At 36.4% G+C, this 55,000-nt stretch overlaps 1 protein-coding gene across 1 annotated transcript; it reads left to right on the top strand.

The window, feature by feature from the left end:
- The first annotated feature begins 39,624 nt into the window (after positions 1-39,624).
- On the top strand, positions 39,625-52,464 carry LOC144979139 (uncharacterized). Its single transcript, XM_078925741.1, has 2 exons — positions 39,625-40,054; positions 52,114-52,464. Exons 1-2 carry the CDS (start codon positions 40,049-40,051, stop codon positions 52,462-52,464), a joined length of 357 nt encoding a protein of 118 aa, XP_078781867.1. The 5' UTR covers positions 39,625-40,048.
- The last annotated feature ends 2,536 nt before the right edge of the window (positions 52,465-55,000 follow it).

The following is a 55,000-nucleotide window of genomic DNA, read 5'->3' on the forward strand; positions in this document are numbered from 1 at the left end:
TGGGTTATTTGTTGTTGTTGTTGTTTTTTTTTGTTTTTTTTTTTAATCCAGTGGTAGGTCAGGTTTCAAACTTGGGGATCCTGAATTAGCATGTAAGCAGGTCGATGCGTTACCGAATACACGACAGATATTATTGTTTGTTGGAAACGTTTCAAATCGACTGGACTGATCAAAGACATGCACTGAAGTCTGGCGTCTTAGAGTAAGATACGTAATAGATATGTATACATATATATATATATATATAATATATATATTATATATATATATATATATATGAGGAACAAAAACCAAAAGGTAGGTGAAATCGCGAGGGCAATGAAGTGCATGTTTGAGTGTTCTCTTTTTATCATTACGCTGCTCGTGATTTAAATTGTGTTACACGTTTAGAGTTTGTACACTACGTACTATAATACACTAGTATGTTTTCAACTTTCGAACGCGATTTAACGTCATGCTTACGAAGACGAATAATCTTGGCGAATCATTTTGGCACCGCATGAACTTCGAATGATTTCAAGTCAGTTAAAAGATATAACGGATTTGAATGATGCACGAGCTTGAAAGAAAAAGGCACAATAGAATTTTAAAATATTATTTCATATATTCTATCACCTCCCTCGGGTACGAAGCAAAGCCTGTACCGTGAGCTAGCCACGCTGTCCGCTAAAAGTCGAAAATACTTGTCTTGTTGGCCTCCTAGAACAATATGTACCCTGGGTGTTTTGAAACTTCAAATTGTCTCTGTTGACTTTTAGGTGTCCAATGGATTGCCTGAGAATGGTAACGCTTCAAACGGCATTTATAAACAAATCTTTTTCATTCTGCTCCTCGTGATTCTATGTGAACTTCGAACAAGATGTGTGTGTGTGTGTGTGTGTGTGTGTGTGTGTGTGACTGTTGTGGTGATTTCGTAGTCGAATGAATGAACTTGTGTGACACCAAAAAAACTATTGTAAAGCACCTCTGACCTCTGAGCACTATTTGTGGATACTGGCTCTATATCAAATAATAGTAATAATAGTAATAATAATAATAATAATAATAATAATAATAATAATAATAATAATAATAATAATAATAATAATAATAATAATAATAATAATGATGATGATGATGATGATGATGATGATGATGATGATGATGATGATGATGATGATGATGATGATAATAATAATAATAATAATAATAATAATAATAATAATAATAATAATAATATTCACTGCAAAATCACTAGTACTTGAAGACTTCACCGCTCGATCATTCGTCTAGGCTCGCAAACGCATAGATGCAAACACAAACTAATGAATGATATTATTCGTATGCCTTTAGAGAGCGTCCGTTCCAAGTCGGGGTAGAGTATCGTATTTCGAAAAACGAAAAACAAACACGACTTATTCCATTTATTATTTTAACATGTAAAGCAGAAGAGATAAGCGTGAGTGTGTGTGTGTGTGTGTGTGAGTGTTTATGTGTGTTTGTATTTGCTCTTTTGTGGGTTTACTGCATAGAGAATACCTAGTCTGTGGTTTACTGTGCGTGTTTGTAGCATGAAATGTTAATTATCTGCTCATTTGATGGAACATAATTAAGGTATCTTTAGATAGTATGAAGTTGACGTCACTCAGGTCTTTGTTATTGCATTTTGCCATCCGCGTTTATGAGTAATTCTCACTAAACTGTATTAACCAGACTATAGATAGTATGCACTTGGCTAAGAAGTTCACAACATTGTCATCCGGAAGTGTAACTGACCAACACACAAAACTGTGTGTAACCATGATCGTTTATAGTCCAGTTAATACAGTTTAGTGAGAATTACTCAAAAACGCGGATGGCAAAAAACAATAACAAAGGCCAGAGTGACGTTATCTTCGAACTATCTATAAGCGTTCAAGGCTACACATAGTTTAGTGTGTTTTGTTCCGTTATTGTTCCGGATGTCAATGTTATGAGATTCTTAGACAAGCGCAGTCTATCTAGACGTCTATATTGTGACTAAAAATACGAACTATAATACTCTTCAACAGTCGTAACGTCACTTCCTTCCTTATGATGCATGGTAACTTAGTAACACTGGCTCTAAACTATCGGAACAATGGCGGGCGCCCGTATGAAATATTTCTCCGGCGAGCATAAAAGCGTTTCCAGAGGGAAAAAAAACACATAAATTTGATCATGTTTTGAATTTTACACATTCTGATCACAAGGCATATGAAAAGGGAATGAAAAGTTCTAGCCAGCATGAAGAATAAAAAGTAATGATTTTCTTTGTTTAGAACCAGATGGCCGCCATTGCCGGGCGGCGTGACCTCAGACTACTGAATCCTATTCTTTCAACCGGGATGACATCCATTTTAAAACAATCCCTTTGAATAATTTTCCCGAGATTCTTGCTGTTTTCCGAGTTATATTGAGACATTTGAGGATGCATTAGAGAAGAATAGGAATATGAAGAAGAATAAGAATAGGAAGACGAAGAAGAAGAAGAAGAAGAAGATGAAGAAGAAGAAGAAGAAGAAGAAGAAGAAGAAGAAGAAGAAGAAGAAGAAGAAGAAGAAGAAGAAGAAGAAGAAGAAGAAGAAGAAGAAGAAGAAGAAGAAGAGAGAAGAAGAAGAAGAAAAAGAAGAAGAAGAAGAAGAAGAAGAAGAAGAAGAAGAAGAAGAAGAAGAAGAAGAAGAAGGAGGAGGAGGAGGAGGAGGAGGAGGAGAATAATAATATTAATAATAATAATAATAATAATAATAATAATAATAATAATAATAATAATAATAATAATGATGATGATGATGATGATGATGATGATGATAATAATAATAATAATAATAATATATAATAATAATAATAATAATAATAACAATAATAATAACAACAATACAAAATAATAATAATAATAATAATAAATAATAATAATAATAATAATAATAATAATAATAATAATAATAATAGTAAGAGCACTGTATAGAACACATCCCTTCAATTGAATTCTATAAAGAGTGTTGCCCCGAACTTAATTTGGTTTAATAAAACGATTGGTCAAAAATGCTCATACTTTAACGGACTCATTACTCATTGTGGCCAATGCTATTTTCAATGCGATATTATTAATTCCTACGAGAAGCCGTATGGGCACCTCTCATATATATATATATATATATATATATATATATATATATATATATATATATATATATATATATATATATTATGCCCTTCCGCCAAGACATCATAAGATATCGTCGCCTAGGCATTCCATTAAGGAATATAGATAATTCATCATACAAGTTGTCTGATGTCAACAGGAATCACCCATGTTGTTCAAAGTGAGTAGGGGGTTAATAATCTCTCCCAAGGAAAACAACGAAAGTGCCAGAAGCGGGGCTCGAACCCGGGACCTTCCGGGTCAAAGTGTAATGCCTAAACCACTCGGTTACTTCGCCCCTCCCATATATATATATATATATTATATATATATATATATATATATATATATATATATATTTATATATAATATATATATATATATATATATATATATATATATATATGTGTGTCTGTGTGTGTGTGTGTGTGTGTGTGTGTGTGTGTTTTGTTGTTGCATTTTCTTCTTAACAGATTCGAAACCTCTGTGAAGTTATTATGTTCGATTTCTCAATTGTATTAAAAGTTTGGTGCCAGATTCCCACATGTGGCCACAGTATTACCCCTTTTAAGAGACGCAGCGTGACGTATTTAGTGAGTTTTGACAGGTTCCCGCAAAATAATAAGCTTTTTTGTCACCGAGATTCTAGGGTTAAGTAGGTCACCAGTTTTAGATAGGTGAAGAATGATGGGAAGCAGGGCAAAGAAACAGTGAAGCCGCATTACAGAAAATCACATAATATATAAATATGAACATTAATAAAGGGTCATTTCCACAAATTAACCCTGCTCATTTCTATTCACAATGTTTTATTTATTCCCCAAGTCGCCCACATGGAACCATATTATTATTTCCATTTCATACAGTATTGCCAGCCCAATCGCCTGTTAGACTCGCTTTAACTACAAAACACAATAAAAACTAAAGCTCTTGAAATATCTTCAGTACCATCAATATCAATTACTTCAAGGCAAGCTGATTTGTTTTGGCTGGGGGGGGGGGGTGATTTTTAGGAGGACTGATGTTCGAATCCCAGTCTCGGCAAGTCGGTTTATTTGGGATGGCATTTTTCTTCAAAATGTCTGAGGTGTTCGATCACTAGTCAAGGAGGTCTTTTGGTTTTGTTATTCTTTTTAGGTATATGTTTTTTTAAAATGTCTTCAAGGAGTCTGAAGTTCGATCCCCAGTGGATGTAGGCTGAAATATTTTTTTTTGGGTATAACATTTCATTTGTTTCGGAAGTCTGAGGTTCGATTCCCATTCGAGTCAAACTGATATTGTTGGGTGTTGATTTTATTTTGAATGCACATCTTTTTAGAACAAGACATTAGCTCTCTCCTTACTGACTAATTCCAGGATTAACCCAGAAATATTATACTTATTCAACACAAAACTTTAGTTTTTAAAACTCAATTTGAAAGCAGTAGACACATTCTATTTATAATTTCTTCAGTAAGACGAGCTTTACAAATCAGCATTTCAAATGTACAAAACAAATCTGAATAAGAGTAACGTTCCTTGTATCGTAACAAATGTGACGATTTTCCTGTAGTGGGTAAGGAAAGGGTTAGAGAGTGTTTTGTTGTTACAGTTGCAAAGAGTTAAATAAGAAAATCAGGATTGTTTGGAAAAGTGAAGATCTATACCAGACCACCCCAGAATTTCTATGTCTAAACTGAAAAGATGTTTGTTTTTCCACTGGAAAACTTCAAACACTTTTTGCATCAAGGCTTAATGGATAAGATAAATAGTTTTGTCTTTGTTCCAATATCGAATTTAGTGAGGCTTTTTATTTTTGGGTGAAGCCGAAGTATAATTATTTAAAGGTCTGATATAATCCATATTGTTAAGGGAATATTGTTGTAATGGAAATACCAGATACAAAACTAAAACTGCATTATTAACATTGTAAACTTATTAAAATTTGATAGAAGCCTGCTTAAGATGAAGATGATGATGATGATGATAATGATGATGATGATGATGATGATGATGATGATGATGATGATGATGATAATAATAATAATAATAATAACAATGCTAATAATAGAATAATAATAATAATAATAATAAAAATAATAATAATAATAATAATAATAATAATAATAATAATAATAATAATAATAATAATGATAATAAAGAGGAAGAAGAAGTAGTGGAATTATTAATAAAGTAAATGAATAATAAGTAAATAAATAAACCAAAAAAATGGATAAATACTATATCTGCTTTGTTAGTAACAAAAATGAATAAATAGATAAATAAATTGATAAATAAATAAATATATAAATAATAACAATTCAACTATGGATTTACAATAAAGATTCTATCATTATAGTTCAATATTTTGAAAGATAGAATTACATAAAATATAATAGTGAAAAAAACACCAAAAAAACAAAACAAAACAAAACAAAACAAAGAAAGAAAGAAAAACAAAACCCATAACGTATTCAAGAACCAAATCAAACCAAAACAAAGAAAGTTTAAATTAACGACGCTGTCATTGTGCACTGGATCAAGAAACAGCCGAAGACACCGTTAAATAAAACAATGCACTGCGATGACCCAACGAGTTTTTTCAACCAGAATTTCATTAGCAGGAAAGCTTCAATCTGGCACACTGGTTGGCCCCATTGATTTTTATTATCTGAATGAGATTTCATGTCTTTGAATTCCACAGATTTATGCCGGGGATAATTTAAATAAATCGATTCTTTTTTATATCATTAGAAAATGAACTCACATCCTACTTATTCGTTCTTTTGTTGTTTTCTTTTCTTTTATTTCTTAAAGTACTTGGCATGATGGAAGGGGGGGGGGGGGGACGGGGGGGGGGGGGGGGGGGGGGGGGGGGGGGGGAGACCAGAAGGGTAGGTGAATGAGAAAAGATGGAAATTAATAATAAAGACGGGGAAGAAAATGATGATAAAGAAAAGGAAGAAGAAGAAGAAGAAGAAGAAGAAGAAGAAGAAGAAGAAGAAGAAGAAGAAGAAGAAGAAGAAGAAGAAGAAGAAGAAGAAGAAGAAGAAGAAGAAAGAAGAAGAAGAAGAAGAAGAAGAAGAGAAGAAGAAGAAGAAGAAGAAGAAGAAGAAGAAGAAGAAGAAGAAGAAGAAAGAAGAAGAAGAAGAAGAAGAAGAAGAAGAAGAAGAGAAGAAGAAGAAGAAGAAGAAGAAGAAGAAGAAGAAGAAGAAGAAGAAGAAGAAGAAGAAGAAGAAGAAGAAGAAGAAGAAGAAGAAGAAGAAGAAGAAGAAGAAGAAGAAGAAGAAGAAGAAGAAGAAGAAGAAGGAAGAAGAAGAAGAAGAAGAAGAAGAAGAAGAAGAAGAAGAAGAAGAAGAAAGAAGAAGAAGAAGAGAAGAAGAAGAAGAAGAAGAAGAAGAAGAAGAAGAAGAAGAAGAAGAAGAAGAAGAAGAAGAAGAAGAAGAAGAAGAAGAAGAAGAAGAAGAGAAGAAGAAGAAGAAGAAGAAGAAGAAGAAGAAGAAGAAGAAGAAGAAGAAGAAGAAGAAGAAGAAGAAGAGAAGAAGAAGAAGAAGAAGAAGAAGAAGAAGAAGAAGAAGAAGAAGAAGAAGAAGAAGAAGAAGAAGAGAGAAGAAGAAGAAGAAGAAGAAGAAGAAGAAGAGAGAAGAAGAAGAAGAAGAAGAAGAAGAAGAAGAAGAAGAAGAAGAAGGAAGAAGAAGAAGAGAAAAGAACAAGAACAAGAAGAAGAAGAAGAAGAAGATATTTGAAGGAAGAGTTTTCTGGGCAAAATTCAAAATACCAGGGTTTTTTTTTTTCAGAGTGCGGTAGAGCACTTAAAACATCACAGCTTTCATGTGATATTACATTTTTCCCCAACAAAGACAACAATGTGACAAATGACGCAATCTCATTTTACACCGGAATGTTGAACTTGAAGCACCTTTCTTTCCACCCAAGATACTGCTAATTTTTGTTCCTACAATGGGTCCAAAAAAGAAAATAACTAAAATAAAAAGAGCAATGTTTCATCAATTTTAACAAGTTTTCTAAAAATGCAAACGAAATAAAAAAAAGAATGGAAGGCACGAAGGACATCGCCATGAGAAGAAAGTGAGGATGAATATAGGGCATGTTATGATAAAGGAGGAGGGAAACATTATCAAATCTGCCCTACATTGGATCCCAAAGAAGAGGAAGGACAACGTGGAAGAGAACAGTGGAGGGAGAGATGAGAGAGTGAAAAAATTGAGCTTTTATACAGCGCAGTATCCACTAAATGTGCTCAAAGCGCTTTACAAGGGGTCCCTGATCAACAGCAACACGTAACATGTAGAAGGAAACATGACGTCTGGTAGGCGATATTACAATTATTTTCTGACAGAGACCACGCTGTCAACGACCTGAGTACGGTGAGAGAATGTGAGTAAAGAGCCTTCTGCAAGGACTCAACTATGCGCCGAGCGAGGCTCGAAACCAGGATTGGGGTGGGGGAGACATGGAGCTCTCTAAAGAAGATGGCCATGGACAGAAGGAAGATGGAGGTCCTTCAGTTCTGCCCTACACGTCAACAGACATAATGGGCAAAGAGCCGCATGGAAACAAAACGATACATTTAGATTTTGGGAAGGCTGGCTGCTCATGAATCGGTAAGCTGCCTTGTCGTAAAAAAAAACAAACAAAAACAACTTGAGCTTGTATATAGTCCAATATCCACTAAACGTGCTCAAAGCACTTTTATTGTTTACTGTCTGTGGGTGTCTGTTACATTTAACTAACGTTTATCTGGGTTTTTAAGTAATGTATTTATGTGTTTTGTTGTTGTTGTTGTTGTTGTTGTTGGCTGAAGAAGGGTTTTGAGCCCGAACCGTTCCGTGTTTGGTATTTTGGCCTTTTTTGAAGCTCTAATATTCATTTTTGTTTATTACTTTTCACAGTCCACAGCTTCCAGCAGCTTACAATCAACATGATATACATAATTTTGTTGAGCAAATCAAGCTTTACAAATCAGCATTATGTTCTCGTCAATATAACAATGATTTTCTTTCAAATTTGTGATTTATAAAACAAATCTGAACAATAAAAATGTTGCTTGCATCGTAAAGAACGTGCCAATTTTCCTACATGTATACGGAGAGGGTTAACACTCTCCTTAATAACTATAGGAAAATCGTCACATTCGTTACGATACAACCAACCTTTTTATTATTCAATTTACTTTTGTACATTAAAAAATTTAAAGAACATGAACAGTGTATTGTAGAGCATGTTGTGCTTAAGGAAATATGTATTGCAGGAATTTTACTGCTATTGTGTCTGAGTGATAAAAAATATATTTTTTGTGTTAGTTGGGTTTGAAGTTTTCGGGAAAATCCTGAAAATGGCTGGTAAGGAGAGAGTTAAAACAAAACTGGTGGAGGAAACTTCAAGAACGGGGCCGAGCCTTCCAACTTCCAACAGTCTACAAAGAAATTAAATCGGCCGTCGTATCATTTGGAGGCCCATACGAAGCCTTCGTTAACTCAAAGCCTGATACCAACCCGAAAAAAAAATCTCCATAAAAGAAGACGAAGATCGCGGAAACAGTTAGTTGTAAGTTGTAATCAATACTTCAGCCAATGGAATCATTTGTTTCCTTGAGCACTTCTAACAACAACTCACTTTTACTTTCCTTTGGTGATCATCGTCTTCTTTAGTGACGTAAGATTTGGTTAGTATCAGCGTGGCCTTCGTAAAGTCATGGCCTGCTACTGACCAAAAAATGACGTCAAAATGTCAGTCTTTTGCCACAAAAGAAAACAAATGGTGAGTTGTATTCTATAGATCAACCAATGAAATAACTTGTTTCCATGAGCTCTACTAACGACAACTCACTAGTCGGTGCAAAAAACAAATAATGACGTCAAACTGCCAGTCCTTTTGGGTTTCAGTGTCAGGCTATAACATAACGATGGCTACGGTATCAGGCCTTTAGTTTACGAAGACCACCAGCAGCCATCGTTAACGTATTGCCTGACACAAGGAACTACAAGGACTTATATTTTGACGTCATTTTTTAGGTTTGTGCAGCGCCAAGTAAGTTGTCATAAGTGGTGCTGAAGGAAACAAGTGATCCCATTGGTTGAACTCTTAAATACAACTCACAGCTTGTTTTCTTTTGTGACCAAAGACTTGAATTTTGGCGTCATTTTTTGGTCAGTGTCAGGCTATAAGTTAACCATGGCTTCGGTCCACCTGCACTAGAATTCCCAAGGACTTATAGTTTGACGACATTTTAAGGTTTGTGCAGCGTCAAGTGAGTTATTGTTAGTAGTGCTCAAGGAAACAAATGATCCCATTGGTTGAACTATTGAATACAACTCACCATTTGTTTATTTTGTGGTCAAAGACTTGTCTTTTGACGTCATTTTTTGTTCAGTCAGGCTATAAGTTTACGATGGCTACAGTCCACCTCCTAATGCGGTACTATCCGAGGTAGCTTAGATACTAAAAGTTGAGTTTAAAATATCAGAATTTGGCCAGTGTTTATGCCTTATTGAAAAGACTTATATAGTTTCATAATACACAAAACGCATAAATGCGGTCAAGCAGTCTAGTGGTGTGACATTTACCTTCTGATCGGAAGGTTCTGGGTTTGAGTCCCTCTCTGAGCGGCGCATAGTTGAGTTCTTTAGTTACATTCTCTCACTGTACTCCTGTGTAAAATGAGTACCAGGCCATTAACACTTAACGACACACAAAACTATTTGAAAACTGTAACATTATAGTCTGTTTGGTATATTTTAGAGAGAACAAATCACCCAAAAGGCGGTCTTCGAACAATGCCAAAGAGGGGAGTGACATCAACGTCATTCATTTTATAGATAGTATGCCCTTGGCTAAGAAGCTCACAACATTGCCATCCGGAAGTATAACGGACCAACACACAAACCCATGTGTAACCGTGAACTTTAATTGTCTGCATAATACAGTTTAGTGAGAATTACTCATAATCGTGGATGGAAAAAATCAATAACAAAGACCCGAGTGACGTCAACGTCATTCATTCTATATATTTATTGTCCTCAAAGAGACGTATATCTAAATTTAATCCAAATTTCAAATGTTGTACAAATATTCAAATTTCAGTCTCACACCCGCCTGGACATAATACCGCTATGACGCCGTTGTTCACAAATTGGTGAGAAATTTGATGCTCGGATTACTGGGACACGACTGTACTCTATCATTATTACTAATCACTGCTCTGCCATACTCTGAAAAAAAAAAATACAAAAAACAAAAACAAACAAAGAAACAAAGAAACTAAAAAAATACAAACAAACAAACAACAAACAAACAAACAAAAAAACAAACAAAACAAAACAAGCTTTTTGAATTTTGGCCAAAAAACTTATCCTTCAACTGTCGATCGAGTAAAATGACCCTCACCTTGACAAAAATTCTCAAAGTTGAGACTTCCCGAGGTCCCGGGTTTGAGAATTTTTTTTAACCAAGATGAGGGTTATTTTAATCGATGGATATTTGAAGGATGATTTTTCTGGCCAAATTTTAAAAAAAAACGTGTTTTTTTTTTCTTTCCAGAGTACGACAGTATTAACCCAGCATGGCGCAGTGACCATAGCAGCAAACATTCCTATAGTAATTGGCATGTACTCACAACCCTCTAGCATCATCTCATGCTTGTAACCCAATCTATCCACACTGTAATGCAGAACTCTGGAAAAACCGATATTTTAAAATTTGGCCAGAAAACTCGTCCTTCAAATATCGATCGATTTAAATGACCCTCATCTTGGTAAAAACTATCAAACCTGGGACTTCGTGAAGTCCCAGGTTTGATAGTTTTTTGCCATGATGAGAGTCATTTAAATCGGTCGATATTTGAAGGACGAGTTTTCTGGCCAAATTCTAAAATATCGGGTTTTTTCAGAGTACGGCGGTATAGGAATTGCTGGTATCTCAATGATAATAATACAAATAACATCGTTATTATTACGATTAATAACACATTCACAAATGTACGCTTGGGTCTGCGGCATAGCCATCTTTAAATAATGCCAGCACCCGAATCAACCAGCCCTAAGCGTGGTTTATGAGAATTTATCACAATACCCGAGTCTGAAATTCAGAGGCAAAGACACTTCAAGAGCTGCAAAAGGATTTTGATAGCAGATGTTGCTTATCTCTAGATCAGGCCATGTCAAGTAGGTAAACATCATCTCTCAGATTTTCGCAGCTTAAAACTTTAGTTGGGTGATTACGTCTCATTAAATTCTCTAAGACTGAAAGTTACGCATACTGTGGCTCAGCTATACGGTCTTTGCTTCGTATCCGAAAGGTACCGAGTTCGAATACCCGCTGCGCTGTGTGGCCTTGAACAAGTCACCTAGCACTAGCTCAATATTCGGCGCTGCACTACGGCTGACGCCTGGGTTATCCCAGTCTTTCCCTTGAATTGACCTCAGAGACTAATTTCCCAGACGGGATGAACAAAGGGAATTGTATTTATTTATTTTATAATATTTGATACTCAAATGCTGTATTTACCGACCTGACATTGCATACGGATGGGGCTCCTAAGTTTCTATGTCACGATATTTTTATTTTAGTCTCGGTCATAAACTTTGATGGTTAAGCAGATCACCAATACTCAAATGTTATGTATACCGACCTAACATTGCATACGTATGGAACTCCTAAGTTTCTTTGTCTCGATATTATCATTTAATTTTAGTCTCGGCTAAGACTTTGAAGGTTGAGCATATCATCAATACTTCGGCGAAGTCCCGGGTTTTAGAGTTTTTGCCAAGATGAGAGTCATTTAAATCGATCGATATTTGAAGGACGAGTTTTCTGGACAAATTGTTAAATATGTGTTTTTCCAGAGTACGGCAGAATAATCAAATGCTGTATTTACCGACTTGACATTGCATAGTATGGAGCTTCTGAGTTTCTTGTCTCGATATTATTGTTTTAGTCTCAGATAAAACTTTGACACAGCAATAGAAAAAAATGAATTTGATGTCATTCACCTCGTTGTTATTGTTTATAGACCGCAGGAGATATGATTTGCCGTGACTATATTGGCAAAACATATTGGTTCTTATCTCTTTGAAGTGTGAAACCAGGCCACACGAGGACTGGGTTGTACATTGTTCATCTGATCTTCGTATTTCAGAGTGATGGTATCTTTGATTTTTAGCCTAAACAAATGTTGGTGGTCAATAAAGATCATCCATCCTCGGTCTTACGTCCCGAAATCATAAGAATCTGTAAATACATCCTGCTGCTAAAATAGTTATTCTACCTTATGATTCAATATATAACCTATTCATTGTATATTCATTGTCCGGAGGGGTGGCTAAACACTTCCAAGACTTGTTGACCTGGAAGAGAGGAAGTGTGACGTCACGACGTCTGCCGACCTACCGTTCTTCTATCAGACTAGAAACATTTAAGGTGATACATTGTTTTGTTTGCTGGCACGATTGATCTGACGGGCAGATGTGAGCGTTTTACTTTAACCTATAGCATCAATAAGAGATATTGCATTGCCAAGCTTGACGACACCATGTTTTCCGTAACCTCCTTTGTTAAAATTGTGGGTAATGCTCGGGATCTGTGGGCCTCATTGTTTCGGGTAACAGGCATGAGCTGATATCGGCTATGGCCTTGTGGCATTGCTATCTATAAACTCTTTGGCTTGCTCATCCTTCTCTTTCTCCGCCAACGTCTCCTCCCCCCCACCCTCCCCTTCTTCCTTCACCTCTTTAAGTTTCACTTTCTTCATACTTCTCTTTGTCTTGCACATTTTCCTCTCTTTCTCAACAGAACCTCTTCTTTCTCCTTCTCTCCCCTCTCCTCCTTTACCTCCTCCTCCTCCTCCACTCACCCTAAGTGCAAACCTAAAGCACCCAACACACCAACCAGCATCTATAATGACCTGCACCCACATGCCCTCATAATCATCTCACTGCAATCTCTCCATGAAACAGCACGGACATCTATTACCATTAAACCCAGCAAGCCATTAACTAAATCATTACCCCTAACTAATACTCTAATATCTTTTATTATCATCAGCGGCGGTCCTTGCAATGGAGACACGGATCTGTTGCCTCACCGACCCAACTCCCATCCCCACTCTTTAATAATATGATATTTATATTAGATTTGAAACTCCCTTAACTGATTGAATTACATAGAATATGCCCGTGAGTCGTGATTTAAGCACTTTCGTTAGAAAGATCTAATGGTTTAAACGACATTCACTTGACAACTGCGCATACGAACGGTTCATAATAAAGGGGTTGAATCAAACCCGGAAGAAATAATATATTAATGGATTAAAACATAAAATACAACCCCCCCCCCAAAAAAAAAAAAAATCTACAAAAAACAAACAAACCAACCGAATTTGTAACTGTTGACAGAACAAAACAGAACTTACATAGAAAGTTTTTTTTTCATTCTCTATGCGATATATTTTAGAAAATAGTAATTTACTGTTGGACGCCATGCAATATAGTCTAGCGTACATTTCAATTTGTGGACAGTTCACTATAGTTTTTTTTAGTTCTTGTTTTTATTAAACACTTGATTGAATGACAGGGCCCTAACACCGGATGCTTTAACGAGCCGCCGCCACTGACGATTATGAGAGTAAAAGCCTAACCAGTCTATTAACCAGCGTTCTCTGTAAAAACTCGAATTTAAGAATTTAGCAGAAAATTCGTCCTTCAAATATCGATCGATTTAAATTACGCTTATCTTGGCAAAAACCTCTCAAACCTGGGAACAGTTTGAAGACTTTGCGACGTTCTCGGTTTGAGCGTTTTTGCCAAGATGAGAGTTATTTAAATCGATCGATTTTTGAAGGACGAGTTTTCTGGCCATAATTTTCAATACTTGTTTTTTCCAGAGTATGGCAGTTAACTGATTAACAGGTCAAGTAATTCCCGTGGCTTTTACAAATTGGTTTTATGATAATATTTCTCCATTTCTAAACCATCTACTTCCACCAGCTTCCCTATGAGAATAAAAATGAACCCTTGTGCACTTACTCACACAGCAGGTAGTATAAATCTTTAAAGATTTTTAATACACTTGATAACTTGGTTCAGATTATTGTAAATTATTTTATCGACTTTTCTCGACCTTTTAACCTGGCCTGGAAAAGCATCAGGTTAAGTCATTGAACAGGGCATTGATCCAAGGTGAAATTGAGGAGCGTGCTCCAAAACTGTGAATTATCCTATAGATAGTATGCAGATGACATCACTGAGGCCTTTGTTATTGTTTTTGCCATCCGCGTTTGTGAGTTGTTCTCACCAAACTGTATTAACCAGACTATAAAAGTTCATGGTTACACAGAGTTTGTGTGTTGGTCCGTTATACTTCCGGATGGCAATGTTGTGAACTCCTTGGCCAAGCGCATTCTATCTATTGGCAGCTTGACACAGTGGACTGATCTTTGCTTCATACCTGAAAGGTTCAGTTCGATTACAAGCCGTACTGTGTGGCCTTGACCTCGCCCTCGCTCACTTTGCGGCTCTACACTGCGGCTGATGCCTGGGTTATTCCTTTCTTCCCTTGGAAAATACCCTAAAGACAAATTTCCCCTTGGGGATAAATAAAGGGAACTTTTAAATTATAAATATTAATAGTATTACCTTCAAATTCACACCAGAACCGTAACGCCCTTTGAATTTTACGGAAGTTAATTCCTGACTCTGCTGTTTTCAATAGACATTAGCAATTAGATAAGACATTTGTCAATCGCGAAGTACTTTCCGCCAGATCTAACAAATTCAGCTACCCAATCAATGCTGGATAGGAGGAGGAAATGGGGGAGGGGGGGGGGGGTTCCGAAAGAGTCTCAACGACACATGGGATCAATGCCAGGCCCTTTGCATGGGAGGTCACTTTCTACTACAGAGTTGTCAAGTCCTTCTTTTCTTCGCTGGATTTTGTTTTTTTTTTTGTATGCATGCTTATTATGTATCTTGTAGTGTCGTCATTTTTAATTTTGGTGTTTTTAAACATTTTTATTTTTATTATGTAAAGCGCCGCAGAGCACGATTAACGTGGATGTTTAGGCGCTATATAAATTCATTATTTACTATTTACTATTCGTATGCTGTGTTTGTGTGTGTATGTATGTATGTGTGTGTGTATGTGTGTGTGTATATGTGTGTGTGTGTGTGTTTGCGTGCACGTGTGTTTGTTCTTAGCATAGGTGAGTGGTATTTTTGAATAAATTTGGTGTTTGGTGTTGCAAATCGTTGCGCTCTGAGTACTAGATAATGTGGAAACTGTGCGCAAAATTAACTAGCAAAACAAATGTGATTATTATTATTATTATCATTATTATTATTGTTGTTGTTATCATTATCAAGATTATTATCAGTATTATTATGATGGAAAGGGGGGGGGGGTCGAAGTGGTCGGTTAAGGCATTGCATTGTGATCCGGAAGGTCCCGAGTTCGAGCCTCGCTTCAGGCACTTTCGTTTGTTTTTTTTTTACTTGGGCAAGATTATTGACTCCCAATTTTCTCTCTTGGACAACATGGGTGATTGAAAGAATGCCTAGGCCACGGGATTAAATAAATTATACCGTAGCGGAAGGGCGTGGTTTAAAAAAAATATTATCATTCTTCTTCTTCTTCTTCTTCTTCTTCTTCTTCTTCTTCTTCTTCTTCTTCTTCTTCTTCTTCTTCTTCTTCTTCTTCTTCTTCTTCTTCTTCTTCTTCTTCTCTCTCTTCTTCTTCTTTCTTCTTCTCTTCTTCTTTCTTCTTCTTCTTTTTTCTCTTCTTCTTCTTCTTCCTTCTTCTTCTCTCTTCTTCTTCTTCTTCTTCTTCTTCTTCTTCTTCTTCTTCTTCTTCTTCTCTTCTTCTTCTTCTTCTTCTTCTTCTTCTTCTTCTTCTCTCTTTCTTCTTCTTCTTCTTCTTTCTTCTTCTTCTTCTTCTTCTTCTTCTTCTTCTCTTCTTCTTCTTCTTCTTTCTTCTCTTCTCTTCTTCTTCTTTCTTCTTCTTCTTCTCTTCTTCTCTCTTCTTCTTCTTCTCTCTTCTTCTTCTTCTTCTCTTCTTCTTCTTCTTCTTCTTCTTCTTCTTTCTTCTCTTCTTTCTTTTCTTCTTCTTCTTCTTCTTCTCTTCTTTTCCTTCTTCTTCTTCTTCTTCTTCTTCTTCTTCTTCTTCTTCTTCTTCTTCTTTCTTCTTCTTTCTTCTTCTTCTTCTTCTTCTTCTTCTTCTTCTCTCTTCTTCTTCTTCTTCTTCTTCTTCTTTCTTCTCTTCTTCTTCTTCTTCTCTTCTTCTTCTTCTTCTCTCTTCTTCTTCTTCTTCTTCTTCTTCTTCTTCTTCTCTTCTTCTTCTTCTTCTTCTTCTTCTTCTTCTTCTCTCTTCTTCTTTCTTCTCTTCTTCTTCTTCTTCTTCTTCTTTCTTCTTCTTCTTCTTCTTCTTCTTCTTCTTCTTCTCTTCTTCTTCTTCTTCTTCTTCTTCTTCTTTCTTCTTCTTCTTCTTCTTCTTCTTCTTCTTCTCTTCTTCTTCTTCTTCTTCTTCTTCTTCTTCTTCTTCTTCTTCTTCTTCTTCTTCTTCTTCTTCTTCTTCTTCTTCTTCTTCTCTTCTTCTTCTTCTTCTTCCTTTCTTTCTTCTTCTTCTTCTTCTTCTTCTTCTTCTTCTTCTTCTTCTTCTTCTTCTTCTCTTCTCTTCTTTCTTCTTCTTCTTCTTCTTCTTCTTCTTCTTTCTTCTTCTTCTTTCTTCTTCTTCTTCTTCTTCTTCTTCTTTTCTTCTTCTTCTTCTTCTTCTCTTCCTTCTTCTTTCTCTCTTCCTTCTTCTTCTTCTTTCTCTTCTCTCTTCTTTTCTTCTCTCTTCTTCTTCTTTCTTCTTCTTCTCTTTCTTCTTTCTTCTTCTTCTTCTTCTTTCTTCTTCTTTCTTCTTCTTCTTCTTCTTCTTCTTCTTCTTTCTTCTTTCTTCTTCTTCTTCTTCTTCTTCTTCTTCTTCTTCTTCTTCCTTCTTTCTTCTTCTTCTTCTTCTTCTTCTTCTTCTTTCTTCTCTTCTTCTTCTTCTTCTTCTTTCTTCTTCTTCTTCTTCTTCCTTCTTCTTCTTCTTCTTCTTCTTCTTCTTCTTCTTCTTCTTCTTCTTCTTCTTCTTCTTCTTCTTCTTCTTCTTCTTCTTCTTCTTCTTCTTCTTCTTCTTCTTCTTCTTCTTCTTCTTCTTCTTCTTCTTCTTCTTCTTCTTCTTCTTCTTCTTCTTTTCTTCTCTTCTTCTTCTTCTTCTTCTTTCTTCTTCTTCTTCTTCTTCTTCTTCTTTTCTTCTTCTTCTTCTTCTTCTTCTTCTTCTTCTTCTTCTTCTTCTTCTTCTTCTTCTTCTTTCTTCTTCTTCTTCTTCTTCTTCTTCTTTCTTCTTCTCTTCTTCTTCTTCTTCTTCTTCTTTCTTCTTCTTCTTCTTCTTTTCTTCTTCTTCTTCTTCTTCTTCTTCTTCTTTTTTTCTTCTTTTCTTCTTCTTCTTCTTCTTCTTCTTCTTCTTCTTCTTCTTCTTCTTCTTCTTTTCTTCTTTTCTTCTTCTTCTCTTCTTTCTTCTTCTTCTTCTTCTTCTTCTTCTTCTTCTTCTTTCTTCTTCTTCTTCTTCTTCTTCTTCTCTTCTTCTTCTTCTTCTTCTTCTTCTTCTTCTTCTTCTTCTTCTTCTTCCTTCTTCTTCTTCTTCTTCTTCTTCTTCTTCTTCTTCTTCTTCTTCTTCTTCTTCTTCTTCTTCTTTTTTCTCTTCTTCTTCTTCTTCTTCTTCTTCTTCTTCTTCTTCTTCTTCTTCTTCTTCTTCTTCTTCTTCTTCTTCTTCTTCTTCTTCTCCTTCTTCCTCCAATTCCTCTTTTCCTCCTCTTCCTCTTTTCCTCTTTTGGAGACGTTTATAGATATCACGAAATTGACGTCACTCTGATATTTTGTTGTTGTTGTTGTTGTTATTGTTTTTTTTTTTTTTTTTTTTTTTTTTTTGTTTTTTTTGACAGCCATTTTAATGATTAGTTTCAAAAAAATTCTATCAACCAGATTATAGATAGTATGCAGATGACGTCACTCAGGCCTTTGTTATTGTTTTTGCCATCCGCGTTTGTGAGTTGTTCTCACTAAACTGTATTAACCAGACTATAAAAGTTCATGGTTACACATGGTTTGTGTGTTGGTCCGTTATACTTCCGGATGGCAATGTTGTGAACTCCTTGGCCAAGCGCATACTATCTATAAGCATTCAACGTTACACATAGTTTTGTGTATTTCCACGTCACATCCTGCTGGTGGGTGTTGTGAGTATTTTCCCTAAATTCATTGTACGATATGTTTAATTAATTACATTAATGCGGTTTCTATAGGTGACAAAAGCTAACATTTTATATGTCTGATCATGTCTATATAATTAATAAAACAAAACCCCGCAGCATTTGGATTCTGGCATTTAAAACGCCAAATTGGCAACCCTGAAAGCACCCGATAAATAAATTAATGTGTCTTCCTCCCATTCTTTATCTTAACCCTCTTCCGCACTAGGACAGGACTGTCCTGGGACAGTCCTGTCCCAAATCTGTAACATATAGAATTTAGAGGAATCTTCCGCACCTATTGGGACGGGACAAAACAGTCCCGTTGTGTCCCAAGCCGTTGTGAAATGCTACAAAATCAACGGGACAGGACTGTCCCAGTCCCGTGATCATATCGTTTGTGATAGTAGAAAAATATAGCAGACTTCCGCACTAGGACAAAAAAGTCCCAGACTTGGCGGCGCCGTGTCAAAATTGAAATGCCTGTCTTTATTTTCTGCATCCCTACTACTACTGCTACTACTACTACTACTACTACTACTACTACTACTACTACTACTACTACTACTACTACTACTACTACTACTACTACTACTACTACTACTACTGTTGATTCTGCTGCTGCTAATGCCACTAATATATTGATACCTACATCCCTTACAATTTGTATTTATTTCCAATTCCATTGTATTTATTTTCCAACAATAGTCCACACTTTATTTTAGTTCACTTTCTATACTGTATTACACAGTTCCTACCCGCCTCCCCTCTTTTAACATAATTAAGTACGCACCTTTTATAAATTTATATTGCTCTGTTTTAATTCGCGCTTCCTCACAAAGTAGCGTACAATTTCCTGCCCATCAATGTTTTTGTTTATGCATCTTAACAACGCCACTACCACATTATCTCATTCGCCTGTAGTTTTTAATTCATCATGTGTTGTTGATGAAGGGGAAACCCGAAACGTCCATTTTATCTGTTTTCGTATAGTAAACTGAAGCTTACATTCAATTTCACAGTTATGATTTATTTATTTATTTCAATTCTGAATGTAAAAAAGCAAGAACAATTCAAAAAATAATTCTATGTGATGAAACCACGTAAAGAAGGCATAGCAACATAAACATTTTCGGCAATTTAAAAACGTATGTTTATAAATATAATTTAAGAAGTGTCACACTTTGTGACACAGCAGTAACGTGTCTAAAACCGGTCGCACATCTATTCGGTACCTTGTGGGATCAATTATCTTTATCGTTATTTATTTCGGGAATTTTCAATGAAAATATTTTTAAGTAAGTCCTTCTGAGCCACTTGGACTCATTGTAAGACAAATTAACTCCTTTAGAGCCTTGTAGCCAATGGTACAGGAGTTATCCCGGTTTCAATAGCGTGAAGCGGACAATTAACGTATTTGTTTGAAAACCTTTGAACAGGACGCTAGTCTATCGCAGATTACTATCCCAGCTTGACAGGTACCCTTTTACACCTGAATGGAGTGAGTGATTGGAGTAATTTTTCTTGCTCTAGAAAGTACAAATTGGCTTTGGTCGGAATCGAACACAGAACCTCTGAGTGCAGAGTACAACGCGCTAACCATGGGCCATCTTGCCTCCTAAGCTTATAAATCCGGAACTTATCCATGTTGTTGTAGCGTTAAGCAGACAGATAACAGTTTAAAATTTTAAAAAATAAGATTCCCTTTTTCATCCCATAGGGGAAATTTTTCTCGAGGGTCTATTCCAAGGAAGACTGGAATAACCCAGGCGTCAGCCGCAATGCAGCGCCGCAAATTGAGCTAGGCGAGGTATAACCCAGGCGTTAGTCGCAGTGCAGCGCCGCAAATTGAGCTAGGCGAGGTGACTTACTCAAGGCAACACAGCGCATCAGCGGGTGATCGAACTGATGCCTTTCGGGAACGAAGCAAAGACCGTAACACCGAGCTATGCTGACTTTCTATTATCCTCTTGAATGATACTAGTCCGTCAAAGATTACTTTCATCAGCGAACCGGTACTCATTTGCACCTGGGTAAAATGAGGTGATTCCAAGAAAGTCATTTTAAGATAAGATCGGAGATCACCATAGAGTCTACGGAATTGACCCTTGAGCAATCTTTGGGTCATTAAAGGATGCACCCAATATTGTTTTCTCTTTCAATTTGTCTTTTTTTTCCACGTAGTAAAGCACAGAAATATGCAACCCTATTTCATCCATTACTAGTAGTAGTAGTAGTAGTAGTAGTAAGTAGTAGTATAGTAGTAGTAGTGTAGTAGTAGTAGTAGTAGTAGTAGTAGTAGTAGAAGTAGTAGTAGTAGTTAGTAGTAGTAGTAGTAGTAGTAGTAGTAGTAGTAGTAGAAGTAGTGGTAGAAGAGGTGGTAGTTGTAGTGGTGGTAGTAGTAGTAGTAGTAGGAGTAGTAGTAGTAGTAGTAGTAGTAGTAGTAGTAGTAGTAGTAGTAGTAGTAGTAGTAGTAGTAGTAGTAATATTACTCTTGCTATAAGAATATTTCATGATTATATAAATCTTATGTAAACAAATCCCATTGTACAGGGTAAAAAATCATTATCGTCATGTCGTATCTTATGTTGATTCATAAAATGTGAATTATTAGAGTTGTACCAAGGACTTATTTTTTAACTTATTAATTTATAATTCAAACTATTAAATAACTAATCTATTAATTAGAAGATTTTACATTATTATTATCACCATTATAATTATTATTATTATTATTATTATATTATTATTATTATTATTATTATTATTATTATTATTATTATTATTATTATTATTATTATTATTATTATTATTATTATTATTATTATATTATTATTATTATTATTATTATTATTATTATTATTATTATTATTATTATTATTATTATTACTATCATTATTTGCCTTGCTTTATTATTGATTTTATTTACTTGATTTGTTGATGAAAATATTATATTCTTGTATGAGTTATATTGACAATTGCCTACAAATAAACTTTTGAATCTTGTAAAAAAAAAAAAAATAATGCTTTCGCGCAGGTGTGTCCCGGGACAGTCCTGTCCTAGTGCGGAACCCCTTTTGAATAGAAGTTTTCTCCAGCGGGACAGGACAAATTTGTCCTGGGACAGTTTTGTCCTAGTGCGGAAGGAGTCTTAGGATTTAAAAATAACATTGCGCACACATCTAAGCACCCAGATGTACGGAATGACCCCCGTGACCTACTTATAATCTCCCTTTTGCCCGGGATGTATTATCTCCTCTGCTTTGAGTTGACGCCCGCCAGGTGGCAGGGATTACTCACTAGATTACACGGCGTATGCACTATGTAAGCCCGTGCTCACTCATCACGAGTTGGCTGTTGTTGACTGAGCCGCAGCTTGTATCCTTCGTTTCTCATGACATAGTCTTATGTTGACCAAAAACATACGTCAAAATTAATAGAAGGCGACAAACACCAAAAGAAAACTGGTCTTGATTTTGTATTCAATAGATAGTATGCGCTTGGCTAAGAAGCTCACAACATTGCCATCCGGAAGTATAACGGACCAACACACAAAACTATGTGTAACCGTGAACTTTTATAGTCGTGATAATACAGGTAAGTGAGAATTACTCATAAACGTGGATGGCAAAAATTAATAAATAAGACCGGGGTAACATCATCCTCGTACTATTGTTCAACCAATGAGATCATAATATGCTTCCTTGAGAATTATAAACGGCAACCGTAGCCTTCGTGAACTGAAACTGATCGTTACCATGGTAAACTAATGACCTGACAATGACCAAAAAATGACGTCAAAAGACAAGTCTTTGGCCACAAAAGAAAACAAATCGTGAGTTGTATTCAATAAGTCAACCAATCGAATCACTTGTTTCCTTGCGCTTTACTAACGACACCTCACAAGACCGTGCAGAAATCTAAAAATACACGTCAAACTATAGATAGAATGCGCTTGGCCAAGGAGTTCACAACATTGCCATCCGGAAGTATAACAGACCAACACACAAACTTTGTGTGACCATGAACGTTTATAGTCTGGTTAATACAGTTTAGTGAGAACAACTCACAAACGCGGATGGCAAAAACAATAACAAAGACTTGAGTGACGTCATCTTCGAACTATCTATAAGATAACGATGGCTACGCACTGACTCTGACCAAAAAAAAATTATCCTTTAAATACATAAATACAAGACGACGATCATCACCAAAGAAAGCGAATCGTGAGTTATATATATCGTGTCCCTCGTAAACTCATACCCTGACACGGCAACAAATCACGTCAAAAATCAAGTCTTTGGCCACAGAAGAAAGGAAAAAATCGTGAGTTGTATTCAACACTTCAACCAATGGGATCAGTTGTTTCCTTGACCACTACTCTACCGTTGTTTTTAAAATCACAGTAGAGATAGTATGCGTTTGGCCTAGAAACTCATAACATTGCCATCCGGAAGTATAACGGACCAACACACAAAACTGTGTGTATCCATGAACGTTTATAGTGTGGTTGGTACAGTTTCGTGAGAATCACTCACAAACGCGGATGGCAAAATACAATAACAAAGGCTTGAGTGACGTCATCTTCGAACTATCTATATGCAAAATACTGTGTTCTTTATTAAAACGACAGTACAAAAGAAAACTTACTTCGCGGTCCACAAACCTAAAAATGATGTCAAAATATGGGTCTAAGAGGGTTTTAGTGTCAGGCTATACGTTAATGATGGCTACGGTTATATTCAATACTTCATCCAATGTCATTATTTGTTTCCATCAACCAACGTGCAATTATATTTGTAGGGCTGATGATCTCACGGGCTCATTCTTGTAAAAAAAAAAAAATTTTAAATGACGCAACATATTGTCCATTACAACAATGTTAAACTAGGCCCATAAATGGGATCTGATGCCAGACCTGCACATATACCGGTCACCATGGGGCACTAACAACGACAACTCACTAGGCTGTGCTCTAACCTAAAATAAATAGCATCACAGGTCTTCGTGTCAGGCTATAAGTTAACGAAGGCTACGACTGATCTATCTGACAAAAAAAGTCCACCCAATACAGTTATTGTCATACCGTTATACATAAATAATCATAAAATTGATATGAAATTTAATTTTTTTTTCAGCCTATTATTATTCTAAATGATCACACAGCTTGGATGGTGTCCCTTACAAGATAGACGGAAAGAACAACGACTAACTCTCATGTTCATAATTGGATTCAGTAGTCTGATGTCACGCCGCCCGGCAACGGCGGCCACCTTGGTTCTAAACAAAGAAAACCACTACTTTTTATTCTTCATGCTGGCTAGAACTTTTCATATGCTTTGTGATCAGAATGTGTAAAAGTCAAAACATGATCAAATTTATGTTTTTTTCTCCTCTGGATACGCTTTTATGCTCGCCGGAGAAATATTTCATGCGGGCGTCCGCCATTGTTCCGATAGTTTAGAGCCAGTGTTACTAAGTTACCATGCGTCATTAGGAAGGAAGTGACATTACGACTGTTGAAGAGTAGTACAAATAAAATGACGGACATCTTACCAGAACAACTAGACCTACAACGAAATTCACGCATTCAAAGAAAACCCACTCAAAACACTAACCATCAATCTACAAACTCAAACATCATCAAATATTCATTGGCATCCCGCACTGTCAAAGACTGGAACGCTCTTCCCGAATCATGTGTGAACACAACATAATATTTATAAACATTTAAACGAAGATTATCAAATTTCTTCAGCCTAAACACCAATGAATGGCTGTCACTCTCAACAACTCTCTCCCCCCTCGAATACAATATTTCAGAATTGAGTCGATTTCGAGTAACATTCAGATTCAGATTAAGGGTCTTTAAAAAAAAACAAAAAACAAAACAAACAAAATAAAAAAAAGCCCAAACAAACAAACAAACAAACAAACAAACAAACAAACAAAGACTGCGAAGACCAAAGTGTTAGCCGCAGAGAAGCGCAGCAAACTGAGTAATATTGTGTTCTTAACTTCTTTATCAAAGATAAAAAAAAGGATGATCCAACAGCGGGCTTGAACCCGGGTCTCATGGATGGAAGTGCAATACCAATGCTTTATCCATTAGGTCAACATTGTCCACTGATGTTAGTGCTGTGAGGAGACAGAGACAGAGACGAGTTGGATGCATTGAAAGGGTTCTCGAATAACATTAGAGCGCTAGAGTAGCGTCCCTTATTGTGTGTGGTGAAGAAGAGACAAGTGGAGGAAGAAGGCACCGAGACATTCTCCCTGTGGGGTTTGGGAATGAGCTGGGAGGTGGTGGAATAATTTGGTGGAGAATGTAGTTCAGAAAATGAGGGAAAAGTGTAGAATGATGAAGTGGTAGTGGTGTAGGGGGAGGATGAGGACGATGATTAGAAGGAAGGGGAGGAGGAAGAGGAGAAGGACGATGATTAGGAAGAGAAGGAGGAGGATGAAGAGGAGGAGGACGATGATTAGGAGGAGGAGGAGGATGAGGGGGGAGGAGGAAGAGGAAGAGGAGGATGAGGAGGAAGAGGAGGAGGGAGACGACGAAGATTAGGAGGAGGAGGAGGAGGAAGAAGAGGAGAAGGAGGAGGACGATGATTAGGAGGAGGAGAGGGGATAAGGAATTGTAACTTTGAGTTTTGTGCAATGTAAGAAATCATTATGCCATGAAAGGGTTAAATGACTTGACTAGATATCACTCTCTTTGTAACTGCTTAAAACAAATTAAATCTGGTCGTAAAAGAGTTTATCAATTTCATTGACTTTGTAGCTATAAACATTAATTAAACCTAGCTATGCAAGCGTTTAATGATTTCACTATATATCAGTTAGTCTCTTTGTAGCTGCTTGAAACAAATTAGATCTGGTCGTAAAAGAGTATATTAATGTTATTACCCTTGTCGCTATTTAGCATAATTTATTAAATCTCGCTGTGAAAGGGCTAAACTGACTCAACTCACAATCACTTACTGTTTAGAGATAGATCGAAGTTGACGTCACTCGTGTCTTTGTTACTGTTTTTTTTTTTTTTTTTTTTGTTGCCATCCGCGTTTATGAGCAATTCTCACTAAACTGTATTAATCAGACTATAAAAGTTTAAGGTTACACATAGTTTTGTGTGTTGGTCAGCTATACTTCCGGGTGGCAATGTTGTGAGCTTCTAAGCTAAGCGCCTACTATCTGTTTGTAGCTACTTGAAAGTGATTAAATCATGACAAGGAAGGTGTTAATAAACTTTACTTGAAATCACAAACTCACTTTACAGCTATTTATCAATACGCTTCAACAGTCGTAACGTCACTTCTCTCGTAATGACGCATGGTAACTTAGTAACTGGCTCTAAACTATCGGAACAATGGCGGACGCCCTTATGAAATATTTCTCCGACGAGCATAAAAGCGTATTCAGAGGGAAAAAACATTATAAATCTGATCATGTTTTGATTTTTACACATTCTGATCACAAGACATATGAAAAGTTCTAGCCAGCGTGAAGAATAAAAAGTACCGATTTTCTTTGTTTATAAACCACGATGGCTGCCGCTGCTGAGCGACGTGACATCAGTCTATTGAATCAAATTGTTACCGCCTTGAAACGGTTAATTGACTTTACTCAAAAATCACTTTATGTCTCCGGAACTACTTGAACGTAATCACATCTTGACGTGAAAGGGTTAACGGACTTCTCTCGAAAAATTACTCATTGTCTTCTTGCTTGTCACAATGCAGGGGTTGATATGAAATTAACAGGGCCAGACGGCGAGTGCAGCCAAGCATTCACAATTGAGGTCTAACAATGTTAATCACTCGAGTTGCCATAACATTACACACTTACACATGTATAGATAGAATGCTCTTGGCCAAGGAGTTCACAACATTGCCATCCGGAAGTATAACGGACCAACACACAAACTCTGTGTAACCATGAACTTTTATAGTCTGGTTAATACAGTTTAGTGAGAACAACTCACAAACGCGGATGGCAAAAACAATAACAAAGGCCTGAGTGACGTCATCTGAATACTATCTATACAAACACACACATTCTCTCTACATTTACCCCCACCCATCTCTCTCTCCCTCTTTTTTATCTATCTATCTATCGATCTATCTATCTATCTATCTATCTATCTATCTATCTATCTATCTATCTATCTATCTATCTATCTATCTATCTATCTATCTATCTATCTATCTATCTATCTATCTATCTATCTATCTATTATCTATCTATCTATTATCTATCTATCTATCTATCTATCAAACACATCCGCACACACAAACACACACAAAAAAAGATACCAACTCCCCCCCCCCCCCAAAAAAAAAAAAAAAAAAAAAAAAAGGAAAATAAAAAACCCCGAAAAAAAAATACAGACCCCTAAAATGCCAAAATATGTGTGTCGCAATATATTGTCAAGATTAGATAGAATGGGAACATGTTGATAGTCCAAAGTCCAATTTCTCGTATTTAAAAAGATGTAAAAAAAGCGAAGAAAAATATTCCAAGAAAAACAAAATAAAATTCAATTCAATTTAAGGCAAACACAAACAAATGAAAAGAAAAACAATTGAAAAACGAAAAACAAAACCCCTAAAACAGTAATGATGTCAAATATAACTAGAATATTGTGCGCTTGGCTAAGAAACTCACAACATTGCCATCCGGAAATATAACGGACCAGCACACTAAAAGTCTGGCACCAAGAGAATATAACAGAAATGAGTTCTCAAAGTGTGGATGAAAGTGTCGTGGGTTAAGATGTAAGCGTGCCTTGAATAGGAAGGGTGGGAAGGGGGGGGGGGGGGCGGGGAGAGTAGGGAGAAACGTAGGGGGGGGGGGGGGGGGGGGGGGGGGGGGGGGTTATCAGGTACGAGGCGCATTCCGTATTCCGATGGAATGAAAACAGAGAATGTTGATGTATGGAGCTGGATACGTCTATCTCCCTCCCTCTCTCACTATCTCTCTGTCTCCCTCTCTCTCTCTCTTCCTCTCTCTCTCTCCATCTCACTCTCTCTCTCTCTCTCTCTCTCTCTCTCTCTCTCTCTCTCTCTCCCTCTGTGACCTGCCGAGTCAATAAGGTACTTTGTCGGGATGATTAAGATGAAGAAAATGGAGTTGAAACCTGGAATGATAAGAATTGGGAAGGTACTATTTGTGACCCGTCGTCTCGAAACGGTATTATGTTGGGATGAATAGGACCTCAAAAAAGTGAATTCAGAAATAAAATAATTAGAAATTCGAACTCCGAGTGTTTTGCAATGCAAGAATTAGTATTTATTCCGCCCCTCCCATTGGAAAACCCTATCATTTCTTAGTAAATACGTAATCGTTGAAAAATGCTTTGAAAAAAATTTTTCAACGATTGCCGAATATTTTCACGTATTTTATTGGTGTGAAATTTTAGGTGTAAAAGGCAGCTGATTGGTAATTATAAATAATCTTATGGTGCGCATGAATACAAATCGAACGTTTTATTTTTTGGAGTCAAATTGTCATTCAAGCAGATGGAGAAAATACAAATTATGGTGAATCGAAGTACAACTAGATATCATACAATTTGGTCACGGAATATCGAATATATCTTACATGGAGGGGTGGAATAAACGTATTCTTTCATTTCTTTGTATTTATTAAACTCGTTATATTTTTATCGTGCAATAATAACACATACTCGTAAGCTCGTAGTGTCATTAGGCACGATAAAAATAACTATTTCAATTAATACAAAGAAATGAAAGAATCGTATATTATTCTATTCAATAACGAGGAGACACAAACTCCAAGTCTGGTTTATGGTCGTTAAATATCAATTTATAAAACTAACATAAGCTGAAATTTCACATTTAACCCTTTCCTTACCAGCCATTTTCAGAATATTCCCCAAAATTTCACACCCATCCAACATAAAAAATAGAATTTTCTTACTCATACAGAAAAGCAACAAATACATTCTATGCATAATATTGATCAGCAAAGTGAACTCTACAACACAGTGTCACGTATTTATAGCTATAATAAAACATAAGATTTAAATTGTGAAAAGATTGTAAAAGAAATCTGAATGATAAAAGTACTGGTTGGATTGTAACGAATGTGACGATTTTCCTGTGGTTGGTAAGGAGAGGGTTAAATGTATGCTCATTATAATTTTAAAGTTCCTTTTTCGCACCTGGTTTAGCCCGAAACCATACCGTTTTGAACGACGGGTCACAGTTTTGCAAGGCGCTCGACTGACTGGCTATCAATCCGTTATTGGTGCTATGCGATAATCCATAAAGCTCATCCGCCAGCCGGATATGATGTGATAACATACAACACTATGATATTTCGATTTGTATTCATGCGCACCATAAGATCATGCAACCCCTTTGTTGGCCTCTCTCCACTGGTTGCCCATTGAAAAGCGCACATATTACAAAGCAGCGTGTCTTGTTTATAAGTGTTTGGCCTGTATAGCACCGGCATATCTCACAGATCACGTGGTCATGTGTAAATTTGAAAATTACACTTTAAGATCATGTAATGACCAAACGAAAATTTCGGAAAAAAGATCAAGAACAAAATTTGGTGATAGATCGTTTGCTTGTTTCGGCCCCAAGATTTGGAATGAACTACCACGTGGTCTGAGGGAGTGCAAGTCTTTACTACTTTTAAAAAGAATCTCAAGACACATTTTTACTGTATTTGTTTTTCTTGACTCTATATGAATCCTTGATTTGGCTATGAATTGTTATTGTTGTTATTATTTTATTTTTTTATTTTTTCACTTAAAATTGATATTTATATTGTAAAGTGCCCAGAGCTTGTGTTTTACACGAGAATGAGCGCTATATAAATGTGTATTATTATTATTATTATTATTATGTGCAACCTTGACTGTTTATTGTCTGATTAATAGAAATTTCGTGAGAACAACTCATAAAAATGGCTGGCTAAAAACGATAACAAAGAGCTTAGTAACGTCAATTTCGTTCTATCTATAATGAGTGCAAGCGAGCAGAATTGAGTTGAGCAGCGAGCACTGAACGATCGCATACCGTTCGCTGCTTCTAGCTAAGTTTTAACTCTATGATGCAAGTGAGCGGTGACGGGCAGCGAGAAATGAAAGTGAAGGAAAGAGAGAGTGAGAGGGTGAGAGGTGGACAGAAAATGACAGTGCTTGTGAGTGGCAGTGGAGAGTGGAGAGAGGGAGAGGAAAAAAAAAATTACGACAGAGCCCCGAGGCAGAGAAGCTGACGGGAAGATAAAAAGTAGATAATGTTGATATAATAACAATATAAAATGAAAGTAGCTAAGGGGGGAAAGAAAAAAATAGACGAAAAATAAATTGTTAAAAAGAAGCGAAAATCGAAACAAAACATAAAAGGTGCGGAACTGGACTCGGTAGGTAATCGCTATTTTCGTCAGACACACAGAGTCGCCTCGCTTGTGTGTTCTTGTTTACATTCGTGGCTGGATTACTTTCATGGAATTTGTGAAAACTGGTATTTAATTGTTGCTTATTATAACAAAGTGTATGCTTCTTGTATGGATAATATTCGTTAACAAACAGAGTTACTTGCACTTACTCTTTAAAAAAGGGCCTTTGTTCGGTATTTGTTTTGTTTTTTTTTTTTTTGTTTTTTTTTTTCACGACGGATAATAATATTTCCTGGTTGTATCCTTGACGAATTGTGGAAGGAATGTAAACATTTGTTTATGTTTTTTTTTTTCGTTGTGTGATCTGTGAATTCAGAATATACATTAAAGGGGTTTGTTTTGAGAAACGGGCTATTTCGTAAGGATTGCGTTTAACGTGGCAGAAATTCCAAGTGCGCCTGTAAATTACATTACAAACAGTTAACTAATACCTGTTTTCAGTGGACTTGTAATAAAGCCATATCTATAAATTGTAAGCCCACAATAATAATAATAATAATAATAATAAGGGTTTATATTTTGATAGGATGGATTTAACGCCCCGGAAATGGAGTGCACATTTAGCCCACTGTTTGTATTGTAATTGGCGGACGCATTTGGGTTTTATCTTTAAATCTGAGCGTTTATATAGTGCAATATCCACTAAATGTGCTCAAAGCGCTTTAAAAGGGTCCATGACCAACACGTAACATGTCGAACGAGACATGATGCCTGTTAGGCGATATTGCAATTTTTTTACGACAGAGACAACGCTGTTAACGGCCAGGTACACATTTTACACCTGAGTACGGTGAGAGATTGAGAGTAAAGAGCCTTTTCCAAGGACTCAACTATGCGCCGAGCGAGGCTTGAACCCAGAACCTTCCGATTCGAAAGCGAGTGTCATACCACAAGACCACATACACGCACAATTTACAATAATGTTATTAATAATTAGAGATGAATTATATTAGGGTACTAGAAACCGAGGACTCTGAAGAGTAATGTCCAAAAATTAATATATTATAATAGATTCCAAAAACATATACTAATCAAGGAACTTTTCGGGCTCAAACCCCGTCTTATGGCAGCAAAAAAAATAAAAGAAAAAGAAAAAAAAGACCAAAAAAAAAAAAAAAAAAAAAAAAAAAACCAACAAAAAAAACCCCCTGTTAAAACGACAATATACGTCAGCGTGAAGTAATGTTTTAACTGTCTTTGTTGTTGGCTAAACAAGGGCTTTGAGCCCGAAACGTTCCGTGTTTAGTATTTTTGTTCTTATTCTGAGCTGTGATATTAAAATGCATGTGTAACCAATCGTCACAAAGCTGTGTGTTATGACTGAGTACCGGAAACTGGACATTGAGTTTAAAGACTGAATTAAATGTTTATATTGTAATGGGTCTCCGTGCACATAATACAGGATGTTTACTCTCTCCTTTCCGACCATTTTCAGTATTTTCCCAAAATGGCAGGTTCCCTGCAGAAAAATTGAATGTTTAAACTCAAACAATCTCGCTACAAAGCAACTTTATGTTCTTATTAATTATTCAAAGTTTGTGATGTACAAAATAAATCTGAAAAAGAAAAAAATGTATATTGTGACGATTTTGATATAGGTGGTAAGGAAAGGGTTGAACAAAGAAAATTGTTGGACGATAAATTGATAAAGCTTGGTAATTAATGAATCAACGCAGTGGAATATAATATAAGCTATCAAACAATAGGAAATTGTCTAAAGTTTGGTTCTGTTAAGCATGCCAGTCTAATTGAGCCGCTGTTTTCAAATAATGACCCCAACATTCAAGGTATCGCTAGTTTGTTATTTATTTACCTAAATATTTATGCTCAGATCGTATTTATTGTTTTTACGTTCACATTTGAAAATATTTTTTTTGTTGAATATGGCGTTATCAGAATCAAAGAATAGCTACTTTTAATGACTGAGCAGCTGTTGTGTAATTAAAAAGTGAAATTAACACCAAACGAAACGTTAGAGGATTTCGCATTCTTTGATATGTTTTACATAATATTATAATATGTCGGTAAGTTATCAAGTTTTGCAATCCTACAGTTTCTTATCAAGACTACTGTATTTGCAGGTCTGATAACCGAACGCAATTATGGTTCTGATTTAACATGGTTGTCATGGACAACATTTGCGTTGGTTTGAGAGTATTTCCATTACAAGAATGAAACCACATATGAATTTGAGTTATGAGACCTGCAAATAAAGAATTAGTCAAACTAAGCAATTAAGGAGCATATACCGGTGTAAGGTAAAGAACTGAACAAGTGTGTATGAAAGGTGCCAGACAAAGCAAGAAAGAAAAATACAAAAAAAAATATAAATAAATAAAAAAAAAAAAATAAAAAAATAAAAAAAAAATAAAAAAAAACATCCCAAAAAATTAGTCAGCCTCGACTGGGGATCGAACCTCATACCTTCTGGTTATCAAAAGGTCTGAGGTTCGATCCCCAGTCTACGTCAACTGGTTTTATAGGATTTTTTTCTTGTATTTTTCTTTCTTGCTTTTTCTGGTACCTTTCATTCACACTTGTTCAGGTCTTTAATAAGTAGCCATCGGATTAAACGCATTTATTGAGGAGAGTGACTGCAATTTATAAAAGCGTCAGACACTTATAAAAAATAAACAATTCTGATAATTTTTACATTTTAACTAGATGATATCATTTTATATAGATCTAGTTCTAATGATAAAAAACCCAGATTAAAGCGTTCGGTCACAGACGGTATTCGTATTATGTTGAGATGAATTGGACCCCGAGAAGTGGATTGAACTTATAAGAAATACAAATTTATAAATGTTTGCAATATAAGAAATTGTTTTTATCTTGTCCTTCTTCCTTTTAATTCTGTAACTTCAATTTTGAAGACTCCACAGACTACAGTATTTTTCTTTCTTTGGAGATGTGAGTCGATTCCGCCGTCTCAATGCCGATGGTATGATCGAGTACAAGTGGGCATCCACTCTTGAGTAGGGAACCATAAACTTGGATGGCTTCCTCTTATTTTGTTGAATATCACTAAAGGGGTAATTTTACTTTGTTGTTTAGGTCGTTGTAAATGTTGTGATTTTGTCACGCATTTTTCCCCGGTTGTAGATCTAGTGGTGTAATATCTAAATCAGTTTTGTGTTGTATTCTGTTGATTTCCTGGATTTTTGATTTGTATCGAGGGTCCCAGACGAACTGCTGTATTCAAGTGTAGGTGTAATGAAGGCTTTGTAGTACTTTAATTTTATATTTATTCTTGCTGTCGTATACATTTCTTCTGAGGAAACCTGAAGTAGAGTTTTTTTGTTTTTTTTTTTTGCATATGCTTGTTACACCACCTTTCCAATTTAGTTTGTTAGTTATTGTTGCTCCAAGATATTTCGCCTTACTTAGTAACTGTGGTGTTATGTATTGTGTGTGTTGAATATGTAATTTTCCTGTTGTTTGTAAATTTTAGTACATCTGACGATGGAATTCCTTATTGTTTTCTATTTCCCAGCACTGTAAGATATCTAGAATAACTTGAAGAATGTATGTGTCACGTTTAGTTCTTATTGTACGATATAGAAGGCTATCATCCGTAAACAATCTTAGTTCGATTCCTGGTGTAAGTCTTTCTGTCATTAATGCAGATAAAGAATAGGAGGTGGCCGAGAACTGGACCCTGAGGAACACCAAACATCACTTGGGCTGACTGTGATGACACACCATCCACGACAACTACTTGTCTTTGATTGGTCAAGAAGGACATAATCCAATGGAATGTTTTGTTTTGTACTCCGTTACTCCATAATTCCAGTGCCAATGACTCATGGTGTACTTTGTCGAAAGCTTTGTTAAAGTCTAACAAAATGGCATCAGTTTGTAATTTATTTATTCATGTTTTCTGTTGTGGTCAACTGTGTTTCATATGACATTTTCCCACTAAAACCATGTGATTCTATTAACATTCCATTAGCCTCTATACGATTCATGATGTTAGAAAATATGACATGTTCCAGTATTTTATTCCTGATTGATATCATAGTTACTGGACTATACGTCTCTGCTTTAATTTTTTCTTCCGTATTGTAAATCGGTTCTATTTTTCTTTTTGTTTTTACCCCCAATTGCCAGGTATTTTTCATTGGCTACGTGATGTCTGGAGAATGTACAGCAGTATTTCATTCATTTTTCTCTCTCTCTGATGCTTTATGTCCTATTTTGTTTTAGCATGTCCAAATTGCCTTTGCCAGATGAAATATACATGCCATTCTTTATGATTGTTGGATTGGAGAAAACTGAAACAAACTAGTCATTCAAAATATTGGCCTTAATTTTTGGGTCGGATTGGAATGTTTTGTTGTTGTCTTTGAGTGAATCGATTCCACTTTTGTCTCTATTTTATTTTGATATACGACCAGAGTTTTTAATTTTTTTTTAATGGCTGTTGCTCTCATCATTTAACATTTATTTAACATACTTCCTGTGCGCTTTGTCGCATTCTCTTTGAGTTTCCGCTTTGATTTTTTGAAGTCGTCTTTTGCCGTTTCATATTTTTGTTGTTGTTAGGGCCTTTGGATACAGTTCATTTTTCTTTGAAACCAGTCTCTTGGTTTGCGTGTTAATCAATGGTTGGTGTGTTTTTGATTATCTATTCTAATTTATTCTATTCACTTCTAAAAGGAATAGAACGTAACATCAAGTTTCAGATCAAGTTTGTGTCTATAATAAATTCAATGTCTAAATAACCCCTGGTTCATCCTGCCGTGATACCGTCTAGACATGGTGGATCACATTTTAATCAATTTGACAGTTTTTCAATTACCCATTGCTTTATAGTTTACAAATCAGGAAACATTCGGTTGGCAACACCCCCCACCCCCTCTCAATCTATCAATAATGCTAACGAACAACCACCCCCCCCCCCCCCCCACCAAAAAAAAAAAAAACAAAACAAAAAAATACAACAAAAAAAAAATAAACAAACAAACAACAAAACAACAAAACAAAACCCAACACACACACACACACACACACACACACACACACACACAAAACAAATAACAAAACCAAAAACAACTGCTACCCAATCTAACACTAAAAAGTTGGGTGATCTTATTTAATTCTACCAATAATTTATTTGTTTCCATGGCTATCCTTTGACGTAATCTTAGACTATATTTCCTAATCGTGTTGTTTCTCGTCCTTTGGGAGTCCTGCTCTTCAAGAAGGAGAGCCGAAGAACAAGACACGTTAAAAAATTATTATATTTCACCTGCCGATTAAAAAAGATTAGTTTGGAAAAGACGCATAGATTTTGTTTTAAAAATCTCGTTGAGCCCTTAAACACGAAAATAAACGTGATATATCTAAACACAATTTCAAATCATTAAGATATAGATAGAATGAAGTTGACGTCATTCGGGTCTTTGTTATTGTTTTTTTTTTTGCCATCCACGTTTATGAGTAATTCTCACTGAGCTGTATTATCTAGACTATAAACGAATTTCGTGTGTTGGTCTGTTATACTTCCGGGTGGCAATGTTGTGAGCTTCTTAGCCAAGCCCATGCTATCTATACGAGTAAAATAGAGCCGGCTTGATGCTAGGTCGTGCCTTTATGAAAGTAATTGCGCATTGGGGGCTGCAGTCTTTGTTTCGTACCCTAAAGGGACCGAGTTCGAATATCTGTTGCGCTGTGTGGCATTGAACAAGTCAAATCACCCTAGCTAAGTTTGCGCTGTACTACGACTGACGCATGAGTTATTCCAGTCTTCCCTTGGAATAAACCCAAAAGAGAAATTTCCCCCATGGGATGAATAAAGGGAATTTCATTTATTAGCGACTTTCGTAAAACACCATGTTCGTGTATTTTTCGGGTTTTCGATGCATGCATAATACGTCATAAAGGATATAATAGACAAAAATAGAGGTGAAATGGTACAAATTATTTGCATTTTTTTGATGCACATGTGAATAGATACCAACCTAGGTGCACCTATTTGCAGGTCTGATAACCGGACACAAGTATGGGCTTGATTTAACATTGTTGTAATGGACAATATTTTGCGTTGGGTTGAGAGTATGTATTTCCATTACAACAACGAGCCCATGACAATTTGGGTTATCAGACCTGCAAATGAGGACACGTTAGTGTCAACAATTAATTGGGATTTTTTTAAACGGCTGCGAGTCTGGGACAGAATACGCAGCGAAGTGAAAAAAACCAAAAAAAAGCAGGAAAAAGAAAATCAAGACAAAACAAGAGAGAGAGAGAGAGAGAGAGAGAGAGAGGGGGGGGGGGAGAGGGAGAGAGAGTGTGTGTGTGTGTGTGTGAGAGAGAGAGAGAGGGGGGGGAGAGATATAGAGGGAGAAGAGAAGAAAGTAGAGAGAGTGAGACACACACACACAGAGAGAGAGAGAGAGAGAGAGAGAGAGATAGAAGAGAAGAGAAGAGAGAGAAGGAGAGAGAGAAGAGAGAGAGAGACAGAGAGAGAGGGAGAGAAGAGAGAGAAGAGAAAAGAAGAGAAGAGAGAGAGAGAGAGGGGGAGAGAGAGAGAGAGGGGGAGAGGGAGAGAGAGAGAGTGTGTGTGTGTGAGAGAGAGAGAGAGGAGAGAGAGATAGAGGGAGAAGAGAAGAGAGAAGAGAGAGAGTGAGACACAGAGAGAGAGACACAGAGAGAGAGAGAGAGATAGAAGAGAAGAGAAGAGAGAGAAGAGAGAGTGAGGCAGAGAGAGAGAGAGGGAGAGGGAGAGGAGAGAAGAGAGAGAGAGAGAGAGAGAGAAGGAGAGGAGAGAGAGAGAGAGGGGAAGAGAGAGAGAGAGAGAGAAAAGGAGGAGAGAGGAGGAAGAGAGAGAGAAGGAGAGAGGGAAGAGGGAAAGAGAAGAGAGAGGAGAGGAGAGAAGAGAGAGAAGAGAGAGAGAAGAGAGTGAGACAGAGAGTGAGACAGAGAGAGAGATATATATAGAAGAGAAGAGAAGAGAGAGAGGGAGAGAGGAGAGGATGAGGAGAGAGAGAGATGAGAGAGAGATAGAGTAAGATAGATAGATAGATAGAGAGAGAGAGGGAGAGAGAGAGAGAGAGAGAGAGAGAGAGAGAGAGAGAGAGAGAGAGAGAGAGAGTAAAAAACAAACAAGTCCAGACAACAGATTAAAGCTATTCTCTGTGCCAAACCGATCACAGATGTAATAATACAGAGATGTACAGGTAAAATACTAAAAGAAACGCGCCCTTTCGTACCAAAGCGGTAATATGTCAGGATGTACCGGTCATGAAAATTGAATTTAAAATCTAAATTACAAATTATGACCCACCTTCTCAAAGCGGTCTTATGCCAGGATGTACCGGCCATGAAAATTGAATTTAAAATCTAAATTACAAAATATGACCCACCTTCTCAAATCGGTCTTATGTCAGGATGTGCCGGTCATGAGAATTGAATTTAAAATATAAATTACAAAATATGACCCACCTTCTCAAAGCGGTCTTATGTCAGGATGTACCGGCCATGAAAATTGAATTTAAAATATAAATTACAAAATATGACCCACCTTCTCAAAGCGGTCTTATATCAGGATGTACCGGCCATGAAAATTGAATTTAAAATCAAATTACAAAATATGACCCACCTTCTCTAAGCGGTCTTATATCAGAATCTAAGGCCATGAATATTGAATTTAAAATCTAAATTACAAAATATGGCCCATTGCCTCTAAGCGGTATTATTGTGTCAGGGTGATGTAGAGAGAATGAAGTTGACGTCACTCAGTTCTTTATTATTGATTTTATATAGCCTGAGAACTGATTAGTTCTCACTTAAATTCTATCAGTCAGACAAAAACGTTAAAGATAACCTGTTTGTGTGTTGGTAGGTTTAGAGTGACTGGCGGATGTTGTAAGTATTTTACCGGAACGCATAGCATCGATTGTTGTTAGATATTGAATTTACAAATAATATGAAACTTGGGATTAATTTCTATTCGTAATGGTGGAGAATAAATACAATTTCTTATATTGCAAAAAACCCCTAAAAAATTCGGACTTTTCATCATTTTAATTCTTGTTAAAATACACACAACATCCGCCAGCCGGATATAACATCACGACACAGAATTATGTGTAACCATAACCGTTTATAGAAGACACGAAATGAACGTCATTCAACTCTTGTTTTTGTATTAAGATATCCATTTTGGTAATTACTTTTCACTTCATTATATCAATTAGACAATAAACATTTAAGTTTACACATAGCTTTGTGTGTTCGTACTTCACATTGATGCATTGTGTTTAGCCAGAAAAATCATAACATCCGCCAGCGGGTTATAACACACAAAAAGGTATCCTCGAACGTTTACAGATAGTATGCGCTTGGCTAAGAAGCCCACAACATTGCCATCCGGAAGTATAGATAGTATGCAGATGACGTCACTCAGGCCTTTGTTATTGTTTTTGCCATCCGCGTTTGTGAGTTGTTCTCACTAAACTGTATTAACCAGACTATAAAAGTTCATGGTTATACAGAGTTGTGTGTTGGTCCGTTATACTTCCGGATGGCAATGTTGTGAACTCCTTGGCCAAGCGCATTCTATCTATAACGGACCAACACACAAAACTGTGTGAAACCTTGAACCTTTCTCGTATGGTTAATACAGTTTAGTGAGAATTACTCATAAATGTGGCTGGCAAAAAGCAATAACAAAGACCTGAGTGACGTCAACTTTATTCTATCTACAGATAGTTCGAAGATGACGTCACTCAGGCCTTTGTTATTGTTTTTGCCATCCGCGTTTGTGAGTTGTTCTCACTAAACTGTATTAACCCGACTATAAAAGTTCATGGTTACACAGAGTTTGTGTGTTGGTCCGTTATACTTCCGGATGGCAATGTTGTGAACTCCTTGGGTTCAAAGATGTCATCAGTCAGGTCTTTGTTATTGTTTTTTTTGCCATCCGCGTTTGTGAGTAATGCTCACTGAACTGTATTAACCTGACTATAAACGTTCATGGATACACACAGTTTTGTGTGTTGGTCCGTTATACTTCCGGATGGATGTTATGAGCTTCTTAGCCATGCGCATACTATCTATACCCGGCTGGTGGATCGTTGTGAGTACAATTTCTAAACGCACAGCATCAATTTAAAAAACGAAACTGACGTCAATCAGCGCTTTGCTATTATTTTAAGACAGCCAATTTGATGATTAGTTCTCACTAAATTACATTATCAACAGACTATAGATAGTATGCAGATGACGTCACTCAGGCCTTTGTTATTGTTTTTGCCATCCGCGTTTGTGAGTTGTTCTCACTAAACTGTATTAACCAGACTATAAAGGTTCATGGTTACACAGAGTTTGTGTGTTGGTCCATTATACTTCCGGATGGCAATGTTGTGAACTCCTTGGCCAAGAGCATTCTATTCTATCTATAGATAGTATGCAGATGACGTCACTCAGGCCTTTGTTATTGTTTTTGCGATCCGCGTTTGTGAGTTGTTCTCACTAAACTGTATTAACCAGACTATATAAGTTCATGGTTACACAGAGTTTGTGTGTTGGTCCGTTACACTTCCGGATGGCAATGTTGTGAACTCCTTGGCCAAGCGCATTCTATCTATAAACGTTCAAGGCGACACATGGTTTTAGTGTGTTGGTTACGATTGCTTTGCTGGACATGGCTGGTTATCGTTTGTTTTCTTTTTTGTTTTTTTAAATGTTTCTAATAAACCACACACCATCATCAATCCCACACAAAAGTGTGTGTGTGTGTGTGTGTGTGTGTGTGCGTGACAATAAACTTGTTTATTCCAACGAGAACATCTATCTGGCCTATCTGGCGGTTTAAAAACAATAACAAAATGGATAGAATGAAGATGACGTCACTCGGGTCTTTGTTATTGTTTTTTGCCATCCACGTTTATGAGTAATTCTCACTAAACTGTATTAGCCAGACTATAAAAGTTCATGGTTGCACATAGTTTTGTGTGTTGGCCCGTTATTCTTCCGGATGGCAATGTTGTGAGCTTCATAGCAAAGCGCATACTATCTATAGCCGAGTGACATTTATTGACTTCAAATTACGTGGGACGCATGGAAGGCATAGAGTGTATACGACTCACATGTTCGTGAAATGTTAGCCTTGAAATCGCGAGATTTTGATGTGCTGATAATCTGAGAAGAGGCAGGACATTTCGTATTCTTAAAGGACTTGTTTTTGTAAACTTTTAATAATGAAGGTAAATGAAATTGATAATTAATGATAAAATAATAATATTGAGATATCGTGTAGTTTGTAAGAGGTTTCAAATTGTTAATGCCGACGTAAACATATTTTCAGGTCTGATAACCGGACGTAATCATGGGCTTGCTTTAACTCACTCAGTCCTAGAGAATTTTGCTACTTTTCAAAATTAGAAAAAAATGTATTAAAAATGAGCACGTACATAGATAGTTTTATTCAACTACCATTCATTAACATGCAAAAATGAAAAAAAAACAAACCATTAGCTTTGATACTAGATACGCCTATAATTTGTCTCAGAAAAATGTAATAAATAGGCAAGGGGTAAAAGTAACCCAAGTCAACAAGGGATATAGTCGGTGTTAGGGTTGAATGAGTTAACATTGTGGTACTGGAATGTACTTTGTGTCGGTTTGTAAGAATTTTCATCACAACATTGAGACCTTTACAATTTGGGTGATCAGACTTGCAAGTAAGAATTTAAAAAAAAAAAAGGGGGGGGGGATTCGGGGAGATCTTCCCTTATAAAAAATATCTTAAAAAAAAAACAAGAGAAAGAGAGAGAGAGAGAGAGAGAGAGAGAGAGAGAGAGAGAGAGAGAGAGAGAGAGAGAGAGAGAGAGAGAAAAGACTTCATCTCCTTGTCGCTCTCTTTCTTCATTTCTCTCTTCCCCCCCCCCCCCCCCCCTCTCTCTCTCTCTCCCTCTCTCTCTCCCAGTCCCTCTCTTTCCGCCCCCCCCCCTTTCTCCCTCTCCTTCTCTTGCTATTCCTCACACACACACACACACTAACACACACTCACGCACTCTCTCTCTCTCTCACACACACACACACACACTCACACATATTTACCTATAATGTTTTAACGATAATGCAAATGTAATATATTATTTGCTTTTCTTGTTTACCTGAAGAAGGCTAAAGGCCGAAACTTTGTTTAGTGTTTTATCTTTTTATACGAGTCATTTTTAACTCCTTTATTTTTACTATACACGAAAGTATAAAATCTGGTACCTTACAATCACAAAATAACCGTTTTAGCCAAAGTCTTTACCACGCCAGCTCTAGGCTAAAAAGCCTACCTAGTCAGAGATTCGAAAACGTTTACAAAAGAACCGATTTTTTAAAAGTCACTTTCTTCGCTCAGGATTGAGACTTGAAAATGTTTTTGACTAGACTAGTAAAGGATAGATCTAGTCACCCTACATGACTGGGTGAGGCTCCTGGCCTCCCATAGTGGGCAGTGTGGCACTTACTGTGTCTTCTATCCTCATATATCTGTTTTCCAATTTGCTTTCTGTCTTTGTCTTGGAATGAGATTATACTAAGTTTTGCCTTGGCCCTGGCTATGGTGCTTGGCTGGGAGGGAAACAGTCAAATGCATAGTTATTTTGGGAGATGATATTTTTTTCCTAGTAATTCATCTGTTATGTATTGTTATATTTGTTATTTTGAATGTATATTGTAAGCATTTGAGTGTATTCCTCTTAGTGGGGTCTTGTGCTGGTGTCTGGATAAGACTTTTAGGTGATCTCAAACTAAATACATTGATGTTGTGCTCTTGGAATCTACATTTGTTCCCTATTTGAACCAATTAATCTTTGTCTTACTTTTTCCTCCTCCTCATCATCATCATTGCCTTTTTCACCCTGGGTCAGGGTATAGGCCACAGACAAACAGTTTCCATCCTTCTCAAGTCCTTTTAATTGTAATTCTAAAATCTTTTTACTCTCCAATTTTCTTCCTTTTTACTGGCGCTGATTTGACCTAAATGTGTTGCAAGCGCCGTAAAACCCTGAAAAACAAAACAAAACAACCCTACATGCAAATAATCGACCTGGTTTTGGACTCCGTTGTTTCTCTAGCCCAGAATTTGGGCCTAGTTGGGGTGCAGCCTGCATCGGTTATTTTGTGCTGGTAAAGGATGTCTTCATTACTTTCCCAACCCAAAAGATTAAATTAGTGCCACATGCGGTTTAGAATTTGATTACTTTCGTTTCTACAATTTGAACTTTTACCTTCCTTAACAATTTGCCATAGTCACATGATGAATGTACTCGCGTAATCAGCACATTTGCTTCCGTTTGATTTGTCAACACACTCGTACAATTTCAACAAAAAAAAAAAAAAAAAAAACAAAAAAACAAAAAAAAAACAAAAACAAAACAAAAACAAAAATATATAGAAACACCAAAAAAATAAAAAATAAAAAAGCAAAACACAACAAAGTGCGTTTCAGATGAACTACACAGTTTTCACATTATTTCAATCATCAATCAGTCACAATACCAGCAGAAGAACTCGTTTCCATGATACTTATGTTTTGTTGAACCAGCTCCGAGTCTCGTCTCGGGGAAAACAATTCTCACAACTCCCGATCGAAATCTTAGGCCTAAGGGAACGCGATTTCAGTCTGTGACTCACTCAGTACAAGCTGACATAAGAAGCGATTTTCTTTTATTTTCTTTCTAGTCCGTTACTAAAGCCACTTAGTGCTAGTCTACAACATAAGAACGGGCCTTGTAATTATATCGAGGTGAGACAAGTGTCCAAAAATAAATGTGATATTAATTTTAAAGAAAACAACAAAATTCCAATCTTCTGTAAATCATGAAACAAGCTATAGATAGAATGAAGATGTCACTCAGGTATTTGATATTGCTTTTTTGCCATCCGCGTTTTAGTAATTCTCACTAAACTGTATTAACCAGACAATAAACGTTCAAGGTTACACATAGTTTTATGTTGGTCCGTTATACTTCCGGATGGCAAAGTCGTGAGCTTCTTAGCCAAGCGCATACTATCTATCCTTTTTCTTCCTCGAATCACCAAAATATTAAATAAATTGACATATTTTATGGCAATATATTCAAAAGTTAGCGTGCAGTATAATCCCAACAGTATATTATACCGTTTTGAGATGACTTGTGTGTCTGTTTCCTAAGATATAAAAATGACAAAGAACTGAATGTGTATAAAAGGTGCCAAGCAGATAACCGATCCTTAATTTCTTAAATATATTTATTTTTTTATTAAAGGCCCGTGCATGAGGCCTCCATATTGTTTAATTACCATCAGCTATATTTTTTTTAAATACCCTTGAATTGGCTATTATTGTCTCCAATAATTTCACCGTCTCTCCTACGAAGAGGGTTTTAGTACAAGTTTAATTATTATAACCCTTTGGTTTAGGTTTAAAAAACCTGATTTTACTAAAGCTTAAAATCGAAAATATTACGAGGCGTTCCTTTTTTTTTTTTTTGGTTTGTTTTTAGTTCTAGAAAAAAGTTTCCTCCTATATGCGTCCCGTTACTAAAAATAGATTTTGACGCATGGTGATATTTTGCCCACAATGACCATTCTTAATGTCGAATCGTGAATTTGAGAACCAATCTTTGTAAAAAACAAAAACGTTAAAAATTCCAACGCTACAAAATGTCGGACAGATTAAATCTGAGACCCTGGTTTTGAGTCTTTTTGACAATTTACTTTATAGCGTCACTTTAATTGATATTCGATGCTAAACATTCCTGGGCAAATGAAAACAAATTGTTTAGTGAAAAAAATATGATATTCTGTTGTCGGGTTAAAATTCACCAGTTAATGGGAGGGATCTATATTCATGTTTTCGTCCAAGTCATCAATCGCATGATTTGTTGCTGTCCAACGATTGGATATTTCTTCACAAATGTCAACACGCTGCTTTGTTTACAAATGTTATCAACATACCAATGCGTCAAGCTGAATCAAATTACCAATCGTGATGTTAGATATTTAAAAAGCTGTGAGCACTTTTCACTAAGTGGGTCATTTTGAGCACAATTTGCAATGTGACCAATGACCTCGAGCACATGAAAAGTTAATATTTATAGATCATGCCCATTTAACTAGGGATACATTTTGGTATGAAATGACATAGATAAGGTCATTGGAGGGTATGATACTTTGATTGTAGGACTACTGCATTTGGAATTTCAAACTCATTCTCCAGTAGGGAAGAAAAGTAGTGCCATCAAACCCTTTACTCTTTTGGTTTCATAGGAATACATCTTAAGGTGAAATAATATACGATTCTTTCATCTCTTTGTATTTAAATTATTAAACGAGTTATTATCGTGCCCAATAACACAACAAGCTTGCGAGTGTGTGCACGAAAAAAAATATAACGACAAAGGACAAAAGGACAAAATGAAATGAATTTTAATGAAATAGCAAGCAATATTTTGACATCACTGTTCTTCCCTATTTTCGCTCCAAAGGTCGCAGCGGCATTTGGAAACTCGCTCAAAATTTCCAAAGAGCGGTTCAAGAACTTACTGATAAATGATGTCTATTGGTTCATTTCTACGTGCATAAATTTGCATGTCTGATAGGCAGGCTTCTTTTAACATTGTAGTAATGGAGTCGATGTTGCGTTTGTTTCATATTATGTCCATTACAACAACGGGACAGACCATACTGATTTGGGTTGTCAGACTTGTAAAAAAGTGCACGTTGGTTCAAATATTTTATATTGTAATAGGCTGATAAAAGTCATGCATATTAAATAATAATCTATAGGCGTTTGAGATCAAGAAAATCCTAGTAACTTTGCTGCGTTGGAAATGGGATGAAGTCAATACAGGAATACTTGAATAAGTAAATAAATGAATGAATGAATTAATGGATCAATGCTTGAATGAAGGAATGAAGGAAGGAAGGAATGAAGGAATGAATGAATATAGAATATATGAATACAAACAAAAATGAATATAAAATAATGAATTAATAAATATAGATAGTATGCAGTTTTTGCCATCCGCGTTTGTGAGTTGTTCTCACTAAACTGTATTAACCAGACTATAAAAGTTCATGGTTACACAGAGTTTGTGTGTTGGTCCGTTATACTTCCGGATGGCAATGTTGTGAACTCCTTCGCCAAGCGCATTCTATCTATATACACACTTATTCAGAATATTTCCAAAATTTGATCATGCCAATTTATGCGCTTAACAACAATACTTCCATTTCTTGTATTTTAATACTGAGTTAACATTTGACACAATGCAGCCTTCTAGGCGCCACTTAGTTCTGTCGTTAACTTAAAGAATACAATGTGTCCCATTTGGTTAAAATTTCACAGGCGCTCTGCATTTTGAGTTTCTCCCAGGGGGAAACGCTGTACATATTAATATTATAAGGCCTAGGCTATCGTCTCAATATTGTATTATGTCGGGAATGAATTTTGATGCTAAATTGAAATTTTGTAGTAAAAAAAAAAGTAGACGACACTTGGGTGTGTTTGTATATTTTATTGAGATTCACAATGAATCCATGTGACCCACCGCCTCGAAACGGTAAAATTTTAGTGTAAACTAGATGCTGAATATTGAATATAGACGTCTAGTAGCCTATAGTCCTAAATATAAAACTTGGACTAAATAATATGGCGTAACACCCCCCCCCCCACCCTTTTTTTTTTCTCTCTTTTTCTTCTTTGTTCCGATTGAAATACGGGTCAGATAGTGATATATCTGGTTGATTGATGGTGTGGAGGGCACACAAAAATGATTTATGGTGTTATAATATTATATAGATAGTATGCGCTTGGCTTAGAAGCTCACAACATTGCCATCCGGAAGAATAACGGACTTACATTCAAAACTATTTGTAACCATAAACTTTTATAGTCTGGTTAATACAGTTTAGTGAGAATTACTCATAAACGCGGATGGCAAAAACAAAAACAAAGGCTTGAGTTACAACTTCATTCTATATATAGATATTCTATTCAATTTTATCGTTTTGTATTCTTAATTTTAAAAAAAATTAGAATAACGTGTTTTAATACAATTTTGAACCGAAAATCGGTAGCTTATCGATCTTGGTGAAAGACCTTGAAAGGCTCAGTCTGTTGGCTCTCTGGTAGAAATAAATAATTGCCGATCTCGGTCAAAAATCGTATGGTCTAAAACGACGTGTAATGTATTACGTAGGTCTGACATAGGAACGCGATTATGGGCCGAGTTTAACATTGTTGTGATGGACAATATTCTGTTCCCTATTTGTGCAATTCCCCTTTGTCTTACTTTCTTGTGTGCTTCCTAATTGTAATCTAGAATGTTTTTACTATACCATTTTCTTTCTTTTAACTCACTCAACCCTAACACCGACTATATCCGTAGTTTACCCGGGTTACTTTTACCCCATTCCTATTTATTACATTTTTTGAGACAAATTATAGGCCTGGTATCAAAGCTATTGTTTTTAGATTTTACATGTTATTGGAAGTTGAATAAAACTTTCTATGTACATGCTCATTTTAAATACATTATTCCCATTTTGAAAAGTATCAAAAGTCTCTAGGGTTGAGTGAGTTAACTGGCCTGAAATGAACTAAATGTGTCGCAAACGCCGTAAACCCCTTTAAAACAATAAAACAAAAACAGTACTCTAAACAAAACAAAACAAAACAAAAACAACACATCAAAACAATAGCAAAGAAGAGAGTAATATCAACGTCATGTTTTCTATTGTTTGTCAAGATCCGGCTATGTTTGTCCGAGCGGGTTTTAAGGTGTCACAAATCCTGTGTTTTGAATTAGTAAAAAGAACTCTACTGTATAATTCTCTTCGTCTGATTCATTCTGATCGACTTATACATATATGCAGGTGTGACGTCCGAACCCACTTATGGGTCTAATTTAACATTTAGTGTAATGGACAATATGTTGCGTCATTTTTTGATATTTCTATTGCAACAATGAGGCCATAAGGGATTGGGTTATCAGACCTGCAAATAAGTGCACGTCGTTTCCGATATAATTCTGTTTTCATACGATAAGTCACAAATGTAGCAAATAATTATTGATTACGAGATTTTTAAAACATTTAAAGACTGCAGAAACGTGTACGAATGATGTATCGTCAAGAGTCACGAGGTGCATGAAACAGGGACTTATCCCAGTGTCTTTAGCGTTAAATGGACAATAGCAATTGCTTGTAACTCTTTGGATAAGACACTGGTCTGTAGCAGAGTGCTTTCCATCAGATATAACGTATCCCACAATCAAATCACGGATTATGCATGAATAGGGGATAGGGTGGGGGGGGGGGTAGTTGTCAGAAGAAAAAAACAAATTAAAAAAAACAAAAAAAACAAAAAAAAAAAACAAAAAAAAACAAACAGAACAAACAAAACAAGCAAACCTCAACTCCACTCGGGATTGAGTCTTGTCCCTTTGGTTTTAAAGCGAGTGCTCTACCAACTGAGCTATAGGGACCCCTGCCATAAACGATGAGTTTAATATGACATCGGACGATGAGCGTGAGAGCGTGATAAATATTGTTTGTCAGGAAATAAACAAACATTGGAAATAAATATCAACTCATTTGACCCCTTGTCAAAGTGCAGAAAAGGATAATTATAAAATGTCGAGCAGACAAATTAATAATCTCTTGTGTGCTTTTAATATTAATTTCACCCGTTCTAACATTAAAATTCGCCTGTTTTTTTGTTCCGTTATAAATTGTTTCAATTTTTGGAGCCGGTGCAATGAATGCGCACAGTGCAAATTATAATGCGAATCCAACTCTGCTTGCATGCATAGCAATGTTTGGTGTGCAAACATAATAAGGTAACCGCTGTTTTCAAGATTCTGTATTGGTATTTCTGGGACATTTATTAATGTTGTGCGTTTAGTTAAATACTCACCTCACCATCAGCCGGATATAACTTTACCAACGCACAAAACTAATCTTGATTGAGCCGTTTTTATAGTTTGATTAACAATAATTTAGTGAGAACTAATCACCAAAATTGCTGTCTAATAACCATGACAAAGAGCTGGGTGACGTCATTTCGTTAATTCTATATTGAAGTTGGTGTAACTGAATTATCTAGAATTGTAGCGTTACGAACAAGTTTCCAATAGATAGTATGCGCTTGGCTAAGAAGCTCATAACATTGCCATCCGGAAGTATAACGGACGAACACACAAAACTATGTGTAACCATGAACGTTTATAGCCTGGTTAATACAGTTCAGTGAGAATAACTCACAAAAGCGGATGGCAAAATATAACAACAAAAGCTTGAGTGACGTCATCTTCGAACTATCTATACCGCTGCGTGACCTTGGGAGCAGGGTTGCCAGATATTTTATAATTTTAAACAATTACGAAAAAAAAGCCAAATTAAAAAAAAAATAATCCAAATTCCCGGGAAAAAAATGTTCACGCATTTGCAAGTCTGATAACCTAAATTGTTATGGGATCACTGTTGTAATGAAAATACTCCCAACCCGACACGAAATTAATATTGTCTATTGCAACAATGTTAAACCAAGCCCAGAATACGATTCAGTAGTCTGATGTCACGCGCCCGGCAACGGCGGCCATCTTGGTTCTAAACAAAGAAAATCATGCTAGCTAGAACTTTTCGTTCCCTTTTCGTATGCCTTGTATCAGAATGTGTAAAAGTCAAAACATGATCAAATTTATGGGGTTTTTTTTCTTCTGGAAACGCTTTTATGCTCGCCGGAGAAATATTTCATACGGGCGTCCGCCATTGTTCCGATAGTTTAGAGCCAGTGTTACTAAGTTACCATGCGTCATTAGGAAGGAAGTGACGTTACGACTACTGAATCCTATTGCGTCGATTATCAGACCTGTTAATAAGTGCACGTTGACCTCGCCCACAGTATTTCTCATCAGAATGTATCTTTAGTTACACTAACGGGTGGATATCAAATCGACGTCAAAATATCACATTTTTTTCACTATGCACTGACCATACATATATTTTATTTACATTTGGCTAAAATCTTTCACATCTAATTAATGTCAATAATTAAGATAAAACTATGTTTTCCACACACCCCTCCCCCTCCTAAAAAAAAAGAAAACACACAAAAAAAAAACCCCCAAAAAACTAAAAACAAACCAACCAAAAAAAAAAACACATTAAAAAACACACCAAAAAACCCCCAAAAAACAAAACATTTTAAACATTTTGTTAAAAACACACACAATAAAAGACAACAAAACAAAATGAAAAAAACAAAAAACAATACAACCCCCCCCCCCACAAAATAATAAACGAAAACAAAACAAAAAACAAACCCAACTCAAAACCGGAGTCCTTGAAGTCTCGGGTTTAAATCTTTCTGACATTTTATAGGTTATGATCAGTATTTGAAGTAGATGTTTTTGGTTATGTAATTTGTTTTCTTTTTGTTTCCTATAGTACATAACAATGAAACAAACAAACAAACAAATAAACAAAGAAAACACATTATCCCAAAAACAATGTTTAAAAACGAAAAAAAAGTGACAAATATTTTCAAAAAATCAAAATGGAAAAAAAAAAAAACTCACTAAAATTGAAAAAAAAATATGCAAGACGCCAAAGCAAAACGCATCAAAAACAAACAAAAAATAACATAACAAAATAAATAAATAAACAAATAAATAAATAAATAAATAAATAAAAACAAACAAACCGAAAACAGCAACATAAAAAAGCCCAAGGGTGTTAAGATAGTCACATTACACGACAAGGCTACATGGTATGCTGCTGTGACTGGATATTACGTTGGTGTGACTGAGTTGTCTAAAATTGTAACGTACGAACATATTTTCCCAAAACCGCTGGGTGACCTTGGAATGTTTCATTTAAATTTTCCATGCATAAAAATTACAAATGTTTTTAGAACTTATTAGCTCATAATAAATAAATAAATAAATAAATAAATAAATAAATAAATAAATAAATAAATAAATAAATAAATAAATAAAATTCCCTTTATTCATTCAATTGGGGAAATTTGTCTCTAGGGTCTATTCCAAGGGAAGACTGGAATAACCCAGGCGTCAGCCGCAGTGCAGCGCCGCAAATTGAGCCAGGGCGAGGTAACTTGCTCAAGGTCACACAACGCAGCGCGGCGGGCGATCGAACTCGGTACCGTTCGGGTACGTAGCATGCAAAGACCGTACCGCTGAGCCAGACATATTGTCATTAAGTTTTTATTAAGACGCCGAAACCCTTGTCAAAAGATGGTTGAAAGTAAATAATATCGGTTTAAAGTGTAAATTTAAATTACGTGCGTTTGTTTGTATGGGAATATTGTTTTATGAATGCTTGGCGTATTGATCGCAGCTGACAAGAAAGTGATCTAATGTCAATGTTGTATGTCGTCGTCGTCATTATCTTCATCATTATTATTATTATTATTATTATTATTATTATTATTATTATTATTATTATTATTATTATTATTATTATTATTATTATTATTATTATTATTATCATAATCATTGCATCATCCATATCACCACCACCACCACCACCACCACCATCATCATCATCATCATCATCATCAACTGGGTGGAGTTCCTACCTCCCATAGCGGGCAGGGAGGTACTTGCTGTGTCTTTTATCCCCTCTTATCTGTTTTCCAATTGCTTTCTGTCTTATTCTTGGAATGAGATTGTTTGGTTTTGTCCTGACTTGGGTCGGAGTCCTTGGCTGAGAGGGAAACAGTCGAATGTATAGTTATAGTTTTGGAAGATGATATTTTTTAACTTGTAAATCATCTCTCTATTGTTATGCATTGTATAATGTTTAGTTTACACATTATATTATATGATTGGTAAACATTTGAGTGTATTCCTCTTAGTTGGGACATGTGCTTGTGTCTGGATGAGACTTTTAGTGATCTCAAACTAAGTACTTTGATAGAGTGCTTTTGGAAACTACACCTGTTTCTTTTTTGAACCAATTCCCCTTTGTCTTCCCTTTTCTCGGATGCTTTATTGTAATTCTATAACTTTTTACTATCCCATTTTCTTTCTTTTTACTAGCGCTGATATGACCTTAATGGGTTGCAAGCGCCGTAAAACTCTTAAAAAACAAAAATCATCATCATCATCATCACCATCACCATCACCATCATCATCATCATCATCATCACCATCATCATCATCATCATCCATCATCATCATCATCACATCATCATCACATCATCATCATCATCATCATCATCATCACCATCACATCCATCATCATCCATCATCATCCATCATCATCATCATCATCATCATCATCATCACATCATCCATCATCATCATCATCATTCATCATCATCCATCACATCATCATCATCATCACCATCATCACATCATCACCATCAATCCACTCCCATCATCACCATCATCATCATCACCATCATCACCATCATCACCATCATCATCATCATCATCATCATCATCATCATCATCATCACAACATGACTGTGGCAAATTTAATTAAGACTATCTACCTGTCAAAAGATTTCTAAAATCAACACATCAATATTACCGATTCTGTCCTTCGAGGCGTCGAAGTTCCAAGTCGTGTTCTTCTAATAGAAAACGTCTTTGATAAGTAAATAATTAACTCTTTAATTAATGGCAAGATTTGGCTTAACTCGAAGCTGACCCAACAAGAATATCTCTTAATCAATCTGACTATTACCGAAGGCATAATTGTTTCTACCAGTTGAACGTATGAAGTTGACGTCGTTCATCCAATATGTTTTGATTTTAGACCGTCAGTTTGGTGATTAGTTCTCGGTCACTCAGCGATACGGTGTTTCGTCTGGTCAGAGGAATTAAGAGTTATAGTATCGTGAAAGTTTCCCGGAACGTAGGATTTGTCCCTGGGTAAGGTACTTTTACACATTACCCGACTCGACTTAAATGGGAATGGATACTTTGTTCTAGGCAGTAATTGAGATTAAAAAAGTGTTAGCATATAAAATGACGATTAACAGGCGCCTGCGCTGTATGAAATAGAAATATATTTACATAGGGCTTGTGAAGTGCATTGAGCATTAGTTAATCCATGGAAACGCGCTAAATATTTATTTTGTTTATATATCTTTTAACAAGAGATTCACTTTTTAGTATCCAGCTTAGCCCGATGTGATACCGTTTGAGTCGAGTATTCACATTTCAATGTTCCGCGTTTTTCAGGTAGACAAGCATTTACTTCAAACAAAACTTATCCCAAATTCTTGGATTTATTCTTTTAACAGTGGCACACCATGAAACGATCACCGCCTTACTCTCCACAACGATTATCATCCTCCTCTTCGTCTGAGAGTCTGGATAATTCGAGCTTCACCACCACCGACTCTTCGCCTATTTCCGGCAATTCTTCGCTATCGCCAAGGAGTTTAGGAGGACTAAGTAGTAGTGGAGGAAGTGTTGGCAGTGGTGGCGGAGGAGGTGGTGGAAGTGGCGGTGTGCATTCCCATGGAGTAGCAGTTCCCCCCGGATTACCAACCCCGTGTCGCGATAGTGGAGCAATGGCGTCCAATTTTCATCCGAGACAAACAGAGAGTACTTTGAATGGATTGTATATACCTAGCATTACTGGTGAGTAAAGACAACTCGTTTTCCGACCCCCCCCCCATCTCTCTCTCTCTCTCTCTCTCTCTCTCTCTCTCTCTCTCTCTCTCTCTCTCTTTCTTTCTTTCTTTCTCTTTCTTTCTTTGTAGGCATCTTTCCCTCTTCTTTTTTCTTTCTCTTTATCTCTCATTCTCTCGCTTTTTAGTTCTTTCTCTATCTCCCTATCTATATCTTTCCTCTCTTTCTCTCTTTCTCTATCTCTTTCTCTCTCTCTCTCTCTCTCTCTCTCTCTCTCTCTCTCTCTCTCTCTCTCTCAGGGTGGGGTTCCTGACCCCCATAGTGGGCAGGGAGGTACATACCGTGTCTTCTATCCCCTTATGTCTATTTTCCAAAATGCTTTCTGTCTTTGTCTTGAAATGAGATTACTTGGTTCTTTCCTGGCCCTGACGGAATCCTGGCTGGGAAGGAAACAGTCAAATGCATAGTTATTGTTTTGGAGATATTTTTTTCCTTGTAAATCATCTCTTCGTTATGTATTATTATATTTGTTATTTTTGTATTATGTATAATGTAAGCATTTGAGTGTATTCCTCTTTGTTGGATTTTGTGCTTGTGTCCGGATGAGACTTATAGGTGATCTCAGAATAAGTGGTATGCTCTGGGAATCTACATCTGATCACTATTTGTTCCCAGTTCCCCTTTGTCTTACTTTCTCTTGGGTGTTTTAATTGTAATTCTATAACTTTTTTGCTATCCCATTTTCTTCCTTTTTACTGGCGCTGATATGACCTTAATATGTTGCAAGCGCCGTAAAACCCTTAAAAACAAACCCCTCTCTCTCTCTCTCTCTCTCTCTCTCTCTCTCTCTCTCTCTCTCTCTCTTTCTTTCTGTTTCTCTCTCTCCCTCCCTCCCTCTCGTCCTTTCTTTCTCTCTCATTCTCTCTCCCATTCTCTCTCTTATTTCCTCTCTTTCTCTCTTTTTCTATCTCTCTCTTTTTCTTTCTCTTTCTTTCTCTCCCCCCCCCCTCCCCTTTCCAGCTTCTGTAACACATACACACATAGACCCACATCCAAGCACTGAGACACATGTAGACACCCCCCCCCCCCCCACACACACATACACACATACACTCACACACACCGTTATTTGTTTCGCCCCCCCCCCCCCCCCCCCGCGCCCCCAATTTAAACAAAATTGTCTCTCTATTTTTCACATGTGGATATCACCGCTTGTGCCAATTTGTCCTAGATATATAAAGTATAAACGTCTATTGGTTTATTTTTGTTTTATTTCCTTTTCCCCCATTTTAATTTACCTTTACGTTTCATTTCAGTTTATTTTGTTTTTATAAACTTATTGTGATTTATAGCAGATGGTATAGTGTACACAATGAAACGACAGTTTAGTCCTGATTTTGAAATGTCTTTAGTTTCCAGGCTTTCAGTAATTTCTCTTTGTACTTTGGTCGCCGCACATGTTATCAACTTTGCCAAGACTAATCTGTAACATTATTAGTAACCAGTACAGCGCTCTCCAGTTTAAAGGGTCGTTTTGAAAATATTCGAAAGAGCAAACCTGTCAGAGAGAGAGAGAGAGAGAGAGAGAGAGAGAGAGAGAGAGAGAGAGAGAGAGAGAGAGAGAGAGAGAGAGAGAGAGAGAGAGAGAGAGAGAGAGAGACAGACAGAAAGACAGACAGAGAGAGAACAATTAATTTAAATGAACATATTATCCGCTTTGCATAAATTATAAAATTTATTATGTCTTCCCAACCCTCTCTCTCCTCCCTCTCTCTCTCTCTCTCCTCTCTCTCTCTCCCTCCCTCCTCCTCTCCTCTCCCACTTCTCTCTCTATCACTCTCTGTCTCTCTCCTGTCCTGTTGGTGTGTGGTGTGTGTGGGGGTGGTGGTGGGTTGCACTCTCCTCCACTGTGCTCCTCCCCCTCTCTCTCTCTTCTCTCTCTCTCCTCTCTCTTCTCTCTCTTTCCCCTCTCTCTCTCTCTCCTCTCTCTTCTCTCTCTCTCTCCTTCTTCTCTCTTCTTTCTTTCTTCTCTCTCTTTTCTCTCTCTCTCTTCTCTTTCTCTCTCTCTTCTCCTCTCTCTCTTTCTCTTCTCTTCTCTCTCTCTCCTCTCTTCTCTCCTCTCCTTCTCCTCTCTCTCCCTCTCTCTCTCCTCTCTCTCCTCTCTCTCTCTCTCTCTCTCTCTCTCTCTCCCTCTCTCTCCCTCTCTCTCCCTCTCTCTCCCTCTTTCTCCCTCTCTCTCTCTCTCTTTCTTTCTCTCTGTGTGCCCTCCTTCCTTCCCTGTATCCTCTATTTATTCTTCATCTTTCGTCTCACCCCCCCCCCCCTTATTCTCCCTCATTTATCTCGCTCCTCCCTTCTGCCCCCCCCCCCCCCCACACCCACCCGTCTCCTCACACTCCTCACAGACCAACCTCTTGTGGGTAGATTTACGTTCTATTTTAGGTATAATTTTTACTTTAATGTTGCTGAAAAGTGATAATTTATTTTTCACATTATATATATACACACACGTATATTATATATATATATATATATATATATATATATATATAT

This window comes from Berghia stephanieae, chromosome 9 (assembly GCF_034508935.2).
Source record: "Berghia stephanieae isolate SIO BIC M18660-M18661 chromosome 9, UCSD_Bste_1.3, whole genome shotgun sequence".
Classification (NCBI taxonomy): domain Eukaryota; kingdom Metazoa; phylum Mollusca; class Gastropoda; order Nudibranchia; family Aeolidiidae; genus Berghia; species Berghia stephanieae.